Raw genomic sequence first — 55263 nt, 5'->3', positions numbered from 1 at the left:
TCCAGAATCTGAAGTATTTCTCAGAGAATCAGAAATACTGTATTTGAGCAAAGCACATAGCTCTCCCCAAATAGGCAACTTGAGGATTTAAAAATGTGGAGTTAACATTCAAAACACCCAGGGTAACTTTTCTCCAACTAAAATTATTGTAAAATCCACATCCATTCCAAGACAAGCATAAATGACAGACCCAGTTCCTGTGATTACATGGAACTAGTCTAATTTTCCTGTAAACAATATGGAAGTGGTTTGCTATTGTCTTCCTCGGGGATTTCTTTGTTCTTTTTATTTCTAAATCTAGCCTGCATTCCTGATGGTCTCCTATCCAAGCACTATCTACATCCCACCCTATTTGGCTTTCAAAGTCAGCTAAGGTCAGCTAGGTAATGCCACCTGCTGTGAGCCACAATTTTCTTTATGTAGCTTTAAATGCCACTTCTTCACCAATTCAGCTAATACCACAACCTTCCTGCAATCATTCAATAATTAATGGAAGTAGATTAGGAAAGTTTGCACCATGACTATCATCTTGTTTCATCGTGAACTAATAATAGCTCCAATATTACTATTCCTCTTGCAGTGTTATTTAGTTCCTCTGTCTTTGGCATCAGTTCAAGTAACACTATTAAGTGGATAGTCACTTAATTCAGTTCTACCATCTGTTTCCATGTCTCTATTTTTATTATTCAAGTTCTGCTGCAGAAAATGATAGACAATTTCAGGTAAGCAAGGACAAGCATGCAGTTCAGCAAACATACCCAAACAAATGAATCCCTTTCCTAAAACCCAGCAAACAAGAAAGCAAATGTTTTGGGGTCAGGAGAAAAGTGCAAATCAGATTCCAGAACTTAGTTTCTCTAAAAGTTGATATTCCAACTGTATTCTTGGAGTTTAGAGTTCCTTAGAAACTTACCAGGAGTACAGAGAGAAAATCAGTAACAGCTTTCAAACATCTCTGAAAGCCATTTGTCCATCACAGCAAATCTTCTGCAACTTTGCTAGAGAGCAAAACATCAGATGGATCCTTTCACCAAGTCAAGGTGCAGACGAGTCTCAAATGAACTCATCCTTATCTTTTTGAGTTGTTTTCATTTCAGCTCAAGGAACATAAACCAGATTACAATGCTACCTGACCCTTTTCCCTGATCACAGAAAATACAGATCCCTAAAATTCACATCTACACAAACCAACAAACTTCCCATGGGTTTATGTGTGATCTACAGCTGCATGGTCCATTTATAGTTTGATTCTTTCCTTGTTTTTATTCAGAATTTATGCCTCCAAAGCTTTTTGGAGATCTGAAATTTGGAGATTCTACAGCTAACCTTATTCCATATTACAAGCAACTGTTTTGGGGGGTTTTCTCCAAATTTTTATCATAAAAACAATTAGAACCCCCACACACACACAAAACTAGCTTTTTACAATTATTATTAACTTCTGCACAAAGCACACACCCCATTCTAGAGTTGATTTTTAATGTATTCATTTAAAGCTGGAAACATAACCTTCCATACATTGAAATACATTTTATCATGTCTGTTTATAAACTTGTTGGCACTTCTCTCTTCTCTCTTTCATTCCAATAGAGGCACCCAAAGATCACCTAGGCAGAGAGATGGAAGTGCCCTAGAATGAAACTTGTGTACAGGCATGAGTGAGATACAGATGCAACTGAGTGAGAGCGACTGGCGCAGAACAGGCAAGAAAAGAGACCTTTCAACATGGACCCAGGAGTTTTGAGCTTTCCAGCCCGTATCAGCCATTGCAGCCATTTCATTTAATCTAATGCAGGTCGTCAGCAGCTGGGAATCTGTAGCCCTCTTGGTGTTGTTGAACTACAAGCCCCATCAACCCTCACAATTGGTTCTGCCTCCTGTAGATGCTGGGAGTTGTAAATCAGCAGGGCTTTGGGGATGTGATTGTTTGCCATTACTGTTGTGTTTTTTATTGTTCTTGTTTTTAAAACACCTTGGATGTTTTACTATAATTATTTTCCTGCCATGGACATTTTACTGTATCTTATCTTGTAAACCAGAATGATTTGGCATACGAATTCAGCATAATTAAGCACACACAAAAATATGGTGCAGAGTCCAACCTTCTGTAATACTATTTTTCACACCCTGCTTTCTGTAACATCCTGCTAGATAAAATATTCTGGAAAACTCTGACGTTTGTACTCTATTTAGTGTCATTTTGGTTAACCTGACTAAAATATTTTTGGGGATTTTTTTTCCTGCTAGACAGGATGCAGCTACAATGGCATTTATTTTCAAGGCACACCTGTGTATTGCTTACACATGCAGTTGCTTGCAAATTTCTCCCATGTGCCCCATTTTGAATGCTGGAGTTCTGAAATGAAACAGAACAGACTTCAAAGATGGGAAGGAGAGAACAGCAATACTAGCTACAAAAAGCAGAGTTTTCTAAGATTTTCCTATTAATATGAACGAATCACTCTGAAAAACTTCAAATTCATATTACCAGCTTCAGGGAGGTTTGATAATTCAGATTTCATAATTCACCTGAACAATTAAATGATCATCTGTCTAAACTGTTCATTCTTCTCTTTGCCCTGAAGTTATGATCGCTTAAACTGGAGCTCAGATCTCATTGCTTAATCCAATAAAACTGAGAAGCTTTAGGCAAGAAAATGTCTTGGCTGCGCAAGTATACGGATCAAAAGATTCAGACTATTTCAGAAGGTCTTAACAAACACAATGATTTTAATACATTACAATGGTGAATTGATACGGCACCTGTAATCTCTCCCCCATGGAATCTTCATCACCCTGACTCTCCCCCCACCCCACAATGCCTTATTTTTTGCTACAATAGAATAATTCTTATTCCCCAATGCCTTATTTTTTTGCTACTATAGAAGAATTCCTCCTTCAATAGGATAATTATAGTTCTTTAAAAAAAGACCAAATTTATAGCTCCCAGATAACATTTTCTAGACAAACTTCTAAATTTTCTAGATCTAATCCGAAAGGGTATGTGGTTGGGTATGAATGTGTGCAAGACAAAGAATATAAATGCATGCATGAAGAAATGTGTTATCTTATTGATGGCAAAGATAAATTAAAATTACAATATTTGCCTGTCTCTACTATTGTCATTGTTCATATGTTCCTTGCTGAGGCAATCAGCACAGATCTGGAGTAGATACTGAGAAATTAACAGGAAAGAACAACTAGTTATTTTAATATCTCAGAATTCTTTGCAAAGGAACAGAGTAAATAAATATTAATGCTCCATTTAGTATGGTATAAGTTTATTGGGATCCATGAAAAATTATGACATAGTATTACAAGTGTTAAAACTTGTAGCTGTTGTAAAGGGAATCGAGAATTTTGTGATAATAGATTAACGTGGCAATTGCTTTGCAAATGAACAACAGAATGCAATCCTACCAAAACTGCCTACTAGTCAGGGCATCTATTTTTAATTAAAGTTCCATATTAACAATTTGTTCCTTTTCCTGTAAACCAGGATTTAGGGAATGTGATGGACTGTACTGTTGTACTTTTGGTTTTATCGCCTGACACTGTCAAAACTAAGTGTAGCTACCACCTACTTCTTCCAAGCTGAGGGATCTGATAAATATGATGGCAGTTCTTGAGTTACCACTTCCTCTCCAGGATATTTAGGGTAGGAGGGACTGGGATCCCAATTGGCAAACATGCGTGTTTACTCTAGAGGGCACCAGAGGGATTAGCTTTGCTGTTTTCATCTTAATAATGGGCAGAATCTGAATCTGTGGTTGGGTATAAGACAGTTCATCATTTCTGCCTATTATGACCCTCTAAGCTCTTTAGATAACAATGTTTAGTAGACCATTGAATTTAAGTAGAAATGCTTTCATGTGGAATAAATCAGAGACCATAGTGCAATTATTAAAAGCCTCATGTTGCTTTTACAGAATTCTGCAATCTTGTACAGACAATTTTTGTGATTTCCATAAGTTATATATTAATGGTAAGCCCAAGATCATATGTTTAGAGAAAGTCAAGTGGGGATTTGATGTTACCAATTGCTTTTGTGTTATGTGAGAGCAGGATGTTTGCAATGTTGGTATTATTCAGGCATTAAGGGTTTCTACAATTTCTGGGTTCCCAGAATTGAACTGTTTTTCAGCAACAATTATTTCAGCTGTAATATTAGAAATACTTTGTTCTATAACATCTGCCAGGAGCAATAAAGGCCTAACAGCAGTTCACATGGCATGAAATGTTCTGTTCCCTTTTTCTCCATGTCAGTGATCTGCTCACAAACATTCTTTGGAGTCGCACCTCTAAACAAAAAACAGTAACTGTTTTTGAGATTTGATATATGCCACAACATCTTTGGTTAAAGGACATGGGCCCTTTTTTTCCTTAACTAACTCTAGTAAGAACCATTATTTCAATGCCTTCTATGGATTTTCAGATCTTCAGCCAGGATCTTAAAGCATGTGTCCTCAACCTAAACCTCTTCAGAAACTCCAGAGATAAATCTAATAATCTGTGAGCTCCATCTAAAGTTACAATGTTTTATGTGTACAATTTCTGACTAATAAAGCAGTACTATTAAGTCAGTAAAACTTCATGGGCCTTCCACCTCTTTCCAAAGGACAGTATAAAAGCCCAAATGCAAAAAAAAAGCTGTGACTTTGAACTAAGCCAACACAATAATGCAGCCACGTTTATTCTCAGGGATTTTTTTTAAATTCTGTTATAATTAATTAACCCTCAAACTTGCAGTCCAGGGATGGATGATAAACTTTAAACTTTAAAAAGCTGACGTATCCTGGGCTCCTATCTCCAAACAAACTGGAAGCCCTTTGTAAGTACATCTCAGATCAGATATATATAGCTGCATCATTGTAACTATGTTTAGGGATAAGATTTCTGCAGGCTCTTTCAAGCATTAAGATAAGTTTGAATCTATAAAGAATATAGGCAATGTGTGGCCCTCAATATTGCTTAAACTCCAATTTCCTTAACTTGAGCCAACATCTGGCAAGTCCCACCCTGCCATCTCTGAAGAATATAATACCTGAATTTCAATTTTTAAGAATGCATGCAAAAATGAGAGGTTTTGTTTTATGGGAATTTACAAAGCATGAATATATTTTCATTAACAGATCTTTTTCTAGAATGGTGGAAATTAAACTTTCAATGGACTTTCAGGGGAAGAAACGGCAGACTGAAGACAGCTCTGCAAATATCGGCTCTTCGAACCTCGCCAGACAAAGAGAGGATGGGAGATTCCCCACAAGTGTTCCAAATAGTTGCTCCTCACAAGGAGACCACAAGACAGTGGTCTCTGGCAGGTTTTGAGCACTGGGAGACAAGGAAATAGCCATCTTCCTCAAACTGCAGTCGGTGCTTTTAAAAGGATACCAAGTTTTCATACTTCCTTTTCTAATCACATTCGGAAATTGCTTATTAACTACTTTTAAGCTATTAGAAACCTTTGGATCGACAAGTCTGAAAACACCGGGTGACACTGCCATCAATCCTTAATGAAAGAAAATTTTAATTATAAGCTTAAGAATTTAAAAATTTGAAATAAACAGCAAAAAGCTAATTAAGACTTTGATTTTAGAAAATTATAAACAGATTAAGGATACAGATAAATTTGAAATAAGATTTTGGAATTAATTATAAAGAATCCATACCTCTGGGAAAATCAACATGTTTCAATTTTTTTTCTAAGACAAAAAAGAGATAAACAATTTTAAAAATTGGACACTAGAGGGAACTAAAGGTTTTAATTAAAGGAGAAGAATACATAAACCTGAATAACAGCTATAGAATGATGCAAAATATTATAACATTAGAAATACTGAAGGATACTTTTGGAAAATGGAATCAGAAGTTAGTATCAACAATGTCAATAGTGATATTTGCTTCTATGGATAGATTGTGTTCAAAAAATGTTTTAGAAGAAATAGCAGAAGAGGAACAAATTTTATCTGACATGACAGAGACAGAGTTGACCCTGAAAGTGGATCTACAAATGACAGGCTACAAGAATAACATGGAAAAAGATGTTTCATTGGACATACAAAAGAAATCAGTTGATGCTTTAAAAATCAAAAGGGAATTACAAATAATAAACCAAGAGAGTGACCTGGATAAATATTTTATATTTGATTTACAAAAAAGGTTTGTTAAAGCTTGGATGAATCTTGTGAGAAGGGGTAACAAAGAAATGAAAAGAAGTCAAGTTCTATGACATTACTTGAATGGATTAAAGATTAAGATTGTTAGAAGGGAAGGAATATAAAGTTGGCTTATTTGATCAAGGTTAAAATAGATAAGTTGTTATTTCTGGCAACCCTTAATGGACTTTTGCTGACACCAGGACTGAAATGACAATGCTTTATGGATTTGTTTATAGATAAGAGATGGGACATGGGATGAAGAGATCATTGGTTATAAATTAAGAGGAGAGGAAAAGTTACTAAAACTGTTTATACTTGTGATGAAGTTGAAAGTCACTTTTTTATATATTTCTTTCTTTTCTCTTTACTATATTCTTACTCTTTCTTTCTTTCTTCCTTCCTTCCTTTCTTCTACAATTTTCTTTTCTTTTGCACTTTTTACTTTCTTTCTTTCTTGTTTGCATTAGTTTTTACTATTGCAATTATAATCTTTAATAAAATTATTTTTTAAAAAAAGAAAATTAAACCTTCAGTTGTTCAAAACCCTGGGTTAATTAAATGGAAAGGTAGTCACTTTTGAGTCAAGCTCGACTTCTGGTCATTGTACCATGCAGGCTTCCTCACATGTGGCTGAAGTGGTTTGCTACTGAATTCTTCTAATAAGTGTTCTCTACCTACCAGTGTATCCAACAGCTCTGATATTCCCAAATGATCACAAATCCAAGTATTAACCAGAGCTGATCCTGCTTAGCTTCTGCCAAGGTCAGCCAGGTGATGCCACATAGCATTATTTTGCTATCTTACTTGTAACACTTATTATAATACAAGAATAGTTTTATCTTTACATTTGTACATTTATTCATGTAAAGAGAACATCTTCATGCCAAAGGCAGTATGACAATAATAAGATACTTGACTTGGGCCAGGCATCTGATAGAAAATAAAAGTTGTATTTTTGATTTGATGGAAAATGAAATATCTCTTTTTTTTCCATTTTAAAAGAAGCAATGTAAGGCTGTCCTTTTGAAGTAGAAAATTCCAATCTGTTCTTTATCAGTCTGGTTTGTGGTCTTGTTCAGCTGCATGTTGCTTGGGGGACAATCTACACAGCAGAGAAATAAGATAGTTCTATGATTCTCCTGAACATCTCAAGAGGTTTTCTTGCTGTTGACCATGGTATTCTTCTTTTGGAGGCTGCCTCTCAATCTTTTGAAAAATAAATACCCAGGAATGGGACTGGAGAGAGAAAAAAACTGCCTTGTGTGAACTCTTATGTGATTTCTTAGTGTTTACATTTGTCTCATACCTTTTAAAACATCTACACAGAACCACCAGGAAAGATCTTCTGTAATATGGGGTTTGGTCTCATTACTATGGAGATGACATATGAACTCGCCTAGATGTCTAGAATCTGTGAGAGTCTAGATCAGTGGTTCTTACAAAGGGGGTAATTTGGGCCTATCCTGGGGGTAATGAAGCAATTTGAAATTGCTTGTTTGTGAGTCAAGGATCCAGTTTGGGACTGCCGCTGCTGAGGTGCTTCTATAAAACAAGAGTCTGGGGTTTTTTGGGGTGGGTGTGAGGGTAATGACATTATTTGACGCCAGGAAAAGGGTAACTGGGACAAACAGCTTAAGAACCACTGGTCTAGATGAAGATGAAGGGCAAATAAAGATAGCAGAAGGGGTGAGGCTATGAGAAAAATAGTCTTTTTCCATTAAAGTTTGCTTTGAAACTTGGAGATATGAATCTGGTAAAATTCCTAGAATTTGATGTGGCCCATCATAACTTTTGTAAGCTGTGGCTGAATGTAGTTTCATTATTGCAGTTTCCCCATGAGGTTGGTGCAACAGGCATAGTGCTATCCCGACAGATAATCCATAACCTCAATACACACACACACACACACACACACCCATAAGTATCAAATCTATTAAATATGCCAAAAGTGGCAATAATGTTGAAATGTAGTAACACATTAGAGTCCAGGACTATTGATATAAGCAATCCCACATATGTTTATTCAAAAATGCAGCCTATTGAGCTTAATGAGATTTACTATGGGATTGCTATCAGAGCAAAACTCAATATACATCTCTGTGTATTATTTTGTCTAATGGATGATAAGAGTACTACAAATAACATGTTTAAAATTCTTTTCCATTACAAAAGAAGAGAAACAAATCAAGCAAAGCAAATCAAGAATACTTAAATGGAATACATAAATGTGTGCTGCAACACTGGGTGTTCCCACCTTCCCAGGACCAGTTTAATTTTTTTTAAGTGATTAAAGCTTTTAGCCCTCTGACTAAATTCCAAGGCTTAATTTAAATCAGAATCTGTCAAACAATTTGTTTTCCAGAGCTGGATAAAAAGATTAAGAGAAGAGAAATTATGATTATCTGCATTCCTTTACCACAAAAGAATTATTACCAGCTTTGTTACCGTTACAGGCAGAATTAAGAATAATAAAAAACATGGGGCTGGACTAGCACACTAGATGTATTGATGGCATTGTTTTAGGTCAGAAGTTCCCAAACTTTTCACAGCACCCTTAGTGTCTCCATAATTTTTTCACAGTGCCCCTAGGCCAAAATGGTGAACTACCTCAAGCTGGTAGTCTGTAATCCCGCAGTGCCCTGAGGTGTCATAGCACAGAGTTTGGACACCATCATTTTGGGTGTTTCCTTGCTCCTTTTCAAACTAGCTGGACCTTCCAGGTGACTCTTAAAACACTGTGTCACGACATCAGGGCAGTGGGAGAGTAGATCCACTTTTTTAAAGGTATAAAGCTACTTTACACTGATTGTGGTTAATGTGTTTGGTGAATCAAGTCCAAATATAGTGCCTGGGAAGAAATAAAGGAGAAGTTATCTTTCTGAGAAAATATTAACCTGGCACCATTATTCTATTTCTAATTTTCTATTTAATTTTATTTTTTGTGTTTATTTCATGTGGCAGGTGAGCATTATTTAATTAGACTTCGTTAACTTTTGTTTAGTGAACTGAGTTCTACCCCTCTTATTTTTACTGATGGGCCTTCTACATACATTAATATCACAGCTTCATATTTTAGGCCATACATTGAAACATACAGTACATCTGTGAGAGACAGGTGTTTTAAATTTCCAAAACAAGAATGGTATCTAGTATACCCTTACAACAGGGATCTACGCCCTTGTGACCTCAGGCAACTTGGATGGTTATTCAAGGCTTGCACAAATTGTGAGCCACAAGCAACACGAGGTATCGGTCACACTGAGTGTCTTGCCTAAGCTTCCATAAGGATCTTTCTGAGGCTTTTTAGACCTGCAAAATCAGCATGGATGGAAACAGCTTGCTGACAGGCTGCCATCTCTGGCTGCAGAACAGGGTTGGGTGGGGCAGCAAGGAATCTAAGCAGTAACACAGTGCGCAAAAAGAAAAGCCAACTTCTGCCTTCCTATTATTCCACAGGCAAAGTAACAAATGCTCTCGTACTCATTCATTTCATGCATTAGTATCTTTCGCCTGTCCTTTTTAAAAACGACAACCCTAAAACTGGCTAAGAACCTCATACAAACAAGTCAAATCTGTATTTAACAACCATTTTTAAGAATGTATAAACATGACAAGCAATGGATAAAATCCTCCCCAAACCTGAGGCTCCATTAAACAATTAAGGCCACCCATGAAATGGGTAAGAGAAAAGATGTATGTTAAACAAAGCTCACCCAAGACATCCTCTTTGCTTCATTACAAGAGAGAACGTTTTGTTTCCATGCCTGCAAGACTCTGAAACTGGAGTAGGCTGCTCCAGAAGTGACTTTGTCATAGGATGACTGAGCAAACGTTTATTTTAGGAGAATTGGATGGTCTTCTGGATGTACACCTGCGCATGCCTAAAACCAGAAGATATTAGGGCACTGACATCAGCTTAGCTCAGAGCCAACTCTATAAACAATTTTTCAACCAATGTGCCCCTCATTTTCCCCACTTCAAATAAAACAATTTGATCTGAATTCTCTTGCCTTGAGTTGTGTCCCCAACCATGTCCCTTGATAGTTTCAAATGCAGAGAGTTAATGTTGGCGACTCTTATCCTGAGAAACACAATATGAAACAAGAGCACTGATACTCTTTTGACATATTTTTCTTCTCAGTAGCATTCACTTCTACTCAGTGCCGCTATTCTCAGTAAAACTCTCTTTCCTCAAGTGCCCAGCCTTGCACTGTTGGCTTGAGGCTCCACTTGGATCCTTCAGCTGCAGCTGGTCTGACTGGAAATGGGAGGTCCAGTGAGGGACTTCTGCAGAGACTATGGCACTGGGAGCTGCAAGGGGTGAAGTCTTTCTGGGGCTGCAGATGTAGTTGCTAAAACAGAGGGCTGAGGCTGAGTTGTCAGGACCTGCTGTAAAAGCTCTTCCTGGCAGCATGCTGCTGGAAGGCATGAAACAAACACACACACTACCTATGCCTACCATTTCAGCTACTAGGACAATTGTAGCCATCCCCAAACAATGGACAGGACATCCATCAACTGGACTCTTCATTTCTGTAGAAATAAATCACAGCTATTTTCCTCCCCTCCCCCTTTTTTTTCTTTTTGCTTCTGCCCACAGATAAGTGTTTAATATTAATTTGATGGCCAGCTGTACAGGGCATCCCACCCCAAACACAACTGCCCACCAAGAATGTATTGTTACAACTAGAAATGGTTGAACTGATGAGAATAGGTGTCCCCCGAATTGTAGAATTGTCTCACACCCTCAGATTTGCTGCCTTTGATCTATTTTAGCCCAAGAATCTAGTCCTTGCGAATAATGCTTCTGAACAATTTCAACTCTACACATGAAAACGTTTTGCAAACGTCCAGAATCTCTTCACTGGCATAAAACGCGCGGATCGCCTGCAAATTACAACCAGCAGTAGTTACATATTCAAGCCGGTCTCCCTTTCCCTGCCCCACCTCCGAAAGTTGTATTTCAAATCGCTTCAGATCACACCACTTAGAACCGGGTCCGGGAAGCCTAGAAGACGACCGCAACTCCTCCAAACCCAGAGTAATCCCCTCGCTCTGATCCCATCCTCTTTAAATCGCCTAGCGTCATTCCTGCGTGCAATACCTCCGTAAGTGGATTCCCAACGCGCACGCGCCCATCCATCCGCATCTCGCCCTAGTTTAACACCGGAGGGAGACCGAATCTTGGCCGCACAAAAGCTCAGGCGTGTGCGGTCCCAGAGCACTACAGAGAACTGGTGTGATCGATTTATATGTTTCAGCACATCCCCGGCTCAGCATTTTTTCAAGAGCCAGGACCGCAAAGCCGTGAACCCCAACAACGCATCCCCGTCATTTTCCGACACCGCCCCCCGCCGCCTTTTGTCCTGCTTCTTCTGGAAACGCAGCTAAGCAGCCTGGCTAAGCTCGTTCGCAGAAGACGGGGACGAAGAGGTGACCTCTAGAAGCAGCGATACGTTCAGCAGCTGCCACGGGAGGGGGGAGTTCGTGCCGTGCGACCAACGGGCGAAGATACCCTGCCTGTCTCCTGACATCTGGAAAAATCTCTTTTTAAAAACACTCGGGCTGCAGCAAAGGCACTGCGGGCGAAGGGCTGAGACTTACCCGAGAAGAGCCAGAGGGAGCCTCCACAGACAAGGAAAAGGGTGAGCATGCCTGCCGGAGCGGGCTGCAACACGGACGGCCTGAAGCGCGAAGGCAGCTCGAGGGGGGACTGCAGCAAAGTCGCTGCAGTGACAGCGGCGGCGCTCTCCCGGCTGCCAGGCGCAAGCCCGCCTGCCGCTGCGTTCCCGCGGCGGCGAAGGTTATTTTTAGCCCCTCCCCTCGTGCCTGGGCTCTCAGAGGAGGCAACGTGCCCCTCGACGCCACAAAGGTGCCGGCACGCGCCTGTGCAAACCACGCAGGCTACCTACCTGCCTGCCTGCCTGCCTGCCTACCTACCGATCTCTGTGCGCGCACAGCAACCCCTTCCAGCCCGTCGCGGCCCTGTCAGGCGGAGAAGCGTGGCCCAGCCCGGGTGTGGGCAGCGGGCTGAAAGAGCCCGTGGCGAGGTCCAAAGCAAAGATACGGCGGCCGGCGCGCAGCGAAGCTCCGAAGGGTCCTCCAAGTATGCGCCGGATTGCAGCGTCTCGCCTTGGCTAACGAGAACCCTTTGTTCACCCGTTACCGACCCAGATCTTCTGTCAGATTCAGCCAATCCCGCTCCGTTGTTGAATTGACAAGTGAGTTTCGTGTATTGCTATAGCCACTATCCCACTCTGCCAGTTCTGCTTACTTAAGCAAATGTACGATTTTTCAAGTCATAGGGGAAAGTGGCGTAAATTGACAGCTCACCTCAAAGATTTCAGTAAAAGCCAGGGCGCGTATAAAAATTAAATGAAAATGAAACTGTCTCAAACCATTGATGCAGGCATCTCCTTTGTGAAGTGATTGGATTGAACACTAGACAACCACCTACCTCTTTGCGCATTATTACATCTCAGTTTCTACATCGTTACCTGCACCCTTTTTTTATATATACCTTTGAGTCAGTGTTGACTCCTGGCGAGTGCCTGGACAAGTCCCTGCAGTTTTCTAGGCAAAGTTTTTCAGAAATGGTTGGCCATTACTGCCCCCTTCCTAGGGCTGACTTGGCCCAAGATCACCCAGCTGGCTTTGTGCCTAAGGCGGGACTAGAACTCCCGGCCTCCGGGATTCTAGCCTGGCTCCTTTATCTGTACACTACCCATTAGATATAATTCCTAAGAGGGTGGGGACACTGGCACATATAAAGCAGGTTTCCAGTCCAGATGTTTATACTTTAAAAGCTGCACAGGAATCAAAAATTTTCTACACATAACAGAAATTGTGAACTTATCTAAAGCAGGGATATGCATGTTGCAAAGCCTTAATTTCCAACGCCCCCAGCTAGACTGCCAGTAGTCGTTTTCTAGTAACCACTGTCTAGACCAGTGTTGCTCAACCTTGGCAACTTTAAGACATGTGGACATCAACCCCCAGAATTCCCCAGCCAGCAAGCTAGCTGGGGAATTCTGGGAATTGAAGTCCACACATCTTAAAGTTGCCAAGGTTGAACAACACTGGTCTGGAAGGTCAAAGCACACATGGACATCCTGTCTTAGATCTCTCTACATTCTGAGGCGTTCAGATCTTTAGGCAGCAACGGTCACTGCGTTTTTGGGCTAGAGTCTGATCTCATCAGTATATAATGCTTCATCCTCATCTGCTGTGCCCTCTCCCCTTCCTTGATTGAACCCCTTTCCCATATCTGGCTTCTTACAATGGCATAAAAGCATTTGCAGACATGATTCCAATGGTTATTGCTATTATAACTGTCCAGCCCAAAGAACTTTGCTAGCAGGTTGGGTGAGCATTCCCTTTGATGTGTTTGCATCAAAGCTCATTCATGGAATCAGTCTGGATAACATGAAAGCTAGTACAGTATGCAGTTTCTGCTGTCAGAGGGAGCTGAAATCAACTTGCACTTGGATCCAGAAGTATTCAACTTTCAAAGAAAGCAGATTTGGAGTACTTTTTAATAATTTTCACTAACTCCAATATAGTCTCTCTGAGATTTGGTTCTAAATATTTAGTTGCCTACAGCACCTTTCCCCAATCTGGTGTCCTTCAGATGTGTTTGGCTGCATCTCCCATTGTTCCCAATCACATATTTATCTTCCATACCTTTGGGATTGTGGACAGATCTCTCTGAGAATACTCGCCTCACCTATCCATCCTAGGTTGGGAGTATATGCCCAGTCTTCCCTCTTATTGAAGATCAAATCATAGATAATGATATTACAGGCAGATCTGGCATTTAATAGCACCAACCAGTGCCCAAGGTACACATAGCCCACCACCAGGCTTCTGAGATGAGGTGGAAGAGGGGGCTAGAAGAAGGGATTGGTCAAAGGTCCCCTGGCCTTCATCCTTGCTTCCTGCTGTATCTCTTTCTGCCCATAATGGCTGTTACGTTTTTTCTTCCTCTTGACCCCCCTCCATCTTCCTTATCAAGCCTCCCTTCCATCAGTCATGAGACAACAGACATCCCAGTTCCTCCTTCCTTCAACCATACTATTCTTTCACCCACTGTACAGCCACCATTCAAACACCCACACACTATTTGTCAACATGCACCCCTTACAACCTCTTAATTAGACTTTGCAACCTAACTGACTTTCCCACCCAAGTCAAGTACGAATAGTCTATCATTCTGGGAGGAGAATATTCTATTACTTGCCTCTCATCTGAAGGGAGGCAATAGTTCCCTGATGCCTCTCAGTCCAACCAGCTCCTTCAGTCCAACCAGCTCTCTCTCTTCAGATCTTCGTTTTCTCCTCCCAATAAACAAATCTACTTTCTCAGAACTCTAAAGCAAGTTCTAATTCACTGCTCAGTTCTTGCCTCCATTTCTGGAGAATGGGAATGCCTCTACTAATTTCCCATTACCCGTCTTTGCTGGATACATTCCTGGAGGGAACCAAGGGGCTGCCAGCCACATGCTGGTTTCTATAATCTCCCACCAATATTTCCTGAAGAGTTTTGGAATTTAGCAACTGCTATTTGTAAATTGCTTCCTCGGTCTACTTGATTCCTACTGTATACTTTCTGACCTAGACCATGGAGGTCCCTAGTAGTTCAGAGTTAGTCTCAAAATGGGGTGCGTATACCAACCTTCACATGACTCCATTCACTGAAGCAAGGAGAGAATCTTCATATTAGCAAAAATGCACCAGGCTCTGAGTGGAAACCCTCAGGCTGCCACAATGGCAATGGGCAGTTTAGAATGTTTGAATATTAAAAAAACAATGTAGAATAATTGTTGTAGTTAATGTTATTAACACTCCATTCTTGACCTGCTTTCAGAACAGCTTACCTATGAATAAAAAAGTCCCTGTCCTCAGGCTTACAGTCTAAAAAGAAATATACACAACAGAAAGGAGATGAGAGAACAATATACCCCTCCTCAACTGGTCAGAGCAACAGCAAGGGAAGATAGCAGTTCCCTTGTTTGCTTCTTTCTCATGGACCAATTATTCCTAATTATGCTTTTCACACTAAGATTGAGCTGGAAGACAGAACCACCAACCACAGTGTTTTGCTAAAACCCATCTTTATGATGCTGGAATACCGCCCCCTCCCCCACCATGTTATTTATCCTTGAAAGTTCTTTCTTGATTGAGATTCAGCTTTGTAGAATTTTAATTTAATGAATGATCTAAATGGGAACACTAGTTTCTTATGGAATAGTGATTGGATAATGTGATAATGAGAATTAGTTGTTTAATGTTGGACTAAGACTGGGGAAATCTGTTTTTCAAATCTAATCTCAGCCAGTTCCTAGGACGATTTTGTGCAAATCAGCATTTTTTAGCCTAATCTACATCGCAGTGTTCTTGTGGAGAATGAATAGGAGAAGGAATGCTGTGTGGGCTACCTTGAGCTCCAGGAGGAAAAGCAGGTTATAGATCAAGCAGCTGATCAAGCAAATTAATGATTAAGGTTTGAGAAATCCAGATTCAAAATCCTCCCTTATCCATGGGTGGCTCCATCCCTCTCTTCCAAGGTTGCTGTAGGGATAAAATGGGAAAATGCAAGCTAAATCATGTATAACTCCTTGAGTTTATTAGAAGTTAGATGAGATATAAATATGATAAAACATTAACTACTGTAAAAACATAATAAAACAAGCAAGGGCAAAAGCATATTTTTCTCACTTGTGAAAATATAAAATCTGTATTGATCCATATGGACATCTAATTTTCGTTTTCTACTTCCCAATTCTGTTTAATGAAAAACAATCTCATATGTCCACAAATATCTCAAGAAAGGTTCAGAGGTGTTGTTAGTGTCATGAATGGAAAAAAGAAATGCTCACAGCCTCCAGGGATGGGAAGGAGCATTATAATTTGAACTGGGGAAGCAAACAAATTTCTTTGCTTTGAAGGTTAAGTAGATCTTACACACAGAAGGAGCTGGAGTTATATTCTATCTTCAGAGATGTGACAGGTAAGAGATGTCATGCTTGAATGCTTCTCAATACTGTGGAAAAAAAGGAACTCTGCAGTTAGAAAATCAACAGATGAGCCACAAGGCTAATCTGAAGGTTCATGTTAATTAGCTCAGGTTATATCAGAAAGATTACCTAGGATTCCTGTTCATTCTAGACTCCATCACTGAAGAAAAATTAGATCTTTAAAAAGCTGACTATTCTAACTGCTTGATTTTTCCAGGTTTAGTTTGAGAAGAGCCTCTTCTGTACTGTGAAGTGGTAAAATGTATACTGTTAACATGTTGCACAAAATCCATGTCAAACTTGATTATGAGTTCCAGTCATACCCCCCTCAATATTTAGAAGCAATTGCCAAATAGAGTGGGCCTCCAAGGGAGCTAAATCCATTCTGCTTATCATTTGATCACTCTTTCATAGGGGTGGTGGGGACAGCAGGAAAAGTAGGGTATATTATATACTAACCTGTTGAAAACTAGATATGATTCTATTTTTAACTCTGTTTCATAAAGGGAAAAGGAAAATGCTGTGATCTTTCTATTTTTATATTGTGATGAATCAATTCAAACTAATGCTATGTCTCTTATCTAAGAACATAGAGAAAAATTTATGCTTACATAGATAGCAGGTAACCCATTTCTGGGTCAGGAGGCTCTGCTCATGGTCACTCATGCCTTAGCCATCTCCTGGTTGGATTTCTGCAGCGGGCGCTACGTGGGTTTGCCCCTGAAGACCATCCAGAAGCTACAATTGGTTCAGAATGCAAAGCATGGATAGTAATGGGTACATCTTAATATATCCATGTAATACCACTGCTCTGTGAGCTGCACTGGCTTCCAGTAGGCTTCTGGGTTCAATTCTGGTTATCACCGATATGACACAGGCCAGATTATTTGCATGACTGCCTATTTCCTGTTACTTCTGCTTATCCCAAAAGGGAAGGTAGTGTCATCTAATGGGTTTTAGGAGATGTGTGTTCTCTGTTGCTGTGCCTGTCCTTTGGAATGAGCTCTCCTGCAAGGATCAGAAGCCCTTTTATAGAACTGTGAAGATCTGGATTTTCTTCTGTGCATTTGTCAGCCCATTACAGCATTGGACCAAAATGGTACATAAGATTAGTGTCTATCTAATGGTAGATACTAATCTTATCTGTGAGAGTATTTACTATCTTCAGCCGCTGCTCTGTGTCAGTCATGTTTTGTTACATTGGTTTTGAATTATAATTATCTTTACTTTGTTTTTTATTAATGTACTCTGTCCAAAGTCACAAATTGTGGGAGGGGCAGTATTATAAGTTATTTGAATAAAGTATTTTAAAAATAAAATGACAGCACTGCTTTGGGGAGTGAAGTTATATTTTGCCTGAAAATGTCATCTGATTCTGAGTTAGAGAGAGAGGGAGGAGGGCTAAAGAAATCAGACAGAACCAAAATGAAAGGAATATATCTAACTTCTATAATTTGTTATTTCATGTTATTTCACACTCAGCAAATGTATGCTATACTGAAGAACTGGGAATTCCACTGTTCTTGAATCTCTGTCCTTGGTGCTGGAAGAGAATTGATCTTGCTGTAGTTATATTTGTGAATACTAAGCTATATAAATATTGCTTAGGGTGTATACATTGTTTTAGAGGGTTGAAAAGGTTTGATATCTCACATGCCAATTAATAACATGTATCTAATAATTAATACAGTAGTATGTGTTTAGCTCCATACAGTATCTGGATGCTCAGTGCAGGAGCACTCAAGGATACTTCCCACACACTCCCCACCCATCCCTGATGGGAAAGCAAGGATCTTGCAGGGTTGTGACTCATGCAGAAGCCAGCTTCATTAGAGTAATACTGCTAGGGCACAGTACTGCAATGCTTATATGTCAAGTATTCCAGTTTTTGAATGCCTCAACCTGCTTTTTGTGTGTTTCTGTATTATCAGATCCATTATGAAAATGGACAGTATTGAATGAAAATCAGGAAGGATGTGGACTGTTAGAAGAACATTCATTTTCATTATTACTCTCATCTTCTATTATCACTGTTAGGGCTGTGTGAACCATTCAGAGGGCACTTCACAAAGCGGTTGTCCACATCTCAAAGGCTCGGTGGGTCCTTTTGAGGGCCTTTCCCACATCACTTTTTCTGGAACTGATTTTTTCTGGAAATTTTCTGAATTGAGGTGGCCCTCAAAGCAACTACACCAAGCCTTGTGAGGACACTGGGCCTTGACTCTTCAAAAGCAGGTTCATGGGAACATTAGTCACTTCACAAACTATCTCTCCAAGTGGATTCACACCTTTGGGAATTATTCAAAGAGGAAAAAGAGGTATGTGGTTACCAGAAGAATGAACGGTGATTCATCAGAATAAAAGCAGGCTTCAAAAAGAAAGGTGGGTAACATTTTTTATTGCTGCATTCTGTTGTGGATTATCCTTAGGAGACCATATACTAAAGCTGAGTAGGGGGTCTTAACCTAAATCCAGAAGGGAAAGGGGCAGGGGCAGTGTTGTATGGGTGAGCGTGCTTTCCCTCAGCTTCATGTTCTCTCTCCTGTTCCTTTTTCCTTTCTCTGGTGTTCCATCTTCTCACTTCACTTCCCCTGTCTCTTCCCTCATCCATCAGCAATTAGACTCTGTGGAAGGAACTTCCTGCCCCAAATCTGCAGATAATAACAAAATAACCAGTATAACAAACAGGCTTAGGAAAAAAAGTAACTTTTCATTGGGGGGGGCACGTTTAGGAAAAGTCACCTCATTCTTTCTTACTGTATTTTAAGGTTCATATCACTTACTCAGAGCTAGTTTATCAATAGCAAACAGACACAGAATTGACTCAGTCTCTCTATATAGTAATTGTATCAAAGCTATTCATGATGATGATGATGATGATGATGATGATGATGATGATGATGATGACGACGACAATGACACTGTTTCTCTTAGAGGAGCCCAGAGCAGTTTTCAAGAGAACAGCAAAAAAAAAAACTTTAAATAAAACTATTGCAATAAAACCAATGATCCTTAAAATAAATAATAGATGAAAAGAAGCTTCATTAAAAACCACCAAAGCAATCAATCAGATATTCTAAAAGACAGGCATAGCAAGCTTTTGACTTTGGTCAAAAGTTGGGAGTCACTATTGGGAGATGGGTGGCCATATACGTTATTTAAATAAATAACTGAGGCAGAGTCTACAAGGAGACATTCATTTTCAAGGCAGAAATTCTTATCAAAATAAATAGCTAGTCACTTATTTATCAAATTTCTAGGCCACTCAACTCCAAAATGACTCTGGGCAGTTTCACAAGATTAAAAAGCAAGAACAAGGCAGCATTATGTGAAAAAAGAACACCCTCGCTCCAAGGGAACATTAAAAGGTCACTCTCCTACATCACTCCCAAGCTAAAGAGGGCTGACCAACATCCTAACCCAAGACCTGAGAAACAGCCAAGGTTTTGGGGCCAGCTTGAAGGCAGGTAGAATGGGAGTCTTAAAAATCTCTGGGAAGATGCTGTTCCAGGGGGCAAGTGATGTAATAAAGAAGGTCCCTTCCTCAGTCCTATAAGACAACATTTTTTGACCGATGGGACCCAAAACACTGAGAATTTCCCAGCTCTCTTATGATCCAGTATTGTTGGTTAACTAGGGATCCAAATCTCTATATACCTAAACTAGAATGGCTTTCAGGTGAATTAAATTCTTTATAGTTAGTGCTGCTTTGTGCATATTAAATGCTATCCATTGAGATTTTGTAAATATAATTTTATAACCAGATATGAGCAAAATGGTTAAAGTAAACTTAAATATCTTAAACGTTTTCACTGAATCCTGTTCAAGTAATATAACTTTGTATAAAAATTCAGTTTGAATTATTTGCTTTGAAATTTGTTCTCCGTACTTTAATAGCTGCAAATTATGATAGTGACAAAGAACAATCCTGTCTAATACATATCCAAAGGTGCAATAAATTTGATCCAACACCTTTAATAAATATTGATGATATTGGACTAATATCAAATATTGTGATCCACATTTTCTTTCTATTTCAAATGTATTAAGGACATGATATAATTGTGCCTGTTCTAACTGATCAAAGGGATTTTTTTTTCCTGCAATAGGAAATTTGAATTCACATTTCTTTCAATATTTTTATAATATTCCTTGATAATTTTCAGTCCTTAATAAACCCTTATGAACTAAGTGTTTTTGGTAACTAACTTTAATTTCTTTAGAGAATACCTGTATTTTGACCTCTTTTACATATTTTAAAGTAGACCGGTTATTTCCATGCTACAAAGTATTCAGTTCTACCATCATGTTAATTCATCAGAAAGCTTCCGGGTCCCATGTAAGCTGTGCAGATATCCTTAAATAATTAAAACATTTAATTTTAATGATTTAAAATTAGGTGAAAGTTGTTGTTGTTTCAAAATATATCACTTGTCGGGAAAGGAAAGGAAAGGAAAGGAAAGGAAAGGAAAGGAAAGGAAAGGAAAGGAAAGGAAAGGAAAGGAAAGGAAAGGAAAGGAAAGGAAAGGAAAGGAAAGGAAAGGAAAGGAAAGGAAGAATAATTTTCCCAGTTTGCTTTTTTGATAAAGAAGGATTTGTATTTGGTCATGTCCATTCTGACAGCTATTATATAGGCAACTAGTTTTTGAGAGTGCTTGTAGCATGCTTTCAAAATTTCACACGTGCCCAGTAGCTTAATAACATTTTATCTGTTCTTAGTCTAAATGACTATGGATGAAGGTTTTATTTTGCTTTATTTGCTTTATTTTCCTTTGTTTAATTTTTCCTGAAATATTATGTCAGCATATCCAATAATGACTTGTTAAAAAGGGTATAATAAAGGCTTTAAAAATGTTTCCTGTCAAGATTTTATAATATTTTCCAGTAAATCATCTATAGTTTGGTCACACCTTTTGTAACTGGTGGAGAATTATGGAGGGCTAGGAAGCCCAAGGTGTTTGCTCTGACCAGTCACACTCCCAGTTGTGGCCCTGTATGTTTATTTTTTATAGATCAAGTTCAAAATATCATTCCTTCAATCTGGACGTTTTGAAAAGCATGGTTTTTGAAAAAAGAAATCAATAGATGACAATTGATGTCAGTTCCCTGGAGGAAGAGAAATTGGGGTCTCCGCTACAGGCAGTCTTACCCTTGGCCATTCTCTGGTCAATTTCACAAGGAGATATTAATCAGCCAAACCTGATTTTAATATCTGTAATAGTTTCACACTGCACATAGAAAGCTCCCTGGCCTGATTTTCCCAGTTTTTCAAAAAAGCAACCACCTTCTATGCTTCTATTAGCAGCAATAACAGTAATTTCAAGTGAAATTAAAAGTACAAGTCCTAGACACCATTGCGTTTGCTATCAGTTTTGCTCAATGGGTCAATGCTTAAAAGATGTCAGATCCATTTAGCCTAAACTCTACTCCAAGAAATGCAGCCTCTTATAAACTCTGCAAATGTGTATGACTTGGATTCAATCTTCATCAATTTGCATAATTTTTGGGATTGTTCAGCATTTGGCTGGAAAGTTTGTTTAGCTCCTTCTCTACTAGTGCTCAGTAGCTAACTCTTGTTTGCACTGGTATCATTTCACTGAAATGAAAAGAAACAACTGACAAACATGGTTTTTCAACCAAGGATTCCATCTGCCACTTTCTTGCTTTCCAGGAGAAAGCAACTGATGTAAAGCTGTGGTCAATTAGAGCTTCCATACCTGGGCTGCAAAAGCAGAAGCCCTAGCAGGCAACAATGATATATAGAAGTCATTAATGCTCTACTGCCATCCAGCGGCAATCCAAGCCAGGTGGACCTAGTCATAATCTTGATCAAAATGATCAGATTGAGAGCTCAATTATCTAATTCTGGCAGGTGTACGGCTATCAGTTTCCATTGGCATCCTTGGATTCTGACAGTACATAAATATGATAACGAATACATGCATACATACATACATATAATTCCACGATTGTAGTGAAATTTCACAGAAGAATTCTATCCAGCTTTTAGCATGCCCAATTCTGTGCCACGCATTTGTGGAGGGTGACACTTGCTGTTTAAAATCAGCACTGCAACTCTGGGAGTCAGAATAAGAGATGAATTAGAGCTGGGGAATGTTCTGTGGGTTAAACATGGAACTGTCTGAATGCACGAGACAAGTCATGTATGGTTTTACAGCAACATCAGCCTGTTAGTGAAAATCAGGATGGACTTTTAATAACAAATAGTACTTGTCCTCCCACAGGAAAGATCCACGTGCCTGTTGTCTGAAAATTTGAAACTGATATTGTCAGTTAAATGATCGTCTGTTTGTTCCATTTTCTGAAAAAAAATTGCTTCGGGTGGAGAACTGTAAGTGGTCATGGTCCAAAAACTTGTAGCTTCCCCTTTGGCAGCACACATGGAACTCTTTCCTCTAACAATTCACTGCCATTCCTCATCCATCTTTAGTGGCCACTCAGCCATCACAAAGGTGGGTGGGTAAACATTTCCTACTAAGAAAGAAAGAATAAAATCCAAAGTGGCCCAATCACAGTGTGTTCATTCATTTATTTGTTTATTTATTATAAGTTCTTTTCTCCTGCTTCAATTGCTCAACTCTAAGCAGCATACAAGCTAAAAATACAATTAACGATGGAACAACAATATTCATATTAATGATAATAACAATCACAGTAATACTATTATGTACTATCGTTCATTTTAGGTAATATTAATTTCTGCTCAGTTTCCTAAGGTTCTGTCCAAAAGCCAAATTTTTAACATCTTCCAGAATATGAGGAATGAGGGTGTAGCTCAGGTGATAAGAAATTCCACAGGAGGAACAGCCAATTGCCAACAGAATAGGATCAAGACTTCTTTTCTCCCTTTCTATTTAGTTTCCAATTTTTTTCCACCTTCCAGGACTGGTTTAGTCATCATGTGTCAGCCTTGCAAGGTAGACCAGTTAGGAAACATGGTCTTAGATGAGCAAATTCTACTTTATTGTAACATTACATTAAGAGAATACTGTCTGGAAACATATCTCTCCCCCCCCCCCATCCCCTTAGCAGCCCAAGAAACTAGGGAGGGCCTCTTCTGAGCCTCTTGCCCCTTCCCCATTTCTGCTGTGGGCTAAGTTGCCTCTTATCTGACCATTCCCCCAGCTGCATCTCTTTGCCCTGTCTCCCAAGGTCATTCCCACATACCATTACATCATGGGACTATTGTTGACATTCCCATTCTAAAGTTTGGGCCTGTGATTTGTATTCCCCTAAATTTCACAGTTGGCTTGATCATATTCTGGCTCTCTGAGAACTGAATTTGAAGTAGAATGTCTGATGACAGACAATAAATGCAAGCCAGTCACATATCTTCCCACTCTTGTTTTTAGATTGTGTCTTATATGTGTCAATTTATTGTTGCCTAAACTTGCCCCAACCTGTCCCAACTTGGCCAACCTTGATGAAGTTTTCTGTCTTAGTCCCAAACTGTTTCAGTTCCCAGCATATTTTATTTTATTTGGTTAAGTTCTTATCCAATCTTTATTTAGTTTCAGTATTTGGTATAATAACTAAATATGTTTTTGCATGTATTTCTGGGATTTTAAAAAAGATTTTAAAAGGTGCAGGTGCTGAGAGTTCCTCCAGATGGTTTTTAATACTTTCCTTCCATATCATATTTTTCCATGTTAAAAGTAATTGACATCAATGGTTATTGAAAACAAACAAAAAAGTATGGGAATCTGTATCTTTTCCCTAGTAAAGAAAACTACAGAAAGTGACTTTTCTTTTTCTTAAATCAGAAAACAATATAAGAAGAAAATATTATTAAGCTCATCTTCCCCTTCAAACAGTGGCCACCAAGGAAATGATCTGGATTGAACAAGACCTTACTGGAGAATTACTAATTACTAAATTACTTTAAATAAATGAATGGAAGTTAGTGGAGTTTTCTTCCAGTCCTCAGCACTGGGGCCCCAATCTAACGGAAAGGTTTTGTTTCCCACAATGCAAATTTGAGGCCCAGGAAGGAGGTGATTTAATTAAAACTAAATACAGAGTATTGTAATGCACTCTACATGGGGCTACCCTTGAAAAGCATCCGGAAACTACAGCTGGTTCAAAATGCAGCCACGCGGGCAATTTTGGGTGTCCCAAAGATGGCACATGTCATATCTTTGCTGCACAAGCTGTGTTGGGACCCAGTTTGCTTCCGGGTCCAATTCAAGGTGTTGGTTATCACCTTTAAAGCTTTACATGGCATGGGACCAGATTACCTGAGAGACCGTCTCACCGCCATTATATCGACCCGTCCCACCTGGTCAAGCAGAGAGGGTATGCTGTGGACCCCATCAACGAAAGAATGTCAACTGGTGGGGCCCAGAAGGAGAGCCTTCTCTGCCATGGCCCCTGCCCTATGGAATACTCTCCCCCCAGAGGTGAGGCAAGCCCCTACTCACTTGACCTTCCAGAAAGCAGTTAAGACCTGGCTCTGCCAACTGGCATGGGGTGAGAAAAGGAGCAACCAACCATTGGGGGTGGCCAGCACCTTGAAGATGCTCCCATATGTTAATATCTTTTCAATCACCAGCATCTTGGAAGATATTGTTTATGTATGTATTTGGTGTTATTGTATTTTATATTATTTTATTCTATTTTAACTAATATTTATTTGTTGTTTTTACTGTAAACCACCCAGAGTCACTTCCTTATTAGATGGGCAGTGTCTAAATTTGAAATATAAATAAATAAATAAAATAAAATAAAATAAAAACAGTTATTTGGTCAACAGTTACATTTTTTTGTATTCCCAGCCTATCACTTCATCCACAGTGAGTTAGAATAGGGTACTGGTAATAAGCTTGATTATAAAGGCCCTGAATTTTATTTTAGTCACTGGCTATATATAAAAATCAAAGACAAATAAATGTGCTGAACAATAACAATATAACATATGCACTGACGTTAATGACCCTTCTGATGAATCCCTGTTGAGTGTGATATGCACTCAGTCTTTGCAACTTTCAATATGATTGTTGGTCAAAAAAGGGCTGATCTTGTATACAAAGTAAATCCTTGACTGGGTAAACATTTAATGGACCAGCTGAAAGTCCATTAAATCCAAATGGGATTTTTCCAAACCATCCATACCTCTGCACCAATATACAGGTTTCTGCTTTAGTGGACATGAACTACAGAGATGTTCATGTCAGGTGTAGGCATGTCAGGCCTTCCCCAAGTAGCAAACATAAGTGTGTGGAACCAGGAAGTGACTCTGCTTGTACCAGATTTATCAACTGAGCTTCTTTTATTTTTTTTTCTTTCTTTTTCTCCATCCATTACTGCAGGTTAAATTTGGATTGTTGCATCAGAGATCCAGTAAATGATGTTCTGTTAAATTGAAGGGATTCACAATAGATAAATAGGTGGAATTTATTTATATCCTTTATCATATTGATATCTAAACAATACAAAACCATTTATCATGTTTTGCCATCCCAGTAGCATAATTCTAGTAATCCATAATGGAATGCAGTAGAATAATAACAAAAATAAAAGAGCTTAGGCATAGCATTTATTTTAAACATAAACATGCATCTAAGTCAAGAGATTTACATTTTTGGATTATTCCAAGTCTTTTTTTTTTTTAATGATAAGTGATCCATCACTATTCTGATACAAAAAAGCCTATATATTTATTACTGATTACATTGTGTATTTATTCATGGGTATAAGATCTATCTAATTTTAAATAAGATTGGCAAAACTGATCTTGTCCACTGACCAAACTGGGCTGGATTTATCCAAGCTTTAATTCATGATATATGATTTTAACTCCCCCCTTATTCTCTGTCTCACCCTCCACCCCTTCTTGGCTTCAAGCATTCCTAGGCCTTCTCAGTGCCTGGTACCAACCACGTATACTCAAAGATGCCTTCTTAGTGCAGTAGCTCCTTCTGCCATGGAAAGCTGCCAGCAATTGTTTTAAGGTGGGAGTGGGAGTGCTCCTTTAAAAATCCCTCTTCCCTCTTGATTTTTAGATTTGAAATTATATTGAAATTGTGTTAGGCAGGCTTAACCAGGGACACTGGACTCAATGGACAGATATATCAGTAAATGAAAATATGCTTAAATTTACAAGAAGTTATGATAGTCATCCAAAAGTAGCTCATGTTTTTATCAGCAGATATAAACCAGAAAGCTAATGTCTCACATTTAACCCAATCTTTCTCTTAGCACATCTGCCTAAATAACATCTATATCTTATAGATGCTTGTGTGGATTGCGGATTGTGGATTGCAATCAAGCAGAAAACAATACTCTACTCAAGGAACTACCAAGGAGAAAAACCACACCCCCAACAACACTGGCAGGGCAAGCTACTGTTTATAAACAGGGAGCAAACACCACACTCACTGGCACTGATGATGTTACCTAGTCAGGTAATGAAACATCTGCAAGCAAGCAACCAAGCTCAGAGAGCACCAAGGATCCCACAGTTCAACCCTGAGCTACATGTATTCTCTTCTGTTAGAATGTCCAGGGTTAGACTAGCATTAAATAGAAGACTATGAATCAATATTGTCCTTTCCATCTAATTTCACTCCCAATCCACCCTAAATCCATTGGTTCAACCTAGAAGTGAAGTAGTCCCGCTGAAATCAATGGAATTTGACTTAGTTACAATTAACTTTGGCCCCACTGATTTTCATAGATCCATGTTATTTGCATATTTCCATCTATTCACCCTATCCACTTAAACTTTTATTCTTGAAAAGCAAAAGCCCTGTTTTTTAGGCAAATTACCTCTAAGCAATCTTCAATAATTATCTGTTTAGATTTCTAGCCTGCTTTATTCCATGTCAGGAGAAAGTTAATAAACATAAACATGGCAAATATGTTTAAAATGCATAATCATGTGGCTTTTATGTTTGTATTATATTAGAGTTCTTTTTATTAATTATGATTTTAATTAATTTGTTCTGCATTTTATTTTATTTTTTATTGTTAGCTGCCCTAAATGCCATTCTTCTTTGATGTAAAAGCAGCCTGTCAATATTAATAGCAACATTAATAATGAAGTAAGTTAATAGCTTATTTATTTAAAAACTTACATGGCTGCCTATCTCATATAATGACTCTAGGCAGCTCACAACAACCAATAAAAAGAAGAAAAGAAAGATAAGTTGTTATTAAATTAAAAATGTAAGTTCTTTATGTAAATAAATTATATAAATAAGTAAGTTAATATTAATGGAAGGATGATTATGATGGAAAGAAAGAGGAGAAAGAGGAGGAGGAGGAGAAGCTTAAAGAATAAAAGGGATAATAAATAAATAAAGGGAATAAAAAAGAATAAAATAAAAATGTGTTAGCAAGGATACAAAGGTATGGAAAAGTATAGTGAATTGTACTGCTGTAAACTAGTTTTAGTTAGGTTTAAAACAACTTCAGTTTTGAGAAAAGCCAATGAATGCAGTCAGTGAAAACCTCCAGGGGATATGAATCATGGATCATCCAGGGCAAACAAGGGCATGGCCCTGGATACCCACTAACATAGTTTCAGAATAACCTGTCAAGATCATGTTCTGTGGTGAGGATGTAGGTCAGATACTATCAATGAAGCTGTCATTGCTCTGCATCGCTCTGTAGGTCTTTCCTGTGCCTCTTCCTTTATGGGAAGTTTACACTAAACTGCCTATATGAGGGGCAACTGAGGTAAACTTTTCCCTTTGAGCAGAAGATGGATTGATTCTGGAACACTGAACATCTGGGCAAGTTGGTCCTTGTGCCACTGATCAAAAAGCACTGCCCAGGAAATATATCTTTTCCTCCTTAATGGATGGAAAATGATAAGAAAAGTGGTGGAAGTGCTGGAAAATGTGGGAAAAATACAAATGGAGGATATTGCCATCCAGACTACGCATAAGATTCTGGAAACAAGGAAAGGCAAGTGCATCATTAGAAACCCTGCATGGAAATAATGAAGTATTTCATTGCTGCAGTTTTGATCTTATCATTTGTATCTTCTTACTGCATGTGACTAAGTTCTCTTTCACAATCACATCTGCTACTTTAGGAATATAATAATAGGTATAAATAAATCCCCAAATGGATTGACTGATTCATTCATTGAATTAGGAGACCCCGAACTATCATTCTGGCCTACAGCAATTCCTCACCAATAGTGTTTCCTTTCCACATAACTTGAGTGATTGGCAGATAGGAAGTCATCTAACTGAAAATGGATACAGTACTAATTGCTAATGGTAGAGTACAAAACAGGAATACGGGCACAGGAAACAAATTCTGTGGCAAATCCCAATGCCAACTTTGTCCCATATCTATTTTGAAATGCGTTATAGGACTCTGCCCTTTAAGAGAACAAGAGAGGCCCAGGCAACGTCCATTTTTTAAAGACCCCCCCTTTTTTTTATGAAGAGCAATTTAAATATGACAGCGTAAAAAGTGAGACACAATTTCAATATGACTGTTCTATTTGACATGAAAAATGACACACTGAATTACATGGGTTCGGTTGGCACAAATTGTGTAGCTAAAAAATGGTTGGCTAAGTCTCTGATTCAGTGAATTGTGGAAATCCAGGCCCTTCTATAAAGATTTTTCAAGGTTTTTATTGGCATAGACAGGAAGTGGTTCTGACCACGGCCTTTGAGGGAGCCGTAAATTAATATCTTCCATCCCCATACATAAACATGCAACAGGTGTAGGTTCTTTCATGGTCCACCATACCAACTCTTTCTAGACCAAACCATGAATTATGAGATTAAGTGCCATCTGTTTTGGCCTAATATTATATAGTTTATATAAGGACTGTAGTTTATAGGTACTTTCCAGGTTATGCTCCTAACCGGATGTTTTTCTTGTTACTTACAAGGATTTTTTCCCAGATGAAATGCAGATATACACTTACTTCGTGTGGGGAAATGGCCAGGCTATGAAGGGAACAGCCCTTCCAGAGAACGATATGATGAAATACTGAAGTCTGTCAGAATATTAAGTCTAAAAGCCCCTCCAAGATGTGTGTGGACTACAGGCTTTTTCGACTATCGAGTTATAATGCTATCTATCCTTCCTTGAGTCAGCAGATAACTATAGTGGCATGGGGTACAATTAAATAAATTGGCAAATAATAAATTACCTGTTGTGCAATACATACCTAGCCATTGTCACTAATTTCTTGGAATCCCATTCACATTTTTTTAAAAGCAGTCCCACAGCATAATCCAAAACATCTGTACCTCAAACATCTGTAATAAATACATTTTCCTGAGTTACTTCAGCTCTTCATCCCACCTTCTGTTAATCTTATTTCACTCTAGCATTCATTCTGTGTTCATTCAATATCCATTTCATCAATTAAGGCTTTATCTGATATTGATAGAAGCATGATCTTTTTGCAACCAATCAAGAGAAAAGGCAATCTGATAATGCTAAATTAACAAGCTTCGCTGATTATCCACCTGGATGGGAGACCACCAGGTTGTATGTTGGACTGGGAAGTTGAAACATATCCTAGAGGGTGGTGAGCTCAACTCAAAGGAGGATTTACCTCTTCATTTCCTTTGAATCCGGGAGTTTATTAGTGCCTTGTGCAATGCAAAGCAGAGAGAGTAGGCCCTCAGCAAACGTTCTTGGTTTCTTCTCAGGAGACATGCCAGGGAAAATGTATTCAAGTGATACCTTTGTTTTGGAGATCCGGTTTCCCCTGGAGTACTGGGAAACAGTAGGATGGGTCCCGACAAGGTTGTGTAGCTGATACCAGCTGTGTACCAAAGTCTGGACCTTTCCACTGAAAGTCTGTAACCTTTATCAGTAGGAGTTGGGCTTCAGGAATAAAAAAGAATATCTTTTTCAGATGTTTGAGTCACAAGCCATTTATAGCTTGAAAGGTGACTATAGGACTAGGGCTAAAAACAAGAAGGACATGCCTTGCCTTGTTGAATGTTTTTGTAACCTAGATACTGAGAGGTGGAGGAGAGGTTAGTATTCAGGCTGCAGCAAGTCTGGAGGGGAATTAACCTTTTCTTCCCCAGTGCAATCCTGAGGAAAATCCCACCTTTGAAGTTGGTTATTTGCACTTGGAGGAAGTCTCACAGTTGGTACCATTAGGGGACTTTCCACACCTAGTTTTTTGCATTTAAAAACAAGGGCAAACAAGTCCCACCCCGCCCAGCAAAAAACCATTCACACCGCCCTATGCACATTAAATTCTAAGACATATATAATGTTATAATGTTGTGACACAGAAGGAACATTTAATCCTATGTGATGGCCGTATAAAAAAATTGAAAAGCACTAAAAAGAAATAGTTTTATTTAGAAAAAAAATTAAAAACAAAGCTTGAGTTGAAACTTCAGGGTTTTTTTCCTACTAGAAATCTTTCCGGAAGAAATAAATAAAAAATATTACAACCTGCTAAGAGATATGCTGATGACCATGTGGACAAATTTGGCCCAATATTGGAAAAGAGATATTTTGCTAACAATATCACATTGGGAAACCAAACCTGAGGAATATGCAGCACTGGCAAAATTAATAGTATAGAATAGAAGTTTGACTAATTTTAAGCAAGAATGGCTTCTCTGTATATTGCATGTCACACAATAAGGCAAACTTAAATACTTAGAGTACAATTTTTAAGGGGGAAATGTTTGATGTAAAGGTAGTAACCAGAAGCAATTTTAACGTTTGTAAATAAGTTGATGTAATCACTGATCAGGTAAAATGGGAGGAAATCTAGAACTTAATATTGTTTTTGCATATTGTTTTTACTATTGCAGGCCAAATTTTAAGAGGGGAGCATCTGACAGTGGATTCAGAGGTAACCACAGAATCAGAATGCATACTGTACATTGGAAGGGAATTTGTAGATCATTTAGTCCAGAAGAATCCACTAAATTATCATCAACATGTGGCCATTCAGCCCTGTTTGAAAACCACCAGCGAGGGGGATTCCCCCACCACTTAGGCAGTCTGTTCTACTATTTAACAGCTCTCACTGCAAAGAAATTCCTCCTAATGTTCAGTCTGAACCTCCTTTCTTTAACTACAGCTTGTTGGTCTATGTCCTAACCTCCATTTGAACAGAGAATAGATCTGCTTCCTTTTGTATCATAGCAAAGTAGATTGCTTTATATCCATCTTTCCTGAATTAAACCAGGAGGACATTTCTAGGGAAGGAAACATACCTGTGTCAGTGATGTGAAGGAAGCCAATGATCTTTCCCCTCATAATTTTTCAAAGCGTGTTTTATTTTTATACAGAGAATGGTTACATCCTGCCTTTCCCATGATGACTAACATATTTAGAATTAATATAAACAAAATAATGAGAAAAAAAATGCTTCTCCTGGAACTCAATGCTCAAACATGTCTTCAGAACCATCTCCTCTTCAGTGACTTTGATGGTTCAAAAGGTGAATAGTTTCATAAATAACTTTTTTTTAAACTTGATTGAGAAACATTCCCAAAATAACAGACAGAATAATATCAGAAAGGGACCATATTCAGTCATAGAACCAATAGGTGGTAGGAAACACATGGTCCCAGGTGTATAGATTTCAGGTTTTCAGGTTATCTCCAAACATAATATAGTCCCCCTCCCCTTCCCTATTAAGAAAATATGGATTATGTGGGGGGAAATGCATTTTCTCCCCAGGGAATGAACCAACTAGGAGAAGGCAATCTGGAGACTTCAAGATATCACTGTCATCCCTGATGATTCTTCTTGCAATAAACTATTGTGGCCCCATGGTAAACTCTCAGGACTGACTGTAAAAACCAAGACTCAGCCTTTGCAAAGTTCAGTGAGTGACTTTTAACCAGCCATCCCCTCTCAGTTGAGCTCCAAGGAAGGTCAGAAACTGCAAGAAACTACTTCACAGCAATCCTGTCAAGAACATGACTCACCTTCTGATGCCATAGGCCAGTGTTGTCCAAACTTGGCCACTTTAAGATGAGTGGATTTCAGCTGGGGAATTCTGGGAGTTGAAGTCCACTCATCTTAAAGTGGCCAAGTTTGGACAACACTGCCATAGGCTGACCAGAAACCAACGGAACTACCTCTCAGATCCCTGGAAGGCTCCTTCAACCACCCTCTGAAATCCTCCAGATCCATCAGACAAATGTATAAGTATCCCATCCCTGCACAGCTTCTGCATAGCAGTTGTTCTTAACTGGACTAGGAAGTGATCTGACCATGACAAAGGGCTAGAAGTAATGCCCTCCATATCCCGATCACACAGAACAGCTCCAAGGCTGTGTCCAGCTGCGTGTGTTGAGCCAAAGATTACTATGGTCACTGTGGAGAGGCTGAATACTCCCGGGGCATGGAGGCATGGAGGCTGAGTTTTCCTCACATTGAAAGGTGAGGACACTCCAATGCCAGCCCAGAAACTCACTCAGAGAACCCAGAGAGCAATCCACCTGGGCAGCAGGGTAGCCAGTAAAGGAACATACTGTTCTATTGATCTGTTTTAAACCGGCAGAGTTTCATACCTTCAAACCAGAGCCTTGGTCAGAGGTAAGCTGTCCTTTAAGGCAAATTCCCCACCACCCTCCTGACAGCTTTCCCAAAGAACACTGTCACCACCCTCATCCATCCAGGTTTCACTAATACACACCAGGTTCTCACTCACAACCAAGTCAGGGATGAAGGCCATCTAATTCCAAATGGATCTGGCATTTATCAGCAGCTACCTCTAAAGCAAAGACCCCTTCTGCAAGAGAATTTCATCTGACGGGCTCCAGGAGGCAAGCCTTCTCGGCAGCAGCCCCTGCCCTTTGAAACACTCTTCCCCCAGAAGTAAGGTTGGCCCCCTCCCTTTTAGACTTCAGAAAAAAACTGAAGACCTGGTTTTGTCATCACGCATGGGGTGGGGATGGGGATGGTCAGTTTTGGGGTTGGCTGGTTCCCTAGTCTTCCCTTTGACCGATATTATCTGGTCACAGGCTGAAATAATATTGCCATCTCTTGGATTTTATTGTATTTAATAATTGTATTTTAATAATTGTATTTTATATTTGTATTATTTATGTTTTTACCGATTTTAAATTGTTTTGTTGTGAACCGCCCAGAGTCCCTCCTTGTGGGGGAGTTGGGCGGTGATATAAATTTGATAAATAAATAAATAAATAAACAAATAAGTAAACAGCTTCTCAATACTAGTCATTGGGAAGCGACGGAACAAATGATCTTGTGCCATAATAACAGCAGTTATTGGCTGGCATTTTCTAATTATTAGAATAATTATTTTCTAATTATTATGGTCACCTGTAAAATGGGAGTATTCACAGATTGCCTTTGTCCAGGTCTTTGTGTATTATAGCAGATTGGGAGTCATAATACAGAAAAAGATTTATACTTGAATATATGTATCCTGTCTGGTTGTGATGTTTCTGATTTCCCCATCATATCAGAATGCAACATTTCAGGACAGCCTTTTACATTATTTTCCTTGTTACTGAGTAATGCTTTTATTAGTTGGCCATATTTCTAATAAAAAACATGAACATGCAAGTAAAGGAACCCCGAGTACTGAAAGAAATATATTAGGCAGTTTGTACCAAATTGTCTATAGATATAAAAGCCATGCAGACAATATAGGCTTGGTTCGAGGGTACAGTACCATAAACAATTATTTATTTAACCATGGTTGGATGAATAGACTGCAACTGACTGGGTTCCCCCAACATACTAAGCCCAAACCATTATTTTGGCTTAATGTGTTTGTGTGAACCCTGTCAATGGAGTACATCTTATAGTCAAATAATATGGGTGGAATTAGGAAAGTAAATTCCCCTGATTTTTAAGGATTGCCTTGATCTCAGAGCCTCTCATTTTATAGGCCATTCCAATAAGCGGGTCTCATGACCCCCTGTGAAAGATTTGCAGGGGATTCAAAGGGCTGTTGGGGAAAGGAAAAAGAGCTAAATTACCTTTCTGAAATTCCCTCCAGCCAGTACCTGCAAGATGTCTCCCAAAATCAGATTAAGGAGAGATCTGTTCAGGTTGTGGTACATGTGACAATAGCAGTCTTGCAGATTATGGCAGAAAATGCAATCCAGAAAGAATTGGCTCTGATTTCTTATATTGCTTGAATGAAAAAGAGACACCAGGAACCATATGGTTGAGAAGATCTATGGCTGAGAATATTTGCTTTTTAACTTTTTGATGCTAGTTTTTTTTACTGGATTTTTTTTTAGACTGGCAGCAAGATTATAACAAAGAATGATATATTTACTACTGCAAAAAGCAGAGGGAATGGAATAATTAGTCACATTCAGAATCTGACTAATTCTTCTATTCCGTTACTCCTCAACTTTGAAAGAAGCATAGGGGCTGCAGCAGGAGGTAAAAGTGATTTGGACAAGTTTATCCACACGGAGGCCCAACCGAAGAGGTTATTTCGTTATGGGGGTGGGTGGGTAGGAATGCAGGAGGCACCAATGGAAAACAATCAGTATTGGTACAAATATGCATGCATTCTAAAATTAACCCTAAAGGAGCTAAGGGAGTATGCATAGGATCACTTCTCATTTTTATCCTCATGATAATAACCTGTTTGCCTGTAAAGATGCAAAACTCCTCAAGAAAAGCCCCATTTGATAGGTACCCCCATGTCTTACCTGACAAAGTTACAAGGAATGTTCAGGGGGTGCCTGAAAATGGGATTTTTGGAGAGGCTGAACTCCTGGGCTATATGGAGAGAGATTGTGAATGTGACAAAAGGATAAAAACAGGGGCTTCCAACTGGGAAAAAAAAAGATGAGGGAGGAATTAAGAGATGACCATGCAGAAAGATCTCTAGGCTAAGAAAGAGAAGACAGGGAAGAGGAACACAGCTAACCTTATTCCATATAATAATATAATTAATATAATATAAAATATAGAAATGCGCGCACACACATAATATATATAATGTATATCATATGTGTGTGTATTTGTGTGGTGTTTCCTTGTCAGGTGAAAGAGGGACTAAGGCATGTTATGGATTTCTCTGATTAGACGGCGGGATGGCACTTTGGATAGAATCTATTCTAAAGAATCTGCATTCTCTTCTCCCTTTTGATAGCCAATGATGGCTATTGTCGGAGGAACTCTGGGGGCTTTATAGGGCTCTGTGTGGGTTTGTGGGAGGGTCCCATGCAGTCAGGCAGCTGAAGATATTGCATCCCTCATCACCCCATTATTGTACTCCTGTACCGATTATTCAGGTAGAATTATAATTGAACTACCATTAATTGCCTATTTCAATTTCCAATTGGATGCTCTCTGTTCTACATAAAAATCAGCAGGAAGTAGTTTAATTCTGGTGGGTTTTGCAAATCTGCCTAAACCAAGTGGCTCCTTGGCAGTGTCCAACAGGCAATGGGCTGGCTCTTCATACTTCAAGTGCAGTTTTATCCTAAGGACCACAATTATTGACAAGCAGACCTGTATGAGAGAGAGAGAGAAAGAAAGAAAGAAAGAAAGAAAGAAAGAAAGAAAGAAAGAAAGAAAGAAAGAAAGAAAGAAAGAAAGAAAGAAAGAAAGAAAGAAAGACACCAACACACACTGAGAATTTTCTGGCTTTCCACCTGATGTTTTATCTGTCTTCCTACCCTTGTAGGGAATTCTTGTTTCCAATTTGCTTTTTTAAAAACCTGCAATGTACTTTTTCCATGATAATTCATTTCGTGCATCACTTGTATGTTCACTCTTTCTATGAATGTCTTCAGATTCTCGATTTCATCAACCACATCCTGCATAGATAATAATGATAATCTAGTTTTTTTTTTAACAGCAAAAGTGTCACTCTTCAACTGAGTTCTTTTTTCTGTCTTACAGAAGGACACAATCACTTAGTAAATAACTTTCGACTTTTCGATCATACTCCAGAATATTTTCCCTACATTTTATTTCCCTTTCCCATCAGCAGTTTGCTTCCTAAGGCAAGTGGCTAATGAAAACAGAATTGCTAAGACCAGTTATTGCCATCTCATACCTCTGCATCGGTTTCTGGTTTGTTTCTGAGTGCAGTTCAAGGTGCTGGTAATTATTTGGTTTGGAACACGGATATCACTGAGACCTCCTGTCCCAACCTGAATTTGGGGTGCAATGAGAGTCCCTGCTGAAGGTCCCCACTTATCACAATGTTCAAGAAGTATGAAAGTGGCCCTTCTTTGTGGACTCATTTCCTCCAGAAGTGACGGCACCTCCCTTCCTCCTGACCTCCCAATAAAAGGTGAAGTCCTGGGTGGATTTCTGGGGATTTTTTTTTTATATGACTTAATTTTTTTTCCAAGAAGACTTGGATTTTGATCACATTATTCATCAATAGCACCTTCATTTCTGGCTAAGTGCTAAGTGCTCTTAGGCCCTGGAATCCGGATTCTAAAACCTCCTGTCTTCAACTTAGTGCTCAGGCTTATTCTTATTGCCTTGCAGCTCTAGGACATCCCAGCATCCAAGCCCCTGGAAGTCAGAGGAACTGATCTGCCTCTATAATCTCAGAACCCATCAACCAGGGGCATTAAATGGGCAGAAGGCATTTGAGGGAAAAGGTAGACCATTTAACTAACATTGTTAGCATAAATACATTTCTAATCTTACTAGTTCTTTTTCCATCTCCTGGAACTCTGGGGAGCTAGGACTCAAGAGGATATCCATCTTTTATCCGGATGGCGAAAAGGACGCAGAATGACTTCCTCAGAATGACAACATTTCCTAATAGACCTGGATCCATTTTGCTTTCGCTTCTGTGGAGTCCCTAGACTCAAAAACTTAGATAAAAAAAGAATTAATTGCTTAGGGTTGACGCAAACATGTACTTAAGAAAGTTGCAAAATATGATGGCACCTGCTCTTTAATTGTTCTCCCATAATTTAGTATTACCATTTAATTAAGGAAGCCTGAATAAAAATGAACAGCTTATTTAGGCTTTGTTTGAGATGTCCTCTAAAGGTGAACAAAAGAAGACAAATCATTCTTCAACTTTCCAGGAAGGAACCATCAAAAGATACTCCAGTCTAGACGATGACATGTGCACATGTCTATTTTAGAAAGTCAGGAACTGCAGCTCTCATATTCATTTGGACTGATGCAGACACAGTCCAAATGAAAGCAATGTTTGCTCTTTATATGCAATTGTAAGTTGTTATATCAAGATCCCAATGTATAAGGTATTCCTTAGCTTAAGATATTCCTTAGGTCCTGCAAAAAATGATCTCCTTTTATTCTTATTATTCAGCTACTACTGTGATGAGGATGTTTCATCATGTCCACAACTGAGATACTCACTGAGTTTGGCTCAGGTTCCATGAAAGGAATCTAAACTAAAATCACTGAGATGGCTCCCTGATTTATCTTATCAGGAACCTTGCTGCTCTCTAAATCCTTTTTAATTCTTTACAAGTGGTACTTAGATACTAAGGTTCCTGGCCATGTGTCCTGCTTTCCAGTTCTCTAAGGGCCAACAAGGAACAGTCCTCTAAGTTAAGGTGTCCTCTGTTTGGACTGTATGCTGAAGGGCAATACTATATAAGTATGTTATAACATCTTATTTATGTTATACCACAGGAAAAGGAATGATGCTTAATATAGATCAGACATAGATATGAGACAGATGAAGGTAATAAGTTGAAATTCCATTCAAATCTAATGGAACAACTATTAGTGAATTCCTTCGCCCATATCTGTAGTATGCAACTGTTGAGAGATTATATTTTCCTTAAAGGTTCAGCTTTATAATCTGGGCCCAGAAAGTCCTCATTTCATTATTTATGTCTCAGGGGTGACTTCTCATGCACCTAGACAAACCTGGCTGGACTCATAAAATTACGCAGGGTTCAGCCTGATTAGTACTCTGAGAGATAATCAAAGACTATCAATACTGCCAGATAGACCAGAAAGTAAAAAATAACAAACTCCCAGAAAAAGGCAATGGCAAACCATTTCTGCACTGGAAAACTACATGATCACCTGGAGTCTAGCTTAACTCCTTTATATTTAATCTGCATTTTCTAGAACTGTTTTTAAAAATCTTCAAAGTATGCACATGACTGCTAACTGAAGGTAGATCTATACATGAATCTCTTCTGGTAGAGGATCACCATTGTAGAGTTAGCCAATTATTGCTCAGTATTGAATTGTGCTGTAGCTGTCTGAGATATTTAGGATAGTGAGCAGGCTATGCAGGGATGGGAGGGTCTCCTCCCTACTGCCCTCTTTGCGGGCCTTTCTCTGCCCTCTACTTAATTTCTGGAGACAATCTTATCAAAAAAGGGGAACCTCATCTCCCTCAGTCAAGTTGGGGACAAGTATAGAAAACTCCCCCACTTGATTTCCTCTCTTGTAGCAGAAACAGGTTGGATACAGCAAGTTGTTTTTTTTTTTCCTCCTGAAAAACAGCCAAGAAATGTCTGGATTTTTTAGAGTAAATAATATCAGCAAGACCGACTGTAGCGAACATAGTGCATTTTGGGAGTGAGGCAATTGGCAGACTGATAAATAAAATCAATGTTGAGTTGGCCTGGGACCAATTCTTTGCATGTGGACCTAGACTGGCTCCCAGACCATTCCTAGGTCTAGTTCAAGATGGTGGGTTTATTCCCAAAGTCCTTCATATCACAATGCCTTTCTTCATATGTCCATTCCTAAAATTGAAATCCATGGCTTTTCTCCACATTTCTCTAATAAGTGGGTTGCTGGAGAGAAAAGCACACCTACAGGATGAAAAGGCACACTGGCTGTGATATGTCTTCTGAACTGAGGCTCACTCATCATTTTGGCACCAAGCAGTCTTGATTGTCCCAAGCTTTCAGTCTGTTTTACATCAAACATTTAAAACTTCCTCTTTGCAACATGATTTAAGAACTCTGTTACTAGATGGCTTGAAGTTATTCTTACTGAACAAAAACAGATCCTACCTCTATTAAGCATTTTCACCCTACCTTATAACCTCAAGACCAGTTCAGCTAATTTTAAATGAAACCCTTTGCTTCTGCTTTTTTCAACTTCCAAACTACAGAATTGGAACTTTTCTGGGAAGTTTCACTGTTCCTTATCTCTTCATTAAAAGCATCACCTCCCCAAATACTGATTTCGGTTCCAAAACCCAGGATAGGTAAAGACATAGCAATCAAAAAGCATGATTGGTTTTTAACGTTTCTGACCACTCAGCTGCCCAGTGATTGCTTAAACATGGTAACCTACATATCAAATTGCCAAGGCTGTAATATAAAAAGAACTTATGTCTTCTTCAGGTGTACATGAACTTCAGGTTTATGGGATCATTTGGGCTTTTAGTAAAACATCAGCTGAAGGGCAGCATAATGTAATAAAATTAAGAAACAGAGTGCCTAGAACTCAGTGGATTTCCAGAGTCAAAACTCATCTCACAATCCTTCAGCACGAAAAGCCATTCTTGGTTTCATCCTCCAAACTTCATTTCAGCAGGCTAATTTAGAAATGTTCAAGACAGGAGCATATATTCATGCCTAAAGTGAAATAAACTGATTCCAATCTGATGTTCCCATGATGCACTAGGAAGTTTGTTAACTAGAGCAGGAGGAAGCCAGCAGTTGGAACAATTAAATGAGCTAATGGCAAGAGCAGTGTAGGAACTCAGGGAGAGTAGAACTACTAGGTCTGGGCTGCAAAACCACCACTAAATGGCAGCAAAGTTATAGAAAGCTCTCTTGGGTTCTGCATCTCAGATCTAGTGCTATATCTTGCTATGGAGTCCTTGGTGCTCTCTGAGCTTGGTTCTTTGTTTGCAAGATGTTTCAGTACCCAACTAGGTGACTTCATCAGTGCAATGAGGGTGTTATGTAGTTGGATAATGAAATATCGGCAAGCAAACATCCAAGCTTAGAGAGGGAGCCAGGGACTCCACAGTTCAACCCTGAGCTACAGATATTCTCTTCTCTATCTTGCTCTGTTGATAGATTTGCACCCCATCTGGAACAGCATTTAAAAGTGATGGTGCCTTTTAGTTGGTGCTGCTGATACTTTCAAAAAACCCAGAGATCTATCTCTAGCTCCCAGTCCACCTTTTGCCCACGCCTCAAATCTTCTGCCTTTGCAATACGTTTAGCTTCAGATAGTGCTACTTGTTGCCTGTTTTACCTATTATTGGCCAAAGTCAAAGATGTAAATTATTTTAGCTCTTAATTAATTTAGGTCAACACTATACTAGATTGAAGATGGAAAATATTCTTTAAAAATCCTAACACTGTAATACCCATGTGGGCAACCTGACGCCTATAAGCTGACTCCTATTTTTGCCAAGAGCTGTAAGGAAATAGCAGCTCTGAGATGGTTTGCTGAGAAGAAGAACAAAGACCACCTAAATGCCTCCCCCAGTTTTCCACTGATATTAATATAAAAAGCAATCTAAAGCAGCACATTCGTTGTGGTTGCCCAGATATATATGAAAAGAAAGAAGCAGCCATCCAGATAAGAACTGTTAAGAACTGTGGAAAATCTAGATAAGGATGCTGATGTGTGTGTGTATCTTGTCCTCCACCCAGTAGCCCCAACCCCTAAAATGAGTGAGTGGGAAAATAGCCTCCCCCCAAAAAATCCCAGCCCTGCCTACGCGTGTAGCCCCAGAGTTTTCACAGGGGTCAACACATTCCCATTTCCTCCAAGTTGCCTACTCCAACTTCAGTTTGGTGATTTTGCTGATGGAAGTCTCACCTGTGTTGTAAAACTCAGGCTGCAATCCTGTACAGAAGCCGTACAGGTCTTCTCTAGGCTGGTATTTGGTTGTACTGTGAAAATGCAGTTGGCAGCTGATATTTTCCTTGAGGCCTTATTATTAGAATTTTAATAACCTTTTACCCAAACTGCACTGTATTGGCCTTGCAGGAGTACCTTCTAGGGCCAAATGTCCATGTGGACCTAGACAGGTGATCATAAGCAAGGAGATTCCACCCAGCCCACCTAGTGATTCTAATACAATCCAACAGGTACCAATAGTTTTTTGGATTGTGCCCATGTTGGTATACATTTTCTTTAAAAATGATAATAGTCATCATATCAAATTAAACATATCTTAGCATGAGATAAGCAATTAGGAGATTCCATTATTCAAGGTAATTTCCTACTCCCTCCACTCTGAAGTGAGATATTAATCATTTCCTTTAGCATCATGTGGGTCTGTTCATGCATATATATATCAAGATCAAAGTTTGCCAGAATCAGAACAAGAGAACTCTCTGCTAATATCATAATGTTGCTCCACTGCTTGATTTTCCTTTGCATTGGAGGGTATGCCAGTTGTATGCCTACAGTCACACCCTTCTTTTGGGAGACAAGGAAAATTTTAGACAGAATAATGGAAAAGGTATGCTATAACTATTAAATGAAGTTGACTATTTTTGTCTAAACTCTTGATATATTGCTTTTTTTAAAATGTCCATTTCAACTGTCTAACTTTATTCTGTTCTTTGCAGGCTACAGTGAGATTCCAGAATGAAAGTATGGTAAGAAGCCTAAGTTTCACTTACTTAAGTTACATCCTCCTGAGTGCCACAGCATTCAGGAGATTCTGTTTCCTGATTCTGAGTAATATGAATCCATATTTCATAAATGTGAATACCTATTCTCATAGTTTGGCTGTCAATGTTTGTCTTGTTTGAATCAATGCAATCTTGATTGATTGGGAGAACATATAGAAAAAAATCTGGAAAACCAAATACATTATTCTCTTCGCTGAAGTTCTGCCAGGTTCTGCCTAATCAATAAATAGTAATTCAGAGACATTAACTGAATGCTATTGCATTCTGAAATAAAAGGGTAGGCTTCAAGGAACGGACATTTGGGGAAAAGCAGCTGACCGCAATTCATTCATTCATTGATTCTTGGGATATACTCCCATATCTAACTTTTACCCTCGGATCTCTTATTCTATCTTTTTGTATTATCTAACTTTGTTTTATCATTTTTCATTTGTAGAGCTCACTGGAATTCCCAACCACATTAGAGGTAAGTATTAAAACCATCCATCCATGTCCTCCTTACTCCCACCCAAAAAGTTAGATCATGTCAAGTTTGAAGCTGTTATGGGACTTACTTTTAGTATGAAGAGTGATTGGTGAGAAGAATAGAATGCTGCTGATATAGTGTTAAGATATCTCCTTGAAAATATTGTGTTTTATTTTAAAATGTAAGATATGTTCCTTCTAAAGTTAGGTCCCTCGATTCAAAAAGACTTTTGAGTGATTGAGACCACAGTATCAAACTCATTATATTCATCCAAAAAAGTTTACCTCAGTGTTGCTACTGACTTGGGGATGTAAATGCCAGATGAATATTATGGATGGGAGGAGCAAGCTAGTGGTTTCAACAGCCCTTGAGAGAAATGATTTGCTGTATTCATGGCATCTGTGAGGGGGATGGGAGTCAAAGTAGTCAAGATGGTAGCTGGGACCACATGACTTAAGTCCTGTTCCCTACACAGGATCCATGTAAAAAAGGGGTGGGGCTCTGATTGCATGATTGCAGATGCCATCTTGAATTATGCCAAGGATGCCCCTTGACTACCTACAGAGTACAATATTCTAAAGGATGAGCTTATCCACAGCATGTTGAATTTTTGGAATAGAGACAGAGCCAGTTTGTGATTAAGAAGTCCAAAGTAAATTAAATCTATTTTATTGTCTTTTCCCCCCATTCATAATTTCTGAATGTTATTATTGCCCTCTGGAAGGCAGAAAATAACAATTTAAATGCAATGTACATTATCATTCAAACTACAGTATGATCAATTCATTTTAAGTAACACGTCTAAGACTTACACTTAGCAGAAAATTTTTAATTGAGATGTGAGTGACTGTAGCAATGGACCATCCATCACTTCCAGAGCTTTGTCAGCTTGTACTAGACAGCTTGACTAGACTTGAGGGATGTGGAATATTCAAACTCTAACACAGGGACCTTTTTTCAACCTGAGATCTGTTTTCCTTGTGGCTTAATTTTTGGATGCACATCCCTCAGGGTATTTGCACAAAATGGGTGGAAAGGGTCAAAACTAAAGTCATTAATGTAGGAACATATCCATACATACAGTATTTATTCATATACATCCACCTGTCACATCCACCTTCACTAATTAATTTATGCATACAGAAACATAGTGCCTATAAGACATATTTATTTATGCATACTCATACATATAAATGCATATTCACACCTATATCAGCATACCAACCATTCCAAAACATCTCTTAAACGTATATTGACAGGGCTCACGCTTCATAGTTTTATACAACACACTCAATCATGAGGTCATGTAATATGCTAAGCCACCATTAAACAGACTATATTATGGTATAACATGATATGTGACTCCAATCAGAGAGGCCCCTTTCACTGTAAAGCAAAAAAAACCTGGAGAAACAGCTCCTGTGTTGGTTTGAAAAAGTTGCTCTGGTTGGCCTATCAATGGATGGAGGACAGTTTAGAGGAGCTGCAGTATATAAGGAGCCAAGTGAAATCTTGTGCAAGACCAAGGGGTGGAGATGGGGGAAAATATTCATTATTTACAGAGGAATGTCCAAGAGGCATTCCAAAATGGGTCAAGCAATGTAGAGCCAGGGTGATTTGTAAGAACCCTAGACATAACCTTCTGGGCAGTGCAAGAATACTGGACAGTCTCATATCACATTATTATAGCTTTTAATCTCCATAGTGTATAATGCTGTAAATTTACAGGTGTGTAAATTTTAAAAATATGTTGTCATTTCAGCTTTTAAAAATATGTTGTCATTTCAGAAAGAGTGTGCATTGCATAATTTGGACAAATTCATCAAGTCCCTGACCTTATTGAAGGTTGATGAATCTAAAGATTTGGCCAGTGCGTATGCTGGTATGCTCCAGGGTCTTAAGTCATTCGCTGAAAATGAAGCTGTCACCAAAATCTTACAGCCACAAAACGTATGTAGAGACGCTTTAGTTTGTTTTTGTATAATCACACAAACTCTCTTAAATATCCTTGCACGGATGTCACCGCTGTCAGCTTAAATCCTCTGGTGCAAATGACTGTGAAACTCAACTGAATCAAAGGCAGTGTGATTCTGAAGCCCTTTTTGCTACGACACAAAGCAGGTGTTTGAACAGCTACAGTCTGTTCTGTGTGCTCAACGTGGCAAGTGAGTCAGTGCTGACTAACTTTGCTCTGTGTATTAGGGAGTCTCTTTGTTATTCTCTCCCTGGCATTACTTTAAATAATAATCAGTTTTAATTGCAGTTAGGGTGGCAGTGGAGATCTGGAGATTTTCCAGAAATTGTCAGGAATCCCTGAAAATGCTACCAAATCACGGTTCACGTGCTGCTCTGCAGGGAATAGGGAGGGCACAACCCTCATGAGATCATCTGAGCTGTAGTTCCATATATTTTGTATGGAAATAATGCATTTAATTCCATTGCTGGACCAGGTCCCATTACTAAAACTGTAGATGGATTGTCTTCTTGGATCGTTCTAGGATTGAGATTTTGATCTTATGAATCATTTTATCAGAGAAATAGATAACAGAAATGCTTCATGAGAATTAGATCTTGCCTTCTTAAATGTAAAAAATAATAAGGATGTAGTATTGTTTCTATCTATCTATCTATCTATCTATCTATCTATCTATCTATCTATCTATCTATCTATCTATCTATCTGGAATATATACAGTATATTCCATATATATATATGGGATAGCTGCCACAAGATCTTGGAAAAACTGTTCCAAATAACTGCTACATCCACATTCCTGAACACTTCAAGGCATCTTTAAGGAATGGAATCCAAAGCATTGTAAAGCCCTAAATATTCATTTTTTTATGAAAGTGAAAAGGACCATGAAGGGATTGTCAATTGGTTTGTATGTCAAGCATATTCAGACTGGGTTTGCACATCATGCTAAGTCATGGATGTTTAGCTACAGTTGATTATTTTTGTACAATGCACTAAGCCATAAATCATGATGAACGGATCATAATATCCATGTTCACACAGTACATTGAGGCAAAACCAAACAAATAATTTTCTTGGTTTAGCCCAATAGAGTGAACCCAGCTTCACTGTGAGAATCCCTCATTTTTGTCTTTAAAAGCAAATCATGCAAGAGACACTCCAGCTCCATAGCTAATAATTACAAAAGAAAGCCATGGGAATATCTTCTGAATGAGCTGTGTCTCACAGTACTTGACAAGCATTGGAAGATGCATTCCCAACCTCTTTTTGCATAGGACTCCTTTCGCTCGTGCATCTTATACCCCATCACCCTCAAAAGGTGAATAAAAAGACACTGTTGAGCTCTTGCCTTTGGAAGGGAGGATACAGGAGACTGAAATCTATATTGTTTTTCAACACAAATTTCTCTCTCTTTTTTATTAAAGGAAAATCATAATTGTGAAGTATCAGATACAAGCATTGATAAATTCCTGGAGGAGTTTTCTTTCTTCCTGGCTGAACTGTATCATCTTTTGACAAACAAGTAAGGCATAGAGTACATCTGGACCATCCAAAGCTCCATTGCTTTATTCTGAAGATGAAGTCTTTTGGGGCTAATGTGAAGACAGCCAAGATGCTTGTGAACTTTCAATGCAAAATATCTCAAAAAAAAAAGGGGGGGGGGAAACCATGTTCTTCTGTAACTTACAGTATGAAGTGGTTTTAAAGAACACATATATGCAATACTATGGAAATGCATAGTGTACTTAGAAATAAGTCCTATGAAGTTCCCTGAAATTTACTCCCAACTTAGTGTTTGGAGGATTTCAGCTGAAAGCTTAGTTACTACCGAATACTACTTAGGACATACTGCTGACTAAATATGAATTAACTACATGTTTTTCTAATATGTGCAAAAATGGATGTTATTTATCTATTTATTTATTTAAACTAATATTTAATTATATATCTTTTATCATAATATATATATATATATATATATATATATATATATATATTTATTTATTTCTGCCATGGAAATCACTTGTTTTGCCGTTCATAATATTTATCTGGTTACTTTGAATGATAGCATCACTTTGAAAACTAAACCCCCCAGCATAAACTCAGATACTTGCAATATATATATTGTAATTGTGGGGAAACCTTGTCTTGGGGTATATCTGATCTCATTTCTTCCAGTACTTCCTTTATTTTAGGAAATATTTTCTGATTCTGACTGCTATCTGCTATTCAAGGGAGGGAATCAGCCACATTGGCTACTGACCTGGGAGCTGAAGTCCAATACATTTAGAGAGGATCAGGTTGGAGAAGGCAAACTGAAGTAAAAGGCTGAAGAATGGAAATGGGGAGGGACAATTCCTGTTGAATAGTGTCTACCTGGGTGGACCTCTGGGATCCTACATGTCTGTGGTATCTGTTCAGAACTTCATTTTCAGAATGGAAGGTTTGATGGAATGCTTGCATAGAGTGACAGGTAGAGTGGAGGAAGGGTGGAAATTATGAGATGTTCTTCCTCCTGAAGGACAGTGTCACCATGCTCCATAAAAGAAATATAGCAGGCAACTGACCCAGCAACCAGCATTTTGATAGACTGAGTCCCAAAGCATCATTTCATTGTAATAAAAATATTGTTCTTTTGGTGGGGAAGAGACAAGAAATGTGGTCTGGGCAAATGTATTTATCTGCTGGATTGTTTTTTATTTGTAGGGTTTTTTTGGGGGGGGGTATTAAAAAACAGCTCCTTTGCTCTCGCTTTATTCATATTTCAACTATAGCCTCAGGTTGAGGATTTTTAAAAACTGAACTTTTAAAAAATCTAGTTTATATGGAATATTATTTATGTAATTATTTATAATGTGATATTTGAGATTTAAACAGCAAATAAAGTATGCTGGGAAGTTTTGTATGTAACTAATGGCCTGCAACTGGATTTGAATAAATTATTTTGCACACAGCTGGAATTTTCTGTTTGTTGTGGGATAGAGTTTTTGAGATACTTTTTTTTTAAATATACTCCAACACTAACATTTACTCTTCTCCATAATATGTTCCTTGAAACATTTTTGTGCACTATGTATAAAAAATGATCTTATGACACTGAAGAATAATTTGAGTTCAGATTATCTTGTAATGCATTAACCAGAGCATGGACTAGATGAATGTAGATTTCCTTCCAACTCTTATGATTTTATGGCAAAGAAACTCTGGGCTCAAGATGCTCCATAATCTGATCATTGCTCCCCTGCAAAGACAGCTACAGATATTTTAATGGCTACAGCAGACCTAGAAGTGCTGTACTTTTACAAGCTTGGATCAGTTCACTTTAGGAAGCAGTTTTATGAGTAATGCAGTATAAAAAAAAAATCTTCCACAGTCAGTTGAATAGACCAGGCAACGTAGTACAACAGAAAACGTTTATTCCCATTACTGGGGTTAAGAGGTCAAGCTCTGTCTTGGATGATGATGATGAAGGAAAAACAATCACTGGGGGAGAACACAAATTGGAGCTGGGCTATAGTAAAGGTGCTTAGGGGGACAGTGCGGTGTAGTAGTTAAAGATGCTGGACTATGAGTAGAGATCCAAAATTCTAGCCTTCTCTTAGGCACAAAAGCCAACTGGGTGGCTTTGGGCTAGTCACTCTCTTTCATTCTTAGACTGGGAAGTCAAAAAACGTCAGGGAAGAAGGTATTGGCAAACCACATTTTCATGTTGCCAAGAAAACTGCATGATCCTGTCTATGTGGTTGCCACAAGTCAAGATGGACTCCAAAAAGCATAACAACTACTACAAATGTGTTTAAGGCTATCGTATTTCCAATACAGGAGGGGAAATGATGCAGGGAAGAAGGAAAAACCAACCATTTCTTCTCAGAGTTGTGTTCTCAGTTTCCTCCCCAAAACTGTGGTTTGCAATGAACAGTTTTAATTCCTTAGTAGGAGGCAGTAATCATAGGATAATTCCACAATGGGACTTTGTGGCAATTCAAAAGCATCTCTGGATCCATGTGTCTGATCTTACAACTTCAGCTGCCTTGGGAAACAGAGAGGCTGACAGATGGAAATTATATTTTTACGATGGAGCATTTCCTCTTGTATGACCTCCCCTTCAGTCTAAAATCAGAAGGCTTAGATCCTCACTGTGGTTTAGCAGTTCACCTGTTTGGCAGAATTATGTGGGAGAAATCATGCACGAGGTATGCATGAAGACTCTTTCCTGATGTATGCATACGGAAAAACAGAGACATAGCAAAATCTGCATTTGTTATTATATATATATATATATACTTTTTCCTAGTGGTATTACTGGAAAATATGGCATGTACAAGCAGTCTCTAAAGTCCCACTTGACACATGCAACCATCTGTGTGGGAGCTGTACCCACTAGTAATGAAACCACATGCAGGCTTCTTCATTTAAGAAAATGTTTGCGATGAACTCTCTCTTTTAGGGGAAGAAGGTATTGCAAACTGAGGGCTGGAATTGCCTGCACAGCCCAGCCCTATCTGGGAAATGCCTTCCTTATAGATCCAAGTCCACCCAATGTGTCCCTTAAGACAAAACTACACCTGGAGCCTTGCAAGAATTAAGAATTCTTAATGAAGAATTCTCACAAGGGCAATTATTTTGAAGGGGATGCCTTTAATCTGAGGTGGGGCACATCCTTCCTCATGTTCAGGCCTTTTCTCAGAAGAAGTCATATAATGTTAAGGAAAATTCATTAACTGCTTTTGAAAGCACTAGTATTATATTCATGTATGAAGCTGCTATATACAGAGCATCGATACTCTGTGGTAGTCTTCACATAACCCTGTTACCTATGGTTTACCTCATCATGGATACCTTACTCATGGTTTATTCACTTAGCTGGATTTTCTAGGCTAACACGGCATGCTGAACCACAAATGAACCACATGGTGGTTCATCTGTGGTTGGAAACTTTGCAGTTCTGTGTATCATGTAAATACACCCAATAGTGTTGGCCCTAATGTTGCTGAGTATGCACAGCGCACTAAGTTTAAAGATAGTTGATTTAGTTTTGGTTTAGCCATTGTGGTTTGTTCAATGAAGCATGGTTGAACAAGCATGGCTTTGCCCAACGTATGAAGCCATTTCAGGTGGGATTTTTCTTCATGGTCCTAGAGAGAGTTATTTCCAATCCTACCTGGCAGTAATGGGTTCGTTTGAGCCCAAGACTGTCCTGCTGAACTCCTCCTTCCTTTCTCCTATTCACTTGGACTGTCTTTGCAAAAAGCACTTAGCTATGCAATACTCTTGGAGCACTTTGTAGTTCATGAACAATCTTTCCCTTCCACAGTGTGCAAAAACATCTGTCAGGAAACAAGCTATTTTAGAAGAGGCATTTTTTTTTCAGTGTGGTTTCTACGCAGATACTCTGTTTCATTTCAGTGGTTTGATTTTATCTTGATCTAAACATAGGACCTTAGAAACAAAAAAGGAAAAAGCTTGTTCAAAATGTTAGCAAAAGTAAGCCTGGAGCCCCATAGCTACCTGGACATAAGACCCTCCAGAAAATGTCAGTGAGGGCTTAACTTCTAAATTCTTATGAATAGATTTGTGCTACTGTTGCTTTATATGATTATCAGTGATGTAAAAGTCGGTATTATTATTTTCAAATAACCCAGCTTTTATGACTATGCACCAGTAGATTTTTCTACCCTCAAGTGGTAACTGCAGATCTGTTCATTCTGTTCCACCCTTATAGAATTTAAAAATGAGGGAAGTAAGAAATCAATGGGGTTGAAGGTGAGTGGTCTGCTGCACATCAGATTTCCTTTAATTCAGGAGCAAGCAAGAAGCAGTAAGTCCCAGAGTTTCAGGATACATTTTAATTAAAAGAAAAACCAATGGTCAATGGCTACAATGGAAAAGGTGGTGATGCAGTAATGCCACTAACGTGGGTGGTGGTGGCGATGGGTTGTGTGTGTGTGTGTGATGGGTTGTGTGTGTGTGCCTTCAAATCAGTCTTGACTCCTGGCAACTGCTTGGACCAATTCCTGCAGTTTTCTTGGCAACATTTTTGAAAGTGGTTTGCCATTGCCTGCTTCCTAGGGCTGAGAGACAGGGGCTGGCCCAAGGTCACCCAGCTGGCTTTGTGGCTAAAGCGGGATTAGAACTCAGGGTCTCTTGGTTTCTAGCCTGGTGCCTTAACCGCTACACCAAACTGGCTCTCAAAAAAAGTGGGTATGGTTGGGACTTTTGTGTGGAATTTTTTCCCCATTTTGGATTGTTATTGTTGTTAGTTTATTTGGTATGTGAAACCTGAAGGAAGGTTTAGACCCAGTTTCTTCTTTGATTAGTTTTTGCTTTCTTAGAACCGACTGCAATTTCAGTTGCCAGCTGTTATCCTTCTTTCAGTGTAAGGAGTTTGGAGGGCTGTTTTCTATCCATTTCGGTTGAGTTTGTGCACGCTGATTGTTTACAAAGTTATTTGGATAACTTGATGAAAACACACAGGGCAGAGGGAATGAGTTGGGAAAGACAGGCCTGAAGGCACACCAACTCCAGGAAGGGACAGCAACATTTCCAGGTCCTAATCAACCACAATGACTTGGGAAGTATTTAGTCCTGAGGCTCCCTAAAGATATGACAAGGGAATACCTTCTCTTTCCCCTCAGAGATCAGGCTCCAGCTGGTATGTGAAGAGACATCAGAAATGTAGGTTGCCAGCTGTTCCCTTCTCCTGCCTTTATGATCCCATGGCATCTCATGGAGCTTTTCCCCTGAAGAGACCTGTGCAGGTTGGAATTATCATTGGAATTGGTTGTTGCCTCATTTAGATAACATCTCTGGGAGCTTTCAACATCTTACATGTTTTGATGACTTAAAGGATTGTTACTTGTTAATGGCACTCTCCTTCAAATGGGTTTGGTAGTTTCAGAATGAAAAAATGAATGCATTTACTATGCATTTACACATTTACTATGAAATATAATTAAGGTACACAAGCTGTGGCCCAAGAGACCCAACGTTTTTTCCAGAGGCCTAGTCTTTCCCAGCAGCTGTCACTTTTCCTAAATAAAAATTAAGTCTGTGGTCTTTAAACTAGGAAGATATGAGAATGCGGTTTGATGACATCAGTTTTTCAGAAAAACTGGTGGGTTTGAAATGATTTCATACAGGCACACTAGCATTTTCCTTTTCACTGAACTTCCTTTTCCCCGATACACCCCATGGGACTCACATACACCCTTAACCCGAGTAAAGCTTGCTGTAGTCTTTCCACACAATTCTACCTATTAATTCAAAGACTAAATTTATGATATTGCTGATGACTAATACACATGATAAATTGAGGTGTGCAGTCCTATGGAAACTGTACGGCAGAAAATACAGTGTTCTTTGTACAGCTATGCGTTGTTGAAATTCTTGAGGAAGTAGATGCCTTTTAGGTTTTGCTTTAGAACTTTAGAGCTCACCACCAAAGGAACATCTTTTGAGTTTAGGCAAGTTTGGAAAGGGGCAAGGTTGCAATGCACTGTGTTTATTAAGGTCCGGCCTAAGTTACCATTCTAGCATTACTTGTAAATAAGATATTGAAGTGGTGGGTAGCTTCTGCCTTTTATGATCAATGATCCACAGTAAAGGAACAAGCAGTCAAGAAATACAGTGCAGACTAGCACTTGGTAGAGCAGCCATGAAGGCCTTGGAAAAGATGTTCAGATGCTGCGATGTGTCTATACCTACAAAGATTAGAATAGTGTAGGCAATGGTATTCCCTGTGACACTCTGTGGAAGCGAAAGTTGGTCTTTGAAGAATCAGGATAGCAAGAATATTGATGCATTTGAACTCTGGTGTTGAAGAAAACTCCTGAGAACACCATGGGTAGTCAAGAAAACAAACAAATGGATCATCGAACAAATCAAATCAGAGTTCTCACTTGGGGTACAAATGACCAGGCTCAAATTATCCTATTTTGGACAAATTATGTGAAGACCCAGCTCTCTGTAAAAGGCTGTAATGCTGGGAAAGGTGGAAGGAAAGAGAAGAAGAGGATAACCAGCAGTAAGGTGGATAGATTTAGTTACAATAGTGATAAGTGCACTGTTGGAAGAGCTGAAGGACCAGATTAGGGACAAATCATCATGGAGAAATTCTATGTGGTCTCTTAAGAGTTGACAACAATTTGACAGCACATAATCATCATCATATAAAATAATTTTTTTTCATAAATTATACTAGAGCTTTCTTACCTAATTTAAATTTGAATTTGAGTAATTCCCTGAACTGGATCTCTTATCATCCTCCATTTTTGTTTGTTTTCATGGCCAAATAGAATATGATACTTAAGATCTGTTTAATAAAATCTCATTTTTTACCAACCATTTTTGGCAAAAAAGAGTTATTGATCAGGGAAGATACTGGGCTGTATCCAGACAAAAAAGGGGATGTGGTGGCACACCGGCTTAATGACGCTGAAAGTTGCCGGCCAGAAATGGTCAACGCTTCAGCGGTTCAAGTCCAGCCTTTGCGTTAACAGGGTGAGCTCCTGTTTCCTCCCCAGTTCCTGTCAACCCAACAGTTCGAAAACTCACGTGAGTAGATAAATGGGTACTCTCACTCCAGTGGGAGGAAAAATACTGGTGGCGCCTTGCAAAAGGAGTTGGGAGCAGTTGCTGGGTAGTGCAACTGCGCTCGCCCGAAAAGGGCGCGAAGCAATGGAAACCCCGCCTCCTGCGCTCGCCAGCTGGGCTCTGCTCTAGGAAGGAGGCTCTGGCAAACCACTTCCGAAACACCTTGCCTTGAAAACTGCAAGGACTCGTCCAAGCAGTCACTGCAGAGTCGGTAACGACTGAGCGCAGATTAAAAAAAAAAAATCCAGACAAAAGAAGAAGTCTATCATGTTTATGATGTTATTGGGACCCAGTGCTATGTGTATATGGCTACTCAGAAGTAGGAATCTGCAATATGCCCTCTTAACTGGCATGTATTGGGCAGGCAGATTCTACCAGGAGCAGATGGTCCTAGAGAGAACGAGGTCCCAAGCCATTTACATGTGATAGCCAGCACTTTTAAATGAGCTCAAAGCCATCTAGTATCCATAGCAGTCCCCATAGTATAGATGTCATCCTGCTGTACTGGCTACCACTACAGCAGGGTCAGTAAGTGGCTAGTTTTGTTCTGCATAAGCTGTAGCTTCCAAACCATCTTCATAGGGCAGCCCCATGCAAAGTGAACTGCAGTAATCTAAATGGGAGATGACAAGGGCATGAGTCACTATAATCGGATCCTCCTAATCAAAGAAAGGTCACAACTGGCAAATCAACCAAAGCTAGTCAAAGCTCTTCTGGCCATGGCCTCCATCTGCAGCTATAACAGGACCTGTGAGTCCATGCAGAGAGTAAAGAAGATGAGCTTGACAGAGATATGCAAACTCTGTTACTGAAGCAATGAGGAGTGAAACATATCTTGTCCACAACAGAGAGAAAATATCTGGAAGTGGCTCAGACAGATACCTCCTTAATTCACAGGAGTATAAGAAGGGGGAGGAAGTATAGCACAAGCAGATTTGCAAGATTCTGTTATTATAGGTTTTTTAAATTATCATCATCATCATCATCATCATCATCATCATCATCATCATCATCATCTGCCCAGAGTCATGTTTTGTGAGACAGGTGGCTAAATAAATAAATAGATACTCTCAATAAAAATAGTTTTAGTGTTCTTATGGAGTTAATTTCCTGGTTTGGTTTACCTGGAGGTGTAATTTTGTAAGATTTGTATGTATGTATGTATGTATGTATGTATGTATGTATATATAATTGCAGATATAATTGAAGAACACTATAAATGATCTGGTGCCCAGAAACACTGCATTTCCATCCCCTGGTGTAAAAATGCACCCTAACTTACTGACAATGTATGTGTAACTTTAATTACTTGTTATTTAGTTATGAATAAAGGAGGAGAAAGGAAAAGTGGAATAGATTTGCTGATAATTAAAAATAGGTTTTACACATACATATACATTTCCATGATTTGCAGCGATGAGTACAACACTGGTGTGTAACTGTTCTCTTTGAAAATTCATTTTACAAAACGAAATTTCCACGTATCAGACATTCCCAAGCTCAACATCCACATCTTCAACAAAACTTTCTCTTAGCTATGGTAAGTATTCTGTGGTTAACAACTTAGTTTCTCTAAACCCACAAAACTTTCCATGTTTGTTTTCATACATAGCTTAATAACTAATTTTAATCTTCTGTTTGCCTATTAGCCCAAACTCCAATAGCAATTGCTGCTGTAGTAGCTGGGGTACAATTAACACCTGCTTACAAGGGATCCTAAAAACACTTAGTCACTTCAAGTTCAGGAGGCACAGGATTACAGCAGAATGTTTTGATCTTGGTGATCATAGTATAGCACTGGAAGGCACCACTCAGACCATCCCGCCCAGTCCCTTGCTGAATACTGGAATCCAAATTAAGCCATTCCCAATGGGGGACTCAGTTTGCATCTACTTTAACAGATCCAGGGGATCTACAACATCTCAGGATAACTATTCAACTGGCAAACATTTAGTTTGTACCTGCCTTCTTGAAGCTTACATTATATGAAATATGAGACAGGAACATATAGATCCACAGAAGCCATGTAGTTGCCTATTCTTAATATGACCACCACTATGGCTTAAACACATACATGCGTGCCACCTCATATACTGAAGATAAAACAAACATACCTGGTAATCATTTCTGAGATGTCAAGGCAAAGGCAGCTTCTTTAATGATTACTTCTTTTGGTAAATCAAACAAGCTTTCGCATGATTGGATTCAACTAAACTGTGGGAAGCTGCAAAGCATTCATCTTTCAGCAAAACCAAACCATCTGATGGTCAAAAACAGGAGACAAACCCCATGTGATGTGTTGCTAAATAAAAACCTATCTTGGCTACAACTGTGGCTGAAAAGGAAGTAACAGCAGAGAGAAAGATGTCAATAGCAGTCATTACTACACTTTGCTGTTTCCTGCCCCCTATTCTTAACAAATGATATGTGATCAAAGGGTCTGGGTTCATCATAGCAGAAGGACACACTGTGAGTTCTGTGTTATACTGAAAATCCCTTTCTTCTATAAGTATATGCAATATTATCGCAAGCATTAATTTCTAA

The 55263-nt window shown here is 38.9% G+C and overlaps 1 long non-coding RNA gene across 2 annotated transcripts; it reads right to left on the bottom strand.

Moving 5' to 3' along the window:
• Positions 1-18554: 18554 nt before the first annotated feature.
• Positions 18555-55038, bottom strand: LOC148216653 (uncharacterized). Of its 2 annotated transcripts, XR_015795055.1 has the most exons (3): positions 54834-55038; positions 29336-29426; positions 18555-18824 (listed from the first exon to the last, which is right to left on the bottom strand). It is a non-coding gene; the product is annotated as an uncharacterized LOC148216653 (long non-coding RNA). The 2 variants fall into 2 exon arrangements; XR_015795056.1 differs by lacking the exon at positions 29336-29426.
• Positions 55039-55263: the final 225 nt, after the last annotated feature.

Source organism: Python bivittatus, unplaced genomic scaffold (genome assembly GCF_059951505.1).
Source record: "Python bivittatus isolate LINGU-HERP-01145 unplaced genomic scaffold, Pbiv_v1 ctg000080_np1212, whole genome shotgun sequence".
In the NCBI taxonomy this organism is placed as follows: Eukaryota; Metazoa; Chordata; class Lepidosauria; order Squamata; family Pythonidae; genus Python; species Python bivittatus.
This window is presented reverse-complemented; position numbering and strand designations above follow the sequence as displayed.